The sequence below is a fragment of the Populus nigra genome, chromosome 17 (assembly GCF_951802175.1).
Source record: "Populus nigra chromosome 17, ddPopNigr1.1, whole genome shotgun sequence".
NCBI lineage: Eukaryota > Viridiplantae > Streptophyta > Magnoliopsida > Malpighiales > Salicaceae > Populus > Populus nigra.
The window spans coordinates 7281308-7347513 of NC_084868.1; the positions used below are offsets into that span (position 1 = coordinate 7281308).

At 30.9% G+C, this 66206-nt stretch overlaps 4 protein-coding genes and 1 pseudogene across 4 annotated transcripts; 3 read left to right on the plus strand and 2 right to left on the minus strand.

Annotated features, from left to right (window-relative positions):
• The first annotated feature begins 19057 nt into the window (after positions 1-19057).
• LOC133677545 (NAC transcription factor 29-like) lies at positions 19058-25059 on the plus strand (annotated as a pseudogene).
• Positions 25060-30185: 5126 nt separating this feature from the next.
• On the minus strand, positions 30186-34563 carry LOC133677723 (syntaxin-71-like). The gene is made up of 9 exons (XM_062099856.1): positions 34163-34563; positions 33862-33987; positions 33513-33672; positions 33214-33299; positions 33043-33111; positions 32841-32885; positions 32688-32750; positions 32507-32583; positions 30186-30409 (listed from the first exon to the last, which is right to left on the minus strand). The coding sequence occupies exons 1-9, from the start codon at positions 34316-34318 to the stop codon at positions 30394-30396; spliced, it is 798 nt and encodes a 265-aa protein (XP_061955840.1). The 5' UTR covers positions 34319-34563; the 3' UTR covers positions 30186-30393.
• A 10991-nt stretch (positions 34564-45554) lies between these two features.
• On the plus strand, positions 45555-46242 carry LOC133677546 (polyubiquitin-like; the record flags this gene model as incomplete). Its single annotated transcript, XM_062099625.1, has 1 exon — positions 45555-46242. A coding segment is annotated over one exon (378 nt), but the record flags the coding sequence as incomplete, so codon positions are not given.
• Positions 46243-46339: 97 nt separating this feature from the next.
• Positions 46340-50269, minus strand: LOC133677107 (MLO-like protein 12). The gene is made up of 15 exons (XM_062098939.1): positions 49872-50269; positions 49706-49763; positions 49444-49610; positions 49080-49196; positions 48928-48988; positions 48532-48620; positions 48344-48418; positions 48162-48256; positions 48014-48063; positions 47766-47806; positions 47501-47671; positions 47361-47396; positions 47197-47264; positions 47039-47099; positions 46340-46917 (listed from the first exon to the last, which is right to left on the minus strand). Exons 1-15 carry the CDS (start codon positions 49992-49994, stop codon positions 46693-46695), a joined length of 1437 nt encoding a protein of 478 aa, XP_061954923.1. The 5' UTR covers positions 49995-50269; the 3' UTR covers positions 46340-46692.
• A 7535-nt stretch (positions 50270-57804) lies between these two features.
• LOC133677448 (adenylosuccinate synthetase, chloroplastic) lies at positions 57805-60433 on the plus strand. The gene is made up of 4 exons (XM_062099509.1): positions 57805-58224; positions 58340-59032; positions 59390-59701; positions 60005-60433. The coding sequence occupies exons 1-4, from the start codon at positions 57925-57927 to the stop codon at positions 60173-60175; spliced, it is 1476 nt and encodes a 491-aa protein (XP_061955493.1). The 5' UTR covers positions 57805-57924; the 3' UTR covers positions 60176-60433.
• The last annotated feature ends 5773 nt before the right edge of the window (positions 60434-66206 follow it).

Here is a 66206-nt window from a genome sequence, read left to right on the forward strand (position 1 = left end):
TCCACGAAGAAAAAACAAGAAGCAACCGAATCCCTAAGCTATCAAGTTGGCCTTGTTATGTTACGCAACACTTATCCTGTACAATTCTTTGAGTCTTTCACAAAGAAGGCATGGGACTACGCGTCCAATAGAACCAACAACAGCATCTCCATAGCAAATATTCTGTCTTTTTTTTTCTACAGTTATTATCGAATCATTCTCAATTGCAGTCAGGGTCTTTTAATGTCTAAAAAATTCATGGTAATGTTGCTAGAGAACAATCATTTGCCGATGTATTGCGTGGATAGGGATTTTCCAAGCATCCTTTGGTGTTGCTCCTCCTAGAAAAGGACTCACCTGGTATATGTAAACCTTAATATCAAAAGAAAAAGGACATTTAAAACACAAAAATGTTCACAAAATTAAGTAAACCACAGATATTTCTAAATAATTCATAATTCCTACAATTGTTAATCATAAAAATAGATGTTGTGCACTTGATATATGTAGCTCGGACAGTTTCCGTTTATAAATAGATGTTGTGCACTTGATATATGTAGTTCGCTTTTCATTTAAAAGAAACTATGTTCAACCTTTTGTTTTGTTCATTGTCTGCTGGTATTCTCAAAGTACACAGATATGATGCTATTTAAACCAAAAATAAATATATGTGTGTCATTTAATTAAGAATAGTTCACTTTATAAATTAGTAAAGAAAAATAAAATCAATTATCAATCAATAAAAATAGCTAAGATCAATCGTAAATCACCGACCAAGAACATCAAAATCCAACAATCAATCAAGATTTATGCCGATATTGAATATTACAAATTGATACAAATATATACTACTGCCAAAAGGATACGAACAAGTAAAGAAATATAAATTGTACCAAGATTAAGACTATATAGTCCTTATTTACTATAGATAGTTTCTATAGAATTAGAATTTTATGTTTACATGAAATTCTATCTTTGTAACCGTATAATTAGGTCAACCCTATATATACTATTTATTTTTGTAATTTATTCATAGCTTTCACCTACTTATTATTTTATTTTTTTATAACAATTTATTGCTTTTCTATTTATAGACTTTCTTTTTTCTTTTTTCTTTCACGTTATTTCCACTTTGTATTTTTGATATTGTCCTTCTTTTACTCTAAATCTATTAAAGCTAAGTTTAGAATTTCACACTCTATTTTATTTTATTAGTAAGGTTTCTATCTGCTTTTGCTCAAGATTCAGTTCTGAATTGTAATTTCTCCTCATTAAAAAATAATAATAAGATATAGCATACTAATCAAGAATTCAATGATTGATCAACAAGTTACTGATAATTAATTATCATATTATATGTGAGATCAATAGATTAGCAAGCTCAATGGTACAAGTTTGTTAACATCATTAACAAATTTGTAATCATGTTAGAAAGGCCAATTGATAAGAATAATGTTTTAATGATTGATGACCAGTCAATCCACGTAACTGATAAACATCATTATTCTAGCCATGAAGAGTTTGATAACAATCCACGAACACAAGTTCTTATGGAATAACATGTAGCAAATGTGCCATAAAATGACTTTTCATCATCTAATTCCCTATAACAACTAATGACTATGCTTGGACAAAATCATTGTATCCTTATGCAGTCTCTCTATAAAGTATACAGGTGCCTATTTTTCATATAATTTTATCTAAAGGAGAAGACGTAGGGTGAAAGGTTGAAAAACTTAGCATACAATGAATGGCATAAATATGAGCCATGCTAGATGTTAAACAAACTTCGTGACGAGGATGATAAATTATCAATGATCATTGGCATCCCCTGGGCCTATAAAAATATGAAAACAATGCCAATTAATCAAGATATAATTTAGAAAGATGCAATGTCTATATACACCAGTGATAAATGATGATTCTAAACCAAACACCTTACCAGTGAAATAAGTTTTGGGGTCAGAAAAAACTAGTCATACGATCAACAATCAATAGCAGCAAACACCTATCAAATTGTTAACACGTGATGTTGATGATTGACCACATACAAGATTAATTATAGACAAAATTGAGCTTAATTTAGCAACAAGACATGCTAATTGCACTCTATGACTGTCAATTCAAATCCAAAAACCATCTTTATTCACTTAATTGGTCACTTTAAATCTTGATCAAATCAAGAGACATATTTATAACAAAATTTCCAAAAATATGAAAAATCATCACAAAAATGAAAAGAAATAAAAAAACAACCAATCATGATCTGAAAAAATAAAAATATTAGTTAAATATACAAGTAAATCTAATATTAAGCATGAGAAATAGTATAAAGTTGTCCAACATACTATTCCAATAATTGAAAAACTAGAGCAATGAAAATGAGCAATATACCACTAGCTTAAGGTCATGCCACCTAAGCGATACAATAAAAAAAAAACAATCTAGATAATTCTAAAAGAACAAAATTTAAAGTCACCCAAACTAGATCCACTGAGATTATCAAAGCTCATGACAAGCCATTTATAGTAAATTTTGGAATGATAAATGCATGGCTCTATAGTTATGATGTTTAATAAGTAAAAAAAAAAGTACAAATTAGGTGATTAATAATTTATTTTACTATGCCAAGTTTTGTATAATTAGAAGATGTTGGATAAGATTTTGAAACATGGTTTTAAATGAGTCACAATGGTTTCTTTACCTATATAGAGGCCTTAAGAATAACAAAAATAATACTAAACATTAAAATAGAATTTCTTCATTATAAATGAGCGAAGATAGTCCATACACCATGCCTAATATGACAAATCTTCTCTAACACCACCAAAATTGATGATGAAAAGGATGAAATTCAGGACCATTGATTAAAATTAACTTAAAGACTAAAGACAAGCCTAAAATAACCTATATAAGTGAGAATTTGCTAAAAGTACCATAAAAAACTGGTATCATTACTTCATACTAATAAAGATTATTCTACTTGGATATGATAAGATGCTTAGACTAGACAAAAGTTTGGTCAAATATCCATTATCAATCAAGCTTAACTTTAAGCCATATAAGCAACCAAGAATAAGAATGGCTTAATGTGAACAATCATATAAATGAGGAAATCAAACAACTATTAAAAGTTGGATTCATTAGACCAACAAGATAAGTTAAATATATTTCCAACATTGTTCCAGTATTAAAAAAGAATGGCAAACTAAGAGTTTGTATAAATTTCAAAAACCATAATCTTGCAACTCTAAAAAATAAAATGTCCAATGATAATGATTGATATGTTAATTGATTCAGTAATTGGCAATGAAATATTTAGCTTCATAAATAGTCATTTTGGTATAATCAGATCTTCATTGAAGAAGATGTTCCAAAAACTATTTTTAGATGTTTTGGATTTCTAAGGATGTATAAATGGGTAATAATGTCATTTGGCCTAAAAATAATAGTGTTACTTACAAGAGGGATATAAATTTGGTATTTCATGATATGATCATCATAAAATGTAGGTTTATATTGAAGATATTAAATCAAAGTCTCAATCTACTTATTTAATGAGCGATGTTCTATATTTGAATTAATGAGGATGCATTATCTAAAATTGAATCTATTGAAATATGAATTTAGAATACAAGTAGAGGAATTATTAGGAACTCTAAAGCATCAACATGGAATTGAGGCTGATATAAAAAAAAAAGATAATCATGAAAGCACGACCTCTTTAAAATGAAAAGGAGTTAGAAAGTCTTATTAATAAATATAAATTTTCTAATAAATTCATATCAAACACTATAAGAAAGATCCAGCCATTTAATAAAATCTTGAAAAGTAATAACATATATAAGTTTTAATATAATACGAAGCATCAAGCTATATTTGAATAAATAAAAGCTTATCTATGATGTGGATACCTCCCAAGATATGCTAAAATCATATTTAAATGGTTTGCAACTTGACCCAACAAGAACTTGTGTTGAAAAACAAAAGTTATACGCAATTGTCACTCTCATCCTACGTTTATAAAGAGACGTGAATGAGTAGTATAAAATCACAATGAAATTGATCAATCCTTCGAAGAGTTTGAAAGTTCAATAAAAAAAAAACTTAGTGTAAGAATCACTCAACCATATAAAAGATAAAAAGAATGTCAATTTCTTTATTAAAAATAGTTTTTCTCAAAAAGTCTCTATAAAATAGTATTTATACTAGAAAGAATCCTAATTCTAGTATAATATCCTTAATGAATATGAATAAACCTAATAAATACAAATAATCTAATGAATCCAAAATAAAGGCCCTAATATCTATAAAAGGCTTAATAATAACTAAAATAAATAAATAAAACAATAGCTCAACTAATTGAAATAATACTAAAGTCATTTTCATATTTTGTTGGAAAAATTAAAACTCAACTTCAAACGCATGGTTCTCTCTCTATTTTAATGAATTAAAAGAATTTTTATATATCACTAGAAAGCTATAAATGTCTACTTCCCAATGCAACTAAAATATCATTCAAATTCTTTTTATAGCTCCTGTTATGACCAAAACATTAGCTAAAGGTCAAAATTGATAGATTTGAATCATCTTATTCCAATCTTTTTGTAAAGTTTGAATGCTCACCTACAAGATCTTCTTGAACATGAATTAAATTAATAAAGGCTTGTACTTTACTATTTAATATCTTCTTAAAGTCTACCTTAGTCCATGTGTCTTGAAGAAGTCCATTGAAAGTTTTTTTTTAACCTCTTAACCCTAAGTCTTGTCACTAAACCAACTGAAACCTCTAATAAATCTCTTGGTATTGCTAGGATCGCATCACTTCCTCTCTCCTAGAAAGTATTATTTCTCAAACCATTGACCTCTATCAAATAAAAAAAGATCAGAAACATTAAATATAGCACTAACATCATATTCACCTAGTAGATCCATTTTATAAGGCATTGTCATTAATATTCTCTATGATTTGAAAAAGGATCATCTCCCTAAGACATCAATTTTGATCTCCATTGTTCAGGAAACCTTTCCTTTCTCATATGCTCCCAAACTCAATCTCCTAGTTCAAACTTTGTTAATTTGCTTCCTATATTAATCTTGAATCCATATTGCTCATTTTTTTTTCTCTATATGTTGTTATATCTTTGCATGTCAGTCTTTCACTTCTTGTGCTTTTTATTACCGTGAAGACTAACCATTTCATCAATAAGTAAAGGAATCATATATAATGGTGTTAAAGGATTAAAACCATAAACAATTTTAAATGGTGAATAACTAGTAGTGGAATGCACACAATAATTATATGCAAATTCAATAAATAGCAAAGAATCTTTTAGTTATTAAGATTCTTTTTAAATGATAGCTCTTAATAAATAAGTTAAAGTCCTATTTATTAATTCAGTTTGACCATTTGTTTATAGATGAAAATTAGTAGAAAATAAAAGTTTAGTTCTTAACTTATCCCACAAAACCTTTTAAAAGTAGCTCAAAAACTTTTCATTTCGATCAGACATAATACTCATTGGGACACCATGTAACCAAACTACCTTCCTATAGAATAGATTTGTTATATTGATTACATCGTCAGCTTTATGGCAAGATATGGAATTTATCATCTTAAAAAATTTATCTACAACAACAAATATGGAGTCTCTCGCTTTCCTTGAACTAGGTAAACTTAAAATATAATCCATAGAAACATCAACTCAAGGTTCCGTAGGAACAATTAAAGGTGTATATAACTCATAAGGCATCACTTTAGACTTAGCTTGTTTACATGTTATGTACCTATCACAAATTCTTTGCACATCTCTTTTTATTTTAGGCCGATAAAAATATCCATGTAAAACTTATAAAGTCTTAGTAATCCTAAAATGTTTCCATTAATTTATCACCATGAGCTTCTTTTATAAGCAATTCACATATTAAATAATTAGGCACAATAATCTTTTATTTTTAAATAAAAATTCATTATGCCTCAAAATTATATTACTTATAGCAAGTTCACATTGAAAATAAGTTTCATTAAAAGGAGTATCATCATGTTATAATTTTTTCATATACTTAAATCCTAAAAGTCTAATATTCAAAGTATTAAGAAGAACATACCTTCATTAAAATGCATATGCAACTATATTTTCGTTACCTTCTTTATATTTCATGATATATAGGAATGTCTCAATAAATTCCACTTATTTGGCATGTCTACAATTCATCTTACCTTGACTTTTCAAGTGTCTCAAAGATTGGTTTGGTGATCAATATGAATCACATTCTTATGCCAAAGATAATGTTGCGAGTCTCCAAAGTCATCATTAATGCATACAATTCTTTATCATATATTGGATAGTTTATAGTTGCACCATTAAACTTTGCATTAAAATAGGGCATGCGCCTCTTATCCTACATTAAAATAGCTCCATTACCTATACCTGAAGTATTATATTCAATCTCAAAAGTTTTGGTAAAGTTAGGCAAAGCAAGTAATGAGGCCAAAATAAGCTTTTCTTTTAACAAATTAAAAGCTTTCTCTTGTTCGAATTCTCATTTAAAACTTATTGTCTTCTTTACAATTTCAGTTAATGGAGCAACTGTTGTACTAAAATCTTTCACAAATCTTATATAAAAACTAGTCAATCCATGAAAACTTCTTACTTTACTTACCGTTTTAGATGTATGCCACTCTTTTATAGCCTTAACCTTAACCTTATCAATCTCAATACCTTTTCCACAACAATATATCAAAGAAAAATATTTTTTTTCCATGCAAAAATCACACTTCTTTAGATTAACTTTAATTTCTAAACATATCAAGTACTTGTCTTAAATAATCTATATGCTCATCTAATCCTTTACTGTAAATTAAAATAAACAACCATAAACCTACCAATGAATACATGTAATATGTGGTTAATCAATCTCATATAAGTACTAGGTGTAACACCCTCATCTTTCAGATGATGTTAAATATGGAAATACAACAATAATTTCACATTTTAAACTAGGTATGCATTTTGGTTGTGACTTCTTTACATGGAATTTTTTTTTTTAAATTTATACACATCATCATATTCCTCTATTGATAATTAATTCTAATGAAAATTTGGCAGAGTTTTCTGTATTAGACATACCAAGTTATCGACTAATTTCTTCATTGCATAATTGTTGTAACCACATAAACCATTCATCTTAAAACTTATTTTATATCATCTTAACCACAAGTCAATCTCAACCTCATATATATATATATATATATATATATATATATATATATTTCACCTTTCAATAACAACATCATATTCATTTACAATATTATAACATTAAACAATTGCTAGGAAAGAAACATGTTCAATCACACATACTTATTCATCTTGAGATATATATAGATAGAGAAGTGTATTCTAAACACATATCGAAATTTATACATAAACTACATAAATATCATCATACATAAAATATTTTACTTAAGAATTTCATTACATAAATCCATCATAGATAGGACAATGTCATTAAGAAAGAGAGGTAATAGAAAGAGTTTTTCGTTTATTTTACAAAATTAATTACATGCATAACAAAAATTTTGAAATCATGGAATTCATCTACTTCCTAATTACTTGGTCCACCAATACGTGAAAGTCCTACAACAGAGATTAATAAAGCATAATTTCATATTTCAAACACAATTTTACTCCTAAATATATACGATAATGAGGGTATTCATTATTCCTATCCAATTCTATAGAAGATTTCATGAATGATGGTTACACTTCTACAATAATACACACATTTACACATGCATTCATAAAACAACCAGAACAAACTCAATCATTAAAAATTTATGAAGACTTCGCCATATTAGTTTTATTTTGACAACCCATCTTTCCTTCTATTGATTTCTACCAATCTAAGGAGAACATTCCAAACATTGAGCTTTCGTATATTTCAAGAACAACCTCAATTACATGGTTTCCAAAAACTTCGGTAATAGTCCTATTGGCTTTCTCTCATTGTTAAAGTAACCCAATTTCATTTGGTTCTGAAAACTTCAAAAATAATCCCAACATTGGCTTTCATCCATTGCAAAAACAATTCAAATTCATTGGTTTTTGAAAACTTCAAAAATGATCCTAACATTGGCTTTTGCTCATTGTGAAAGCAACTCAAAATCATTGATTTCCAAAAACTTCATAAACGATCTCAACATTGGCTTTCGCTCATTTCGAAAACAACTCAAATTCATTGGTTTCTAAAAACTCCAGCAATGATCCCAACATTAGCTTTTACCCATTGCAAAAGCAACTTTATCTCATTGATTTATGAAAAAATATCATAAAACGATTCCAACATTAGCTTTCACTCATTGCAAAGCAACTCAATTACATTAACTTCGCATCATATTTATGATTTATCCATATTACTTTCATGTTTAACATTCATAATTACAACCTAAAGTTTAGATTTAACCTCATAAGTTGTAAGCGAGATTTTACTTACCTTCTTCTCCGGTCGAGTGAGCTCTATCGATAGAAGATCTTTTTCTTGGTGTTCCTCCTGGACCATACGAAAAATTTTCATCAGTACATTCTTTAAAAATTTACATACTCATTCTTTATACAAGAAACATTTCTTTTAGCTTCATACTAAAACTTATTATGTTCAATAATACATGACAATGCACTAGAACATTGTTTAGTGTTTCTCTCCCCATTATAGTTGTAGAACTCGATTTTATTTAGGGTATATTTCTTTAGTAAAATAAGACACAAATACATAACTTTGATGAAGAGGGTTAAACCTAATTCTTCCATTTATACACTTAAATTCATCAAAATACAATAGCATGTGAGTCTGTCCTATAACATATACCTTGACCTTTCTCTAATGTTTTATCTATATTTAGAGTTGTATAACTCCAAATGGGGTAGGGTTTGTTTCCTGAAAAAGCTAACATCACTGAACACATTTTCCATAATACATTTACCCTAAATTTCCTCATTTGTAAGTCTTACTTTTTGGTTTAAGGTCTAATGTACATTATGTTTAGTACCTCTCAACCTCATCTGTTTTCAGGTTTTTATCTATATTTAGAGTTCTATAACTCTGATTTGGGTAAATCCAATCCCATTGAAAACCTAACACCCAAATCTACTACTTTCATGAAATTATTCCTTTCAACTAGTCCAATTTCTGGTCATAAATTAGTTAGAAATACTGTCTAGATTTCTAGTTTTATAGGTCTAAACACACAACCAATCATTTTCATGCATTTCTTCCATTCTTTTTATCATCCTTGTATAAAAAACATGTTATTTCCACAGTAATGATCATTCTTGAGATTTTACACATTCAAAATTAAACTTCACAAAAGCATGCACCACATAAATTTGTTTATATATTTATGTTTCAACACACCATATTTTAACATGCATACATAATTCAAACATCAAAAAGTTTTCCCACATCATTTTGTTCATGTCTAGCCGAAGGCTTCAAGCCTTCTCTTACTCATCTTATTCTTTAATATTTTTTAAACATTATCAAGTCTTCTTCACCTCCCCCTTTACACTTTATCCTCACTTTCTATCCACCTTAGAAAAATTCATCAAGAACCCTAATCTAAAAGTTAATATTTTTGTATAAAACTTACCCAGGGTATTAGAAATTGGTCTAGGAAGGTTTTGGTTTGTCCTAGTTGTGTTTTTTGCTCCTGAAAACTCCTCTCTCAAATATTTTGGCCTCTCTTCATCTCATCTCTGCTGCCACCAACCTCTTCTTTTCTTCTCCCTCAATTTGTTTTGTTTTTTGTGTTTAAATCTTCACCCAAACCCTTTATTTTCTCTCATGAATTTGCTTACATGTGTTTTCTTTACTTGTTCTTTAAGAGAAGGTCTTGAAGAGAAGAATGACTACTCCTTTTTTCCTTCCCCCTTTCTACCGTAAGCCCATCTCTTCTTTGGCTGACGGGTTTTTCTTCTTTTTTTTTGTAATTGTCCCTCACTTGTTGATGCCTTTTCTATTTAGTCATCTCATCTTTTGTCTTTCTCATATTAGGTCATAATTTCTCCTTATTCACTTACGTGTATTTCATACTTTAACTAAAACTTTCGTATTTCACTAATGGGTTCTTCTTTATTTAGTCAATTTCGTGCATTCATTTTCTAGGAGCTTACATTAGATGTATTAGTAAATCCAAAAGACATGACTATCCACTCAAACAAACCATCTTCAGTTTTGAAAGCAGTTTTTCATTCATCATCTTTTTTCATTCTAATCTGATGTTATCCACTTTTAAGATTAATTTTGGAAAAAAAATAAGATACACGCAATTAATCAAGCATATTATCTAAAATCTAAGGATAGGATGTCTATACTTTATCGTTATGTTATTGATTGCTCTACAATCAATATACATTCTCCATGTACCATTTTTCTTAGATACTAAAAGTATAAGAACAATATATGAACTCATGCTCTCTTGAATGTACCCCTTCGACATTAACTCTTCAACTTGCTTTTAAAGCTTTGTTGTTTCCTTAGGATTACATTCATAGGATGGTCTATTAGGAATAACTAAACTTGGTACTAGGTTAATTTGATGTTCTATTCCTTTTATAGGCGGTAATCCACTTGAAATTTTATCAGAAAATACATTTTTAAATTCATGTAACAAAGAAACACAAATACTAAGAACACAGGAATCAAGTTCGTTAGCGTTAAAGTATGTCTCCTTATACAAGAGTAAAATCATAGACATATCAAAAAAATAAACATGTGTAAGATCACTTTGTTTCGCATAAAATATAAGATGTTTCCCCACCTTTCCTACAAACTCTTTTTTCTCATCCTTTTATTTCTTTTCTCCACTCATTTTCTCTCCACACTCGGCCTTCCCCTTATTTTTTTTATTTTGGCTGAAGCCTTCAAATTTCTCTGTAATGGCCAAAACTTTATCCTTTAGTATTTCACACTTATGGCTCACCTTATTTTCACTCAGCTTCACATCCTCACCATTATTTTGTGACAAGGCATGTTCAGCCTTTTCTGCTTTCTTTATCTTAAAATGATATTCATACATTTATCTAGGTGACAATGGTGTAAGCGTGTATGTTTTCCCATTCTTTTCCAGTATACACTTATTTTTAAAACCATCATGCCCAGCATTCCTATCAAATTATCAAGGTCTCCCTAATAATAGGAGTGCGACATGTATAGGAACAAAATCACATAAAACATCATCCTTATATCTCCCTACTAAGAATGATATTAAAACTTGTTTAGTCACCCTAATTGCTCCATATTTGTTCAATCATTGAGGCTTATACAATATAGCATGCTTAGTAGTAGTCAAGTTCAACTTTTAACCAAAGTTATGCTAGCAACATTAGCACAACTACCATTATCAATTATCACACAACATATCTTATTTTTTATGTGGCATCTAGGATGAAAGATATTATTCCTTTGTTGCTTAACAACCTAAACATTCAAAGATCTACATAAAACTAAGGATTCATCATTAACAATATATTCAACATCACTAGCATCTTGAAGTGCTGACATGCTTTCACATTCAAATTCATCACTAGCTGACTTTACTTCTATTTGGACACTCTGTTGGACACTCTGATATATAATGTCCAAGTTTTTGACTCCTAAAACACTTAATCTCTCATTTATGCTTCTGCTCAACATTGTTTCTTCATTTTTCCTCTATTGTCGCAACCTCATTTTTCTCATATAAGGGTTCGACAACTTTAGGTACTGTTATTGGCTTTGTTTATGCATTACTTTCTCTTTTAAAATTCAACTTCCAACCCTAAGATGATCCTAAGAAACTGTTTGATCTTACATTACCTCTTCTTTTCAACTGTTTTCTCACCTTTATAGTCATATGCATTATATCTTCAATTTCTAAATAATTCTACAATTCAACCATATTAGCAATATCTATATTTAAACCATTTAAAAATTTAGTCAGTGTGGCTTTCTTATCTTCAGAAACATTAGCTCTAATCATAACTATTCTCATCTCCTCAAAATACTCATCAATATTTTTAGAACCCTGGGATAAAGATTGCAATGTATTATATATTTCCCTACGGTAATGATTAGTGACAAACCTCTTCCTCATAATTTTTTTCATCTTCTTTCATGTGTTAATGGGTATTTCTCCTTTACATCTCTTATTTATAACAAGTTGATCTCACCCAATAATAGCATAATCAATGAATTCAACTACGGTTGGTTCTCCCTTCTTTTCCTTTGAATGTCGATGGAAATCAAATACAAATTCCATCTTCTTTTTCCAATCCAAATAAACATGTGGATCATTCTTTCCTTAAAATGCTAGAAATTTAAGTTTTATGCTACCTAAACCATCATGATCATGAAAAAATTTTCTCTTGGCTGAAATCCCTATTTGGTTTAAATCTACCACCAAACTCTCTTATTGGTTGTGTCTCATATAATGGATTTTGGTGTATGCGACTTTCTTTCATGATTAACTATATCATCATCATTAAAGTTTTCAACTACACTTTTATGTAAAGGAGAAAATACTCGTCTAATAGACTTTTTAACCTCCTTTTTTTATTATGACTAGGAACATCATGTCTGCTAATTATCTTAATACTCAATTTATCCATCTTTCTCATCAAAGCCTTCATCATTACTTCCAATCTATCTTGTCTTTCTACAAGATCCTTCACCTTTGATTATGTCACATTTTTTATAACATTGTGAATAACTACAATAAAGGTTAGTAGCAAAGAAAAATTTCTTCACACACTTTCTTATGTGCCTACACACGATTTAATGCACTCTACTCGTGTTTCACACAATCAGGCTTTTCACTCTAATAATCTCACTATGCCCTTTACCTCACTATTCCCTTAGATTCTTAAAGGTAACTTAGCAACTTATCAAATAATAAATCAAAACAATGTAATGATTTTATAATAATAAAAACTCAAGAATCAAGAAATATACGAAACTAATCAAAACAAAATTTAAGGACAAGTTTATGAATAGCAATGTAACTTCGTGTGAAATATAATACTGAAAAAAAAGACTTGAAATAAAAGCAATGGAGTTTATATTAAAGATTAAAAGAAAATTAACTAATTCAAGAAGTCAAGATTCAACTTCAAGAATTTAAAGAAAACAATTAAAATAAAGCATGAAAGATCTATACTAACCAAATTTTAATAAAACAAGGCAAGATAATCCAAGAAAAAAACAAGAATTCAATTTGGCAATACCATGATTTGGTATGTACCTATTCAGAAAAATAAATAAAATATTCAAGAAACTTTTAGCCAACCCTAAAATTCAAGAGCTTGTATTCAGTTATACCCTAACTTATCAATTTTTGCAAATTTTCCTTTAACTTTTCCTTCTTTATCCATATAATTCATTAAGAAACAAATCATCCACAAGTTTAAACTCCTAGAAACAATCATTACTTATTAAAGAATAGTATTCCTTATGGGTGGATATGAAGGAATTGTATAGGAATATGGATTTAAAATAATTCTTTCTACTCCTGATTATGTCTAAGTTCCTTATGGGTGGATATGAAGGAATTGTATAGGAATATGGATTTAAAATAATTCTTTCTACTCCTGATTATGTCTAAGTCAATATGCAAGCAAAATCATCCAATAAAACTTTAATCCTTAACATACAGAAATTGGTCAAAAACAATCTTAAGGCTCAACATGATACATTATTAGAAGTATTATGGGCATGTAGAACTTCATGAAAAAAATACCTTATGAACCTCACCATTTATTATGACATATGGATATGATATTATATTGCTCATAAAACTCATAATACAATCACTTAAAAGGGTTGCATAATGTTGTCCGGATAGTATAGATTATTGAGTTACTATGTTGTAGAATAGAAGAATAGAATATTTGGATGAAGTAAGACTTAATACAATAGATTGCTTGTTAGCTCATAAGAAAAAAGTTGAAAAGGCATACAATAAAATATTTTGTCAAATAGCTTCTCTAAATGTGATCTGATATATAAGGTCATATTACCAAATGGACATGATGATCAAAATTTGGAAAATGGTCCTCAAATTACAAAGGTCCATATATCATTATTAAAGTTTTTCAAGGAGTTGCATATCATTTAGCAACCCATGATGGGAATTCTATTTTTATCAATCAATGGTTGATACCTAAAGAAGAATTACCCTTATATGGGAAATACAATAACAAAAAGATCAAAAGTATAAGAGTATTCCAAATCTATTATATTTTTACTTTAGACATCACTTTTAGGTTATTCTTGTTATATGACTTAAATATTTTATTGTTAATTCTCAATGATAGTAAAACAAATGAATTGATTATTAAGTACAAATAGTTAAGAAGTAAGATGGTTAGAGATTAAATTTTATTCAACACTGTAAGAAAGTTGAATGAAGAGTAAGAATAATTTTGTTCACAAATTAACTAATACAAAATCTATGAATTTGGATATAAAGATATTTATATCCATGGAAATTAGAAATCTAGTATAGTGCATAAAATTATAGATTGCATAGAACAAAGATTGCTCAATACAATGAAAAATTGTTTATTACAAAAGGCCTAAGAAAATTTCTTTGTAATATATCCTTAATTCTCTGAACTTTTTTCCTTAATACCCACTACTATTTAAGGTTGGTCATTATAGTATCCTTGGATGCTTGAGAGGTAAGGATCCTTTCCATTTGAGTTATAGCTTTTTCTTTATTTGATTTATAGAAGCTTTGGTATCTAATTTTAGTCCTTCAATATTGTTTAATCTCTCTCTTAATTAAGCTACTTTCGCTTCAGCTTCATAAGATTGTATATCTATTGACAGTTTCTTTATAATAAGATAGGTTTATTGAGCAGCGATGCATTCTTCCTCCCATTACTTTTTCTACAAGAACATTAAATTTTCAGTTTTTTTTATAACTTCTCTACTTCTCCAATGTAGATCATCTTAGGTAGTGTTTGGTTACTATCTTGAAATAGAAGAAATAAAATTAGTGAAGACAAATGAGACATATTTTTATATACCTTCTATTTTGAAATGATAGAAATTCACTTTAAAATTATCCCAGAGATATATTTGTTTTATATTTATATCTTTTTTTATTTAACCAAACATGTTTCTATCATTTTTTTTTATCTCCTTTGTCTTGGGATATTAACCAAATGCAAACTTATGAACTTTATAGCAATAAGGCCTTTTAAAATTTGTTGCAAGATCTTTTATTTCTAAACTATTGATTCTACATATCCTTAAGACAGAATTTTGTCCAAACGTTATTGGAGTTGCTCCTTAATGGTCTAGTTCCTAAGGATGTCTACTCCTTGTCTTAGCAACTTTAAAATTTCCTTGGTAATCCTTAATTGAATGTCTTTCTGCTGCTTATCATTAGAACATTCTCATATGCTAGACATCTTTTATACATTTAAAAGAGATAAGGGATCCATCAAATCATCAAGAGTACTAAAAAAATATATTTTTGTTAATGTTGCTCAAAACTAAAAGTGAACTATACTGTCAAAAGTGATGTACCTTCTAATTGAAAGAAGAGGAAGTCATAATAGTTTTCTTAGCTCCTCACTCCCACAACCAAGTCATATTTGAGCTCCAACATAGTAAAGGGTCCAATATCTTTAAAGGAAATAGTTGTTGGTTCTAACTCAACAAGGGGTGAAACAATAATTGGTACAAGTTCTTCATACAATTAAACACTTTTTATTGGTTTTCCATCTAAGTCTACCCCATGCCGTGGAGGCAACAATCTAATTTCACCCTAGTCACATGTATTAAAGGGACTTCATCATTATAAGAAACACCTTCTCCAATTTTTATTATAGAAGTTATATTAATGTCAACTCCTCAAAGTTCTTCCTCACTAGTTTAAAAAGATTGTCCTTCAATAATTATACCATGTTAGTATGAGTGTATTTAGTAGTTAATAGATGCACTTTTATAGGTTTTTCATGGACTAGATAGGAAGCAACTGCAAGTTTTAGAGATCCACTTAAGATGGAAACACTTATCTAGCTTTAGCTTATGGAGGAGCAGTAAAATCAAAAGTAATAACAATGGTAAGTATAAAATAGGACTTGGTACCTAAAAAATAAAAAGGGATAAGGGATAAGTGCAAGTATCTAAAGAGTAACACAAAATAAAAAGTTTGATTTAATAAAAACACTCACCCTTGGTCTTTGTTTTAACTCAAAAATAGGAACATCATCTTCTTCATCTTTAGAAGCAATAGGTTATGAAGCCTTGGAAGGCTGAGAGACCTTTTGAGGAGAAGGAGCCATTGTAGATTATGAAGTTGAATAAAAATAAAAAATAAAAATAAAAACAATGTTAGAATTACAATTATCCGGTGCAATAAACATCTAGAAGCAGAAGTACTTATCAGAGGGTTCTTTGCTTGATTTATTAGCTGCTCTCCTAGTTGGACTATTTGTAGATTTTTTATTGCTACCTTTTATTAAAAGTTCTTCATCAAAGAAAAACTTCCTATTAATTACTTAAAAAAAACATTGAAGATAACATAGATGGGCTTATTGAAAAAAATAGAATATTAGCTAATGTCCCATGATTAGGGAGAAATTCCTCTTTACAACATTCAAAGTGGTGCTTTGATGCTTCTGTCACATCTTTTACTTTTTTAAAACTTTTAAAAATCACTTTACATGGACTAGCTCTATTTGTGGCATAATACAATAAGAATTGAATACATTATACAAATTCCAATTGCATAGCCATGAAGTGGGGATTTTTTATCTCACAACAACAATAATTATTTCTTTGAGTCTATCAATATCCCAAAGTTTTTATCCATATAGGTTATAATTCTTCTCCAAACAACAATATTTTCCTCCCATTCAACATTTTTTCTTTGATGTTGAAGAATCAACAACCACCTAAGTTATGTTCTCAATGGCGTTAAAGGAGCCATGAATAAACCATTTCTACTTGTCATAGCTAAAAAGGTTTCAATTACCTTTTAAAAGGAAATTCATGGAAGGGGATCTTCATCTAACTCTCCCCTATGCAAATTAATTATAAGTGTAGGGTTAATTGAACATTACTAAACTTTTGAAAGTAGACAGTTTCCTATGTCTAAATCCATCATAACACTATAAATATTTATCTTCACCATGAAAAAGTGATCTTCACTTTTTACTTGGCATTCTTCTAGTTCCCTATATATATGGCTTAGTATAAAAAGTCATAAGGAAACTATTCTACTCTTAGACAAAGCTATTGTCATCTTTAAATAAGTCTTTGTTGGCTTTCTAAACCTAGTACTTATCAAATATATGTAAATTTGGTACAATAGAAAGGTCATATGTTCTTTTTATGAGGGAAAATTTGCTTATCTCTTCTCCTTTCTTAATCGTACAAAATGTTCTTGGGTAACTATCGATAAGTATTCAAATTAAATTGTTAAATTTTTTGAATTGCCTCAAAAATCAAAAATCCTATAAGTTTCCATTCATTGCCATAGTGTTATTGTATTCTTTCCAACCACTTTATTTAAGCTATAATGGAAACATTAGACTATGTTAGGATGAACTTCTTTCATAAGGTTCACATAGTCTTCCTAGAGTTGAAGTCCAAACATCCAAAGCGAATATAATAATCCTTCTTGTGGGATTTCTTCTTGGTATGGACCAAGATATTATCCATTCATATTTATTGATGGATTGCTAATAATAGACTAGTTTACATTAGGGATATAATCAGTATAGTTTTGAAAATTGGTGACAAGATAAGGTTTTTTAAGAATAGAGCTTAAGGATGTCTTGAAAAGAGAAGGAAGTTTAAGATTCTTTGTTCTTTTTTTTTTTCTAAAGATATTTGATTGTTATAGAAAAATTAGCAATTTTATGAAGAACATGAAGAATTGAGTATTGATGAAATAACTACAACTTAATGTTATAATTCATGTAATCCTACATGTTGCAACTAAAAGTTAAAAAAACATTTCATTTTGAAATTGTTTAATTGGTTGAAATGTTAGACAGTGAAACATGGTCAATTTGTTTAGGAAAATAATGCTCGATGTGCCACATCATCTAGAGTGGATTTGTAGATCGATTCAAGTGCAAAATGATAGGTCAATATTCATTCATTTATCTTAAATAAAAGAATATAGGGACATTGTTTATACTAAAAATAAATAGTTATATGTCATTTATCTTAAATAATAATAGTTGTTCACTTTATAAATTAATGAAGAAAGATAAAATCAACCATCAATCAACAAGAAAGCTAAGGTCGACAATCAATAATGACCAAGGAGATTGAAATTCAAATATCAATCAAGTCCTATTCAGAAGAAATAAAAAAGTCTTTAATATGATAACTAGTAGATATTATATATTGACATGAATATATAAAAGAATTGGTTGCTCCATATACACAATATATTTTTATAATTTATTCATAGCTCTCTGCTACTTATTGCTTCATTGTACATATCATAATTTACAACTTCTTTTTATTATTGTTTTTTTGTGTTTTTTTTCATGTTGTATTTTTGGTATTACCTTCTTTTACTAAACTTGTTAAAGCTAAGTTTAGAACTTTATTTTTCATTTGATAATAAGATTAATAAATGTCTTTGCTTGAATACTCGATACCCGAAACCTATTGGATATAATATAAATATTTAAATCTTTTATTTATTAAGTAATGAAATAATAAATATGTTATGAATATTTAAAAACTCAATCCATTACCATCCCTAATCTCAAATTTCAAGCTTTCTAAAAATAAATTACTAACAGATCATAAAATTGATAGGTTCGTTGAGGAATGTCTGATCCTACAGGATATGAAATGAGACCAAAAGCGTTGCTCTCTACTCTATATATAACCAAAGAAAAAAATTAAGCTTAATTATTTTATAAACATAATTCATGTCCACGCCTTCACGAATGAGCATCACCCCTATATATAACCATTGCACAGTGTTGCTCCCCAACCTTGACCATTTTGATCGTTTATATCGCTGGTCTCATTGATTCGGTCTCCCTAGGTTCTTCCATCGCCAAGAAACAAAGCTTCTTAAACATGGAGGCCAAAGCCAGCTCAGATATTCAACTTCCACCGGGATTTAGATTTCATCCATCTGATGAGGAGCTCATAGTACACTATTTGAAGAACAAAATCACTTCAAATCCACTTCCAGCATCTATTATTGCTGAGATAGATCTCTGCAAGTATAACCCATGGGAGCTACAGAGTCTGTATATTGCTTTTCCGTTGCTTCTTTTTTGCATACATGCATCTCTGTATAGCTATTGCCTACTGACAAGCATTTTTTTCTTTCAATACAGAGAAAGCTTTGTTTGGAGTGGATGAATGGTATTTCTTTACGCCAAGGGATAGGAAATACGTACCCCAACGGAGCCCGGCCTAACAGGGCAGCAGCTTCAGGTTATTGGAAGGCAACAGGGACAGATAAATCGATTATCAATTCATGCGGAACGACAAAAATTGGTGTTAAAAAGGCTCTTGTGTTCTACAAAGGACGCCCTCCTAAAGGAATAAAGACAGGCTGTATTATAGAATGTAACTATATAGAAACTATTGTAGTCATATTCTTATGTGGTAATCTCCACCTTTACTATTGTATATTGCCCTACTCATATATATAGAAGGGGTTGGCTAACTATTAGGTTAAGCCTCCTAATTATTTCTCAACTTGGTATTAGAGCCTTCGGCCGTCAAAACTCTTTTCTCCCTTTGCAACTTTGCAGCCAGCCCTAATCTTTTCTTCCCCTTGGATTCTCCTCTTGTTGCCGCCGTTGCCATCTCTTCTCCTGTTGCAACATCATCGGCCAGTCATCCTCCTGCTGCTGGCCGAGAACAACTTCATGTGTCTGACTCTTCTTCTCATAATTCTACCGTTCCTTTGCCTCTTATGGGAACACACACTTCAACAATGGTTCCTCTATCAAACACCCACCAAATTGTGTCGTTGAAACTTACGAACATAAACTATCTCTATTGGAGAATGCAGATGAAGCCATATCTCCTTGGTCAAGGTGTTTTTCACTTTGTTGACGGCTCCTTGCCGTGTCCTCCATCTCATATGATTGATGCTTCGGATGGTTCTTCCTCTGCCATCAGCCCTTTTTTTCTTCGTTGGAAGCAACAAGATCAACTTATTTTGAGTGCTCTACTCTCCTCTCTCTCCGTGGATGTGTTGCATCTTGTAGTAGATTGTTCTACTTCACATTGTGTTTGGCGCACGCTTGAGAATGCACTTGCCTCCCCATCTAATTCCCGGATCATGCAACTACATGGCTCCTTTCAAGACCTTCGGCAAGGTGATGCATCCGTTAGTATGTATATGCAGCAAGCCAAATCGTTATTTGACGAATTGGCTGCTGCTGGTCGCCCAATGTCTCTTGAAGATTTCAATCTCTATGTGTTTCGTGGCCTTCGCGGTGAGTTTAAAGACTTGGTAACTAGCCTCATAACCAAGGCCGAACCGCTATCGTATGCTGATCTTCATAGCCATCTTCTTACTCATGACTTTCTGCACAAGAATTCTTTTCACTCCATGGCTGTCGGTTCATCCTCTTCACCTCTGCTGTCTTCTTCTTCTCTGCCGCAGCAGCCACCATTGCTGCCAACACCTCAGCTTTCTGCTCATCTTGCCATGACTAATCACAGCCGAAATAGGGGACGTTATAGGGGTAATTGGCATCCCAGCAACAATCGATTTCAGGCCCAAAACAGAGGTCACTCTGCTGCAGACTGGAGGCAGAATCAGTGGCAGAACAGGCGCACCTCTGCTACAGATTTCAGGCCGAATCAGGGGTAGTGGTCTGGACATGTACGCTGCCAAATATGTTCCAATCTTGGCCATTCAGCTCTTCAATGCTCTCAATTTCGCAGCAGCACACAGCAACCCTCTGCTCACCTTGCTGTTGCGAATGATTCTGCTGCAACGACTTGGTTTCCCGACACCGGCGCGAATCAACATGTGACGCCTGACCTTGCAACTCTAACTGATTCTGCTCCTTATCTTGGTAATGATTTCTTGCATGTTGGTGATGGTAAGGCCCTTGACATATCCCATGTTGGACATACTACTTTATATTCCCCAAAACGTTTGTTTACGTTAACTAATGTTCTTCGTGTGCCTCACATTACCAAACCATTGTTATCTGTTCAGAAATTCTGTCGTGATAATCATGTTTATTTTGAATTTCACGATTCTGTGTTTTATGTGAAGGATCTCGTCACCAAGGAAGTTCTTCTTTCCGGTCGGAGTCATGATGGCCTTTATGTTCTCTCCGAGTCTTCAGCTACGTCAGTTCCTCAAGCTTTTTGGTCTCCTTGCATTTCCGCGACTGCCGACCTGTGGCATCGTCGTTTAGGTCATCCAACTCCTCGCATTCTAAATTTGTTAGTTTCCGATAATAAAATTATTTGTACGTCTAGACGATCTTTTACTCAATGTCAAGCATGTCCTTTAGGCAAGTCATCCCATTTGTCATTACGACCGACGGGTCACAAAACTTCTACCCCACTTGAATTAATTTTTAGTGATGTTTGGGGTCCTGCTCCAATGTTTTCTTCTGATGGTTTTTGTTATTTTGTTATCTTTGTTGATGCGCACACTAAATATATCTGGTATTATCCGCTTGTTGCAAAATCTGATGTATTTTCCACGTTTCAACGTTTTCAGACACTTGTTAAGCGTTAGTTTTCTCTTAAAATTAAATCTGTTCAAACTGATTGGGGTGGTGAATATCGAAAATTAAATAAATTTTTTCAAACCATTGGTATTCATCATCGATTAATTTGTCCTCATACTCATGAACAAAATGGCATAGTTGAACGTCGTCATAGACATATTATCGAAACTGACCTAACCCTTTTAGGCCAGTGTCATGCCCCATTGTGTTTTTGGAACTATGCTATGGAATCATCAGTATATCTTATTAATCGCATGCCTACTCATGTTCTTCAAAATAAATCTCCTTTTGCGTGTCTGTTTCATCGCACTCCTGATTATAACTTCCTGCGTACATTTGGGTGTCTTTGTTTTCCATTTTTACGTCCATATCATGCTCATAAATTAGATTTTCAGTCTTCTCCTTGTGTGTTTTTAGGCTATAGCTCGTCTCATCTTGGTTATCGGTGTCTTGATTTAGAGTCTGGTCGTGTCTATGTCTCCCGTCATGTTCATTTTCATGAATGTGTCTTTCCTTTTAAAAAGTCTGAACAGGTAACAACACCCCCGGTTCCCCCCACTCCACCTACCTATCTTCCATCCTTGCATCCTCCTTCCTGTTTTCAGCCTATTCCTTCCCAAATCAGCAGAACACACAACTCACCTTTGCCCCTTGTCGTACCTCCCCAGCTTGCCCCCTTGCCTGTTGATTCAGCTGACCCTGCCTCACCACCCCCACACAGCCATATTGTCACCACGTGCTTGTCTTTCCAATGATTATTGTGCAGGAACAGGTTCTGACTTGCAGGATTCAGTAGCGGCACAACCCAGCACCTCCCCGGCTTCACCTCCTGGTCTGCAATTTTGTGTTGATCTCTCCTCCTATCCTCTTCAGCACATTCCAGGTACAGGTACTACTACTCCATGTCCGGCTGCTCCTAAACACCCCATGGTTCTTCGTCCGAGACAGCACTGACCACCACCACGGCAGCCACATCTGCTCCCTCGCATGAGCCTCTTATTTTTCCTGATGCTAACAGATATGAGGCGTGGCATAATGCTATGCATGAGGAAATTCAGGCCTTACGCGCAAATAGAACATGGACTTTAGTGCCGTTTCATCCATCCATGAATGTTGTTGGTAGCCGATGGGTCTACAAAATTAAACGCAGATCTGATGGTAGCATTGAGAGGTATAAGGCATGCCTGGTTGCTAGGGGCTTCACTCAGCAAGAAGGTATTGATTACTCAGAAACTTTTAGTCCTGTTATCAAACAGGCAACGGTACGCTTAGTGTTCTCCATTGCAGTTTCGAGTGGTTAGAAAATTCATCAGCTTGACATTCATAATGCATTTCTAAATGGAGTCCTTGATGAAGAGGTTTACATGAAACAACCTCCAGGTTTTGTTGATTCTGCTCTCCCAGGTCATGTATGTCGATTGCATAAATCTCTATATGGATTAAAACAGGCTCTGCGGGCTTGGTACACTCGTCTAAATGACTTCCTATTATCCATTGGTTTTCATGCTTCTAAAGTGGATACCTCATTGTTTATCTTCTCGGTTGGTAGCAATATTTGTTATCTTTTGGTTTATGTTGATGATATTCTACTTACGGGTAATAATGCTATTCTACTACAACGCCTCATTCAGCTACTGAGCTCAGAATTTAAACTTCGGGATTTGGGTGATGTTCATTATTTTTTGGGTATTGAAGTACAGTGTACTAGTTTGGGACTTATGCTTTGCCAACATAAGTATACACTTGACATCCTCACACGAGCTGGTATGTTATCCTGTAAACCAGTTGATACTCCTATTTCGGCATCCAAAGCCACCATTATGCCGGATCCATTGTTTTCTGATGCTACTCGTTTTCGGCAACTTGTTGGTGCCCTCCAATATCTCACTTTCACACGCCCGGATATTTTCTTTGCTATTAACCGGGTCTGTCAGTTTATGCATGCTCCTACAGAATCTCATTGGGCCGCAGTGAAACGCATCTTGCGTTATCTTCGTGGTACGGCATCACATGGTTTACATATTACTCGCAGCTCTTCTTTTGCTTTACATGGTTTTACAGATGCAGATTGGGCAGGTAGTATTGAGGATAGAAAGTCTACAGGTGGTTACCTTGTGTTCTTTGGTCAAACGCCGATTTCGTGGAAATCAAGTAAGCAACGCACTGTTGCTCGTTCTTCAACGGAAGCTGAGTACAAAGCCTTAGCCGATGGCACGGCTGAAGTTATCTGGCTTCAGTACTTGTTAACGGATCTTCAGATTCCGACTGCTTCTGCCCCTATTATCTGGTGTGACAACCTTGGTGCCACGTATTTGTCAGCAAACCTTGTATTTCATGCTCGCACAAAATATATTGAGATTGATTATCATTTTGTCCGAGATAGAGTTGCGAAGAAGGAGATTCAGATTCGTTTTATTTCCTCTCATGATCAACTTGCCGATGTCTTCACTAAGCCACTTCCTGCTTCTTCGTTTACTGCTTTTAGATTCAAGCTTCGGGTTGATCCTCCACCCTCAGCTTGAGGGGGTGTATTATAGAATGTAACTATATATGAACTATTGTAGTCATATTCTTATGTGGTAATCTCCACCTTTACTATTGTATATTGCCCTACTCATATATATAGAAGGGGTTGGCTAACTATTAGGTTAAGCCTCCTAATTATTTCTCAACTGGCTGGATCATGCATGAATACAGATTGCTAGATGCCACAATTCCAAGAGAAAAGGATCTATGAGGGTAAGTCGCCGGGTTCGAACTCATAGTTATATTTGGTAAAAATGTTAGGTTTGGTAACAACATTTCTCCTTGTTGCAGTTGGATGATTGGGTGCTGTGTCGAGTTAGGCAAAAGAACAGCATTCCCAGAAGCACATGGGAAGATCAAAACGTTCCAAGTTCTGCGCCGACTGGCTTCTTCCCAAGAGTGAATGGTCTCCAGGATACGAACATCAACCCCAATGTTGAGATGATCAGAAATTATTTCTACAACGATTGCCCAATGTTGCCTTACATCTTTTCTTCCCAGGAATTTCCATCCACTGAAAGAGTCTCGAGCATAAACTTCCCAAGTACTGATAAATCTTCTACTTCTTTTGGCAATTTGTTAAACTCACTGAAAAGAAAACATGTGGAAAGAGATTAACAGCGAGAGAATTGTTTTCCACTGAGCAAGAAGCTTAGAACAAAGGCAGATATGGAGGAGGAGGGTGTTTTATCTATCAGAAACGATGGCACTGATGAGAATTTATGTGGAATGCCGGGCCAGTCTGAGAGTGGCTGTTTCAGTCCTGTTCAATGGAATCCTCTCGTGCAGTATCAGGAGTTTAATCACCTAACCCTCGAATGAAATGATCAGAGGGCGGTCAATGGAGGTTCAAAGACCATTACTTCGCCAGTATCTTTGATGCTACTATACTATACGTGGAATAGTATTATATTGGTATATATAGTGGTAACAGTTTGTACATTCAGATAGGTATGGTAATTTGTATTGTACGTATATCTTATGGTGATTCATTTATAATGGATAGCATGAATATACAGCTAGGATATTTGTGAGGTTTGGGAAAGCTGAAATATTGTTTCGCGAGTGTTTTCAAGTGTTTGATATATATATATATATATATATATATATATAGGATAAAATGAGTTCGAAAATAGTTGCAAGGCTTGTATTCCTTAATTTTTCATGTACTACCAGTATTATAAGGTATCAAAGGCAGTACTAGTTATTATTGTAAATACTAAACTCCTTTCCATGTGTTGTTTCCTTAACATTACTAGCTGGGTCAAGTCCAAGGAAGAAAGTCTTTTAGATTGTAATAGATAAATGATAAGCGATACGCTGCGGTGAGGTTAATTTTTTATTAATATAAAAAATAATGTTCATGTGATATTAATATTAATATTTTAAAAGAAATAAAAAAAAATTAAAAAATTTGGTAACCGAAAAATATCACACATATTGTTAGATAAGTAACCCAAAAGATAAACAAAAACATCATGAAATAAGTATTTCATGTTTACTCTGATGCAATTAATTTAATTTAATTGAAAAATAAAATTTTTTTAAAGGTCAGGAAAAAAAAACTAAATTAACCCTTGTTAGTTTCAAAACCACATTAGAAAATCCCATAGAATGCGAGAAAAAAAAACCTAAATGTGGTGGATGAAACTATAAAAAAATAAAATTAATAAAAAAGAAAAAAAAAACAAGTCTAGGTGAACTTCATAAACTCGAGTTAATCTCTCAAACTCATCACCCGTTAAATTGTAGAATTGTACTAAACTAAAAAACTCAACACCCATTCAATTAAATGTTGAAGGATGAAATGAATAAATTTAATTTAATTAAGAAACAAAATTCCTTCTACAAAACCTAAATTTAAAAAATACTAGAAAAAAAATAAGGCAATCTTTGTTATTTTCAAAACCACATAAAAGAATCCCATAGAATGCAAGGAAAAAAAACATAAATGTGGTGGATGAAACTGTAAAAAAATAAAATTAAAAAAAAAGCAAGTCTGGGTGAACCTCATAAACCTAGATTAATCTCTCAAACTCATCACTCGTTAAATTGTAGACTTGTACTAAACTAAAAAGCTCAACACACACTCAATTAAATGTTGAAGGATGAAATGAATGAATTTAATTTAATTAAGAAACAAAATTCCTTCTACAAAACCTAAATTTAAAAAATACCAGAAAAAAATAAGGCAATCTTTGTTATTTTAAAAAGAAAGATAAATCCAATACAAAGTGAATAAAACAATGTTGGAGGATGAAATCACAAAAAAAAATTTAAAAAGAAAAAAAAAACAAACCCGAGTAAACATTGTAAACCTGAGTTAAACTATCAAACTCGCAATCCATTAAATTCTTGATCCGAACTCAACCCAGAAGTTCAATCATAGAAGAATTAAATGTTAGAGGATGAAATCAATTAATTTAATTTAATTTTAAAACAAAACTTCTTTAAAAAAACTAAATTTAACAAAGACCGGGGGAAAAAACAAGGCAGGCCATGTTATTTTCAAAACAATTAAAAAATCTCATAAAAGTGAATAAAAATAACAAAATGCTGGAGAATGAAAAAAATACTTAAGAAAGGAGAAAAAACCAAGGAAGCTTGTGTCAACTTCGTAAACCAGAGTTAATCTTTTAAACCTGCAAACCATTAAATTTTAGACAAAGACTCAACTAAGAAACTAAAATACCTAACCAATTAAATATTGCAGAATGAAATAAAAATAAAATCAATCTAAAAAAATTTTATGCAAGTTAAAAAAAAATAGCAATAAAAAAATAGATTTGATAGGAAAAAAAACTCAAGAAGGATGAAATTATAAAAATAAAAACACAATTTTAAAAAGCATCTTAAATAAAACAAATAGTAATCAAAAAATTTCCTTAATTTCATAAATTATTCTATATAAAAAAATGCAATAAAGAGAATAAGGACAGGATTTGAAGGATAACAAATCTCAAGGACTAAATTGATTTTTTAAAAAGGCTAACACAAAAATCAGTAGGGAAAAAAAAAAAAAGACAACATACCCCAAACCGATAACAATTATAGTACACGCACCACTTATATACGAAGAGGACGCTGAGACGCTTTGGTCTCACCCTGAAAGTAAATCTACCCAAATCCAGCAGATAATGTTCACAAGCTTCCAACTTTTTTTATTTTATTTATTTATGATGTAAGTGTGAGCATAGTAAAATCCGGAACTCATTTTCCTATTGTTATAATAAGTTGTATTCGAACCTCAATTCTCCAAACAATATATTTGTTGCAGTTGCAAGGGTGCTTGCTAAGTTTCCATGGTTATTCGAAGATATTAAATATGTAAGTGCTTATTCGTTCCTTATCACTTCACTTATTTTTCTTCTTTATCTTAGGTGGCCTGAAACTTTTTTATTAAAATTATATTTAATTATTTGGAACTACTATAATTATGAAGCAATCATTAAATTACAAAAAGATAAAGGTGTATTTTTAGAATACATTAAATGAATATGGTTGATAGTTTATAATTATTTACTTATTATAAAATGAATCTTTTTTTTCCTTTTTGCAGGTAATAATATATTTTTTAAGTCGCAATTATATTATAATATTAGTAGTTAATTAATATATCTACCAATAAATTAGTTATTTACAAATTTATTAGCCATACTATGTTATAGTAGCAGGTCAGATAAAAAAAATCAACCTTTAAAAAACCTATTTGATATTATAATTAAACATGGCTCAACAAGTCAATTTTAAAACCTACTAACTTTCATCATTACCTTGGTCAAGTTTAGAATTGAACTGTGAAAATTATCTCAAACTAACTCAATATCTTAAACTAACTCAATCAACTTTAATTACATTAATTTAATAGGGCTAAATCAACTTTAATTACATTAATTTAATAGGGCTAGAGACATCACGATCCACCAACAAAAAGCATAACTTGGCTTTAAAAATACTTTTGAGATGACATTTATTTTTTAATATTGAAACAATAACACATTAAATCAAATCAAGCTTCACAGCTCACGTGCCAAACACACAACCAAAGTCATAGATTCCACTTGGTTTAATAACTTTGTTTTTTTTTTACTATTTTTACTAAGTTATACGTTAATAAAAATAGACACTCGTAAAATTAAGAACAAACAAATATTAGAATGTTTGTTCAGGGCTATTATAACCTCAAAAAACAAACCAAAACAAATTATGAATACCAATCAAAATAAATTAGGAAGACAAGTTTAAAATCAACAAGTATTGAAGGATAAAATTAAAAAAAAACAATTAATAAAAAATTAAATACAAACCAAATATTGAAAGATAAAATTAAAAAAAAATAAACATCTTTCACTATTTATATGAACAATAAATAAGATAGGTCATACCCCTAGATTTTTTAGAATGTTGTACTAGATTACAAGCATGCTTACAGGTCATATAAAAAAAATTAAATGTAACCAAAAATATTTAAATTGTAGAGAACCATTTGTTATTTTATTTAATCCAATCCAACAAGTTAATCTTGAAAGCTCTTTATCTGATTTATTACCTAACTCAAGTTTAAAATCAAACCATATAATAATTTTCTCGACATGAGTTAGTTAACTTGACCGATTTGAAAACATCCTAGCTGACTAATAAAAACAAATATAAGAATGAAGTTGAAAAAAAAAAAGATGAAATTGACACTAAAAAACATTGACCCAACTTCTTACTTAACCCAAATTTAAAATTAAATATGAAAATTACTTTAACATGACCTAGTTCGGCTGACCCAAAAACACCTTGACTAACTAGTAAAAAAAAATATAAAGACAATTGAGGAAAATAATATGATAAAATTAATAAGAAAAAATATTAATTCCAACTCCTTATTTAGCCTAAATTTAAATTAAATTATGTGAAAATTATCTCAATATGCTCTAGTCAACTTGGTGAATCTAAAAGTAATCTAAGTGATTGTTAAAAACAAATATGAGAATGAAAATAAAAAAAAATTGAAATTAAAAAAAAAATAGAGGGAAATAAAAGGAGCTAAATTGAAGAAGAAGAAGAAGAAGGAAAAAGAAGAAGAAGTTTGACCTTTCATATAGACAGTGAAGCTCCATAATGATTCGTTTCGTATGGTATAGAAGTAATAATGATAAAATATTAACTCCGGCCCAACTTCTGCGAAGACACATCCACTCACCCTACCTTCTGTCACTTCACAGTCCACAAACTGTTGCATTTAATGCAGGATGGTCCTCAATACGGCCAGCTCTTTATCTTCATTAAACCAATCATATCATGATGCAAATCCTCTTGACCATCCACCAAAAGCATGAGGAATCAACCACGGAGAGGTGAGAGGAGCACCACAACTCCATGACTTGCTAGTTCACTACCAGTAAAATAATCTAAGCAAAACTAGAGAAAAGATGGCATTAAGGGAATAAATTGTTCAACCTACTGGGATCCAAATCCCAGCGTTGGTTACTTCTGTCTCAGTTAACTAAAATCATGAGCAAAGAAGAGGTTATCTCGAAAAATCTCCATGTAGTTTAAGAGCATCATTTGACATGGATATATCCAGGAAAGACACTAGAAAAATTGAATCTTAGGATTGTCCTCCCTCAGTCTCTAAGGTGGGAAGAGAAAGCAGTCCCTATAGAGCCCAATCGATGAAGGCTAAAAAAGGAAGTGGGATGGGGGATCCGAGAATAACAAAATGCAAGATCCATAAGAAACAACTGTCAAAACGTCAATCCTTAAATCCACACTAATTTATTTTCCATATAGGCACATTGCCCCGTAACACCTACGCCAACTTCTTTCTACAACAAACCAAAAATATACTCCTAGATTTTGAACAGGCGTGGCAATGTGAGACAGGTCTGCTATTACAAACTTTGGGATGATTTCTATGGGTCAGATTCAGCACGTAAATACCCAAACTGAGAGAAACAAATTGCAAGATATTAAGATATGATAAAAGTATATGAATGACAAACATACATTTTCAAGCGTGAGAAGTTACTCCCAGCACGGTAACAAATCAAATGAAAACACAAGCGCCATTGAAGTCCTCAAATACAAGATTATACCAGAAAAAAGCCATCACTGCCGTACCATGGAAATAGATTGGGTAGAATCTTCATTTTCTTCACTTCTTCAGCACACTGCAAAGGAAGATGCTTTTTTCAGAAAAACTTCCCACTTGACAAACAACAGAAGAGCTGACCGGACATTTGACTTTTAAGGGCAATCTAAAGATGAGCTGACCAGTGGTAATATAGTAAATCAAGAAATCATACCAATTTAGAACCAAGCACAAATTCTTTCCTAGTTTCTCATGGTAAATCAATAACTTGAAGGTCCCATGACTCATATGTACCCCCAACTAAATAACCAGGTCAGAAACCAACAACACTAAAGTTATCATATAAACGCATATAACATGTTAAGATATTAAAATAAGTCGATGTTGGACCATCTCCTTTTTGCAGTTTACACTTTAAATGTATTACATAGCCATCAAGATGCCAGATGACCCCAGTCAACAACTGTACAGATTTTATATAAACAGCAATACAATGAAGACCAAATTACACATTTGAAATACAATATGCCCTTCAAGAGTTTAGAATCCAATGGAAAGGTGATTGTAATTGTAACAGATCCATAAATGAAATTGTCTCTGGCAAGTGGCTAAACCTCCTTAAGAAGGCAGTTATCTCCAAATTCTCACTAACTTCATTGCTCTAGTTCTTGACCATACCCTTTTCATCAATTATTCATCACAAATATCCATACTTTCATTTAGTAGACTTGTACCTCAAAAACTCATGGTATTAGAGCCTCTAAAACTATAAAACTAGAAGACAGACCAGATTAACAAAATGCACTCAAAAGAATTGGAAATACAAGCATGAAAAACAGATTTTGTGTTCTTTAAGAGGGTAGAATTCAATGGGTGATCCTAATTTTAACCTGTACATCAAATTGTTTCTGGCACAAACCTCTGAGAAGGAGTTATACCCTAAATTATGGAGTCCTTGATCTAGTCTTTTAGCATATTGTTTCATCAGTTAGTTACAATATCCAATACTTGATCAACTGATGATTCAACAATTGATGATACTAAGCCTCTACAACTATAAACAATAATATAGGTAGAAGAAGGCAGACAGGATAAATCAAATACATACCTCAAGAAAACAAAGAGGAGGAAATAATATTAAATTAGAATGCTTCAGATGGAGGACCAACTCAATTGAAATTAAGATGTTTATTTCATTATTTTAACTATATTTTTATGTTTCAATAAAGATTTTGTTTTTGTTTTCTTTCCTATTTAGAGTTCATAAAATTGAGGTGTGCCTATTAAAATACTCTCTATTTGGACAGCTCTTATTATGAAAATGAGAACTTGAGTTGCCACTGCAGGGTTTCATTTCTTTGTGTGTTCTTATTCAACCAGTGGATTCCTATTGTTTATGCCACCTCAATAATAAAAAAATAGTAAGAGTTAACATGCTAATTAACATAGCTAAAATAAAGGTGTTAAAACAGATGCTGTACTCGCTAGAAATGATTAGACAAGAAACAAGTCCATCCATGGAAGAAGAAGATGGCACCTGTTCAGGATGAGTAAAGAGACAGTGATTTTCAATGGGGTATCAATATGCATCATAAATCTATGAACACACTTGTAACAAAGACATATCTTAAAATATTGGGACTTTAGAGGATACAAGTTCAACCAAAAAAGACATATTTTTAAGTGACAAAAAATGATAGTGTGATAATAGATTACAAAAAGAGCACCTACAACAGAATTAAATGAAAAAATCTGTGTAGCTTCCAACTGTGGGATGAAGCTGAGTTGAATTGACTTATTAATGAAAGTAAAAATTTCACTCTTTTTCTTTGACCCATTTCAAGAAATTTCCCAGCATGGTACTTCTTTTAAAGCTAGTTCATCCTAGCTATACTACGTGAACTTCCGATAAAAGAATTCAACAGCATCAGTTCATAGCTGAATAGAATACTCATTGAGCCAGGATCTAACAAACATGAACTAATCCTAATTTAAGAATTGCATTGACGAGACATATTTTCTACTAAATCCTACAAAAAAGCTTGATTTTACAATGTACAAGGAATTAGAAACAAAGAAAGTTCACCCAAACATAATAGAGATATTAAGCAGAACATTTGATTGCATATGAATGATGTGGACATGTAAACTACTTATGAAAGTAGTAGGAACTTACTTGTACAAGTAGGCAGCTATTCCGAGGATTATGATCAACAAAACAATATCAATACAGAAATTCCGACTAGATCTCAACTGGAACAGAATGAAAACTTGTGTCAGATTAAAAAATAAGCCTGAATCTGGATGCATCTCAGAAGAATAAAAAATCAAACTTTGTTAAGATGAAGCTCAATCACCTGGTTAACAGTGTCTTTAAGTCTAACATTGGTATTCTTAAGGTCAGCAGCCGCCTTGTCCACCTGTAAGGAAGCACAGGGCACACTTCTTGTAAACTCTGTTTCCATCAGAGTGGCACTGAAAATTTAGAAGGATACGGCAATGCTTCTCACCTTAGTGTCAATTTCATCCATCAAAGGAACTTGTCTGTCAATCTCCTGCACATATCACGTAGCACAAACAAATTCAAATGCCATGGATAATTACTTATCTGCCAACAATCACTTACAAATAGCCTTGCTTGCACATCCCACGCTACAACATATTTGCCACACAAAAGGAGAGAAGAAATAAGACATTTATTGAAAATAATACCTCATTCATGTCATGAGCCATATTCTTCAGCGTGTCCAAACCATCTGAAATCATATCCAACCCTTGATCCTGAGGGAATGTCAAAGTTAATAACAAGGGAAACCATGAGCCCAACAACTTCCTTAAATTATAAGATGAAAAACAAACACACTGCTACTTTATATGACTTACCTGCTTCATTTTACGCATTTCATACTCCTGCCTGAATTGACTAGACGTCTCAGTTTCTTGAAAGTATTCATTATCAAACTGCCCATCTATTACCCAAAGGAAATATATAAGTAGAATACACTAATTATCCATGAACCATGGGCCAACAAGGAGGAAAAGTATCAAACATCACTACCTAAGTACTGAAATAAGCTAAAAACGATTCAAAACCTTCCCACTCATAACAATCTTAGGAATCATGAGAAATAAAATGTACTATTCACAGTTCAACACAGCTTCAATACAAGTGAACAAATAACCTGAATCAAATTTGATTTCAGCACGGGGAGCTGAAGTCCCCCAACCTCCAGTTTGTTTGGGCGCAGCTGCAGTTCCATCTGGTATAGCTTGAATCCTATCTGGCAATGCAAGGACCAAATCATTTCGTGCAGCAAGTTCTTCTGTAGAAAGTCCTTTAACCTGTCAATACTCCAACCCTGATGCTGTCAATTGTATAATTTGGATGCTAAATACCAATTTATGATAGAAAAACGATGCGATCAAAGAGAAATTCATGTATACTACGGAGGAATCGCGAGGATATCAATTTCTAGAGTTAATGCATACCGAGTCAGAGAAAATCACTTGAAAGAGTTTTCAAAAACTAACCTTCTTTACAGCTAATCTCTGCAGTTTAGGGACTTCCTCAAGCAATCTAGCCTTAGTTCTACGAAGCTCTGCGTTTATAGCAACAGCAGAGGCCTTACTTTTCTCCTTGGAAGCAAGCTCGGCTTTCTGTATAGATCAAATCACTCGAAATTCAAGAATGTAAGCAGAAATACAACCTTCCAATTAACAGAAACTACACTCCAAAACTATAAATTGATTTAATTAAAGCCTAAATCAACGAGTTGATACTAATTTTGAAACATGAAAGGAATCAATTTGATTACAAAGAGATCGAAGAAACCTGGAGAGCGGCTTCAATGTCAGAATCAATGGCGGCGTAGAGGCGAGCAAAGGCATCGTCGCCGGAGACATTGAGATCTTTTTGCTTTTCAATGTCGTATTTGTCGTATTTGTTGCAGATCGCGTCTACTCGAGTTAATATGTCAATCACGCTCATTTTATAAGTTTTTATTATTATTATTATTATCGGTTAGAAGAAATGAAAGAGAGAAGAGAAGGATTTTGGGTTGAATTTCTTTGGTTTTGAGCTTATGGTGGTGATTTGAAGGGAATAATTTAGCACGAAGCGGTTTTCCGGTTCCAATTTTCAACTCTCCGACTCCAAGTAAGGTGAACAACTACAGCCTGTAAGGCAACACTTTTTTATTACTTGATATTCTCTCCCATTAGCGCTAGTAAAGAAAGGATTTCTAACTTCGGAATAATTTGATAATATAGCTTCAAAAGAGGTTGTAATTTGCGCTCTTTTTTTTCTTTTTTTTTTATCCAAAGACAAGAAATTAGTTACTATACTTGTTTTTGTGATTGCTTTAAAAAAAATTGAATTTTAAAAAATATATATTTTAATATTACTTTGATATAAAAATTAATTTAAAAAAATAAAAATATATTATTTTAATATATTTTCAAGTTAAAAACATTTTGAAAAGCAATTAGTTTTGTGTGTACTAATATGGTGTGATCTTGATAATTTGACAAATATACCAATAACTCAGTTTATCTAATCAAATTTTAATTTGATTTTAAAAAAAAATAAAAAAACAACATCAATTTAACATTTTTTTACAAAAACAATTAAAAATCACTAAAATAATGATATTTTAAATTGACTCAAGTTAAATCAGATTAGCCTACCCAACTAATGACCTAGTTCATTGCCTGACTCGATTTAATAACTATATTTTTTAATATATTTTTTATTTAATCATAAGATAATAAAAATAAATAGTCAAATAAAAGATAACAAATAAAATTATGGAGGAAAATTATATTATTTTATTGAAATTGTCTTTTTGATCCATTTAATTTTTTTTGCACAAAATATTATTTTTATTAAAAACATAATTCATTGAACAAAAAGCAAAAAACCACTAGAAAAAGTTTTTTTGAAAATTATAACGAGCAAGGAAAAAGGTATACATTTTTAATTAAAAAAATCTAATTTCTTATTCAAGCATTTCTTTTTTTGTTTTCATGAAAACATCTTTTTTTTAATAAAAAACTTTGATTTTTAAGACAAAACTTCTTATGATTATAAAATAAAATATTAATTAAAAAATCATAAATGGATCATCATTTTGCAACAATATGAAAAAGTATAAGAACAATAAATCTAAGAACAATATATAAAACAAATTACAATAAAAAACTAAGAATATAGTTATTTTATTTTTATTCAATATTAATAAGAATGTTATTTTAAAAATTATACATAAATTTTTTCATAAATAAATCGATAATATCATCATAAAAAAAGCATGATCTTCTTAAAAACGATCCTATAATTTTTTATTACCAACGTGGTTTTCAAATAAAAAGCAGTAATAATTAAAATAAAAATTTACTAAAAATTTTAATAATTTGAAATAAGTAGAAAAAATGTATCCTATAATTTTAGCGCTTTGTTTTTAATTTATTTATTATCCTTCTAATTTTTTTTCAACCAATTTCAATATTTTTCTCAATATTTCTTTCATTTTTTTTCTTTGATTGCATTGAAATGGTCCTTTAATAGTCTTTTTCAATATGGTCATTGACTTTTAATTTTTTAATTATTTAGTTAATTTCACTCATTTCTTGATTTTTCTTCATAATTTCAGCTTTGATTGTAATAAAATAGTTCGTAATAAAATAGTTCCTCACTATAGGCACATTATTTATTTTCTCACTTTTTCTCTACATTCTCATCTTTTATCCTTTTATTTTTTTGTTCTTTTTTTCTGAAATATTTTTTAACCTTCAATTTAAATATTTTCATTTTTGGTTTAAATACATTTTTTCCTAGATGAGTTAAAAATCGGATTAAAACAAAAACAATAGAAGAGAAAGCAACATGCAAACAAAAAAAAAACGAAAGAGAGAAAAAGAAAAGGACAACGAAATAGAAATAACCTTAAACTCTCTCAAAGTAGTAATTAATATTATAATTAATATGATTACTTAATACACGAAGTTTGTGTTAAACTTTACATATAATTGTTTTTTTTAATATATAATTAGCGTAGAAATTAGTAGTGTTCATTATGTATCTCGAATTAGAGGTATTTAAAAATTTCAATCAATCAAAAAAATCAAAAAAACCAAAGAAAAATTAGTTGAAAAAATTAAACCGAGATAAAAAACCGATTAAACTGATTTTCAAAATCATAAAATCTAATCAGTTTGGTTCGGTTTTTGTTTTACAACTAAAACTGATAAACCGAACCAATCCAACCAAAAAAATTAAATATCTATAAAAATCAAGAGGTGTATAAATTAACCTAACCCTAACATAACCCCCCTCACAAAAAGCCACCGCCTAAAAAATACTTCTCATTCTTCTTTTCCTTTTCATCTACTCTACGCCTCATCTCCATCTCTTTTTTTTTTTTCACACTATCTAGCCGAACATAAACCAACCTCTCCATCTCCCTAGCTTTTCTTTTATGTTCTCTCATCTTGTTTGAAGGTAATTATATTGTGTTTATTGAGTTAAATTTTATGCATTTTAATCGAACACAACTACCATGGATATTTACCTTTTGTTATTATGGATCCTCTAACCCAACGCTCCCACGACTTGTTATACACAAGGATATCAAGATTTATGGTTGACCTTGTGGATATTGATGTATAACTATTGAGAAATGAAGATCATCAAATTGCTTTTAGCATCTATTTTTTTGTTTTTTAGCTGATACCAAGGAGTGGGAATCAGTGAGTCACAAACAAACAAATAATATAAACTATCAACTTTCTAGATGTCATTGATTTTTCTGACTCCATTATTTCATGTGGGCAAATACTTTCATTTTTGTGATTTTGAGAGGAAAAACACACATAAATATATTAGCCGATAAATGGAGAGAAAAAAATTTGAAACACTTGATATTTTAAAAAGAGCTATATAAAGTGTAAACCATCATATTATAGATTTAAAAAAGCCCATATACAGGATTAGATTTACCAATTTTATTTATAAAAAAAACAAACCAAACTGATTTTATTTGAATTTAATTTCGGTTTGGTCTGGAGTATATTTTCTAAAATCAATCTAATTTGGTTTAGTTAATTTTTTTTTAATTCAAACCAAACCGAAATGTGAACATCTCTATCTCGAATGTTCTTTACACGTGGAAATTAATAAGAACAAGAAACATTCGGCTGACTCTTCTTTCCTTCTATCGTAAGAATTCAACTGCATTCCATCTAGGCGGCTACCTCCTTTTAAAAACACAGTGCCTCCTCAAAAACCACTTCAGTGCACATTTGTTCTTACACCAACTCTCAAAATTTAAGTTCTTTCTCTGTTTTCTTGAATCCCTCCAAACATGCAGATCTTCATGAAAACCTTAACAGAAAAATCATAACTCTCGAAGTCGAGAGTTTTGATACAATCAATCAACAACGTCAAAGTCAAAATTCAAGACAAGGAAGGCATCCCTCCTGATCAACAACGTCTGTCCTTGTTGATTACAACATTCAAAGGAATCCCCACACCACCTTGTCCTTAAGTTATTTGGGAATTTCCTCATTTCAATAGTGTTTATTAGGGTTTATTGTATCATGATGGTATAGAGCATAAATATGTGAAGACTCTAGATCTTAGTGTTTTAATATTTATGGCACAAGACTATTGTTTGTTGCATTGATAAATTGTTTGAGATTTTTTACCTACTCTTGCATCCCGAATTTTATGATTATGATTAATAGTACTTATTGGTTAATTATTTATACCTAATTTTTTTTATTAATTTTAGAAGTTAATTTCTTATTATGGATAGTATTATGATCTATGACCATGAAATTTATAAAACTCTCTACAGGGAGTTTTTATAATTCTTTTATTGAGATCTATTAATATATTTATTTGTAGAAAATTACTGAAGAAAAATCATGATATAGTTTACATGATTATTAAGGTATATCAACTCCTTGTAGAGAGTTTTAAATTGATTTGTAAGTTCTATATATGATCTGTCCCATGAAGGTTGAAATTTACTACTATATTGACATTGGTTAATTCAGATAAAGTATATGTTTCATAACATTAAAATATTTTCTTGGTTATTGGAACTTTTGCTACTACTTATATTGATACATCTAGTATTTATATGTTATGTGGTGATAATTTTATTGATTAGAAGGAAAATATCCATTTTGTATTAGGGTGTGTGGATTTGGATTTAATATTACATGTGGATGAATTACCCATCTCCACTGAATTAAATAATGCTCAGGAAAAGACTGATTATAAGTAGTGAAAACGTTTAAATCACTTAAGTTTAATGCTTATAAAATCTCGCATAAGTAAGAGTACTAAGGGTTTCATCATTCAATGCTCAAGGGAAAAAGATTTTCTAAAAACCATAGAGAAACAATTTGCTCATTCTTAATGAAAAGGCTTTCGTATATGTTATTTTACTATTCTAAAGGTATGAACGAGCATATTATGGAAATGAAGGACATTGCTACACAATTAAAGTACATGGAGGTTGAAGTTTTTTGTTCATTCTTGATTTATTTCAATTTAAACTCTCTCCTACAAAATATGATATTTTTAAGATTTCTTATAAATCACATAAAGAAAAATGGTCAGTCAATGAATTATTGACCATGTGTGTTCAAGAAAAAAGGAGATTGAGACTTAAAAAACCTAGAAGTGCTCATTTGATTTCTCAAACTAAAACAAATGACAAGAAAGGTAAAATGACTTTTAAAGTGAAGAAATATTGTGATATGCCAATAAAGCTATTGTTCTAGGATTAAGACAACAATAACACCGAAAAGGGGATTAAATTAGGAATGAAAGGTAAAAATACAATTTAAAAACTTTTTTATTTAATAGCATACAATTATAAATGCAATAATTAAAGAGTTAGAATTTAGAGAGGATGCTTAAGTTTTATAGAAGTTTGGAAAACCTTCTACTCCTCTCCTTGAGCTTCCATTTAAGAGTTTCATTATCACACACCAGTCTTCTTAGCAAGTGAAACCTAAACTTTACACAATATTTTTATAGGTAGAAGATCAAACCCAATCTTTTTATGAGCTTAGGATCAAACCAATCTTTTTCCAGGTAAAGAAGCAAACCCAATCGTTTTATAGGCTAAAGATCAAATTGTTATCCCTAAACTTTTTGGGGCTAAAGATTAGAAAACCTTATATCAATACTTGTTGAAAAACAAGTATTAAACCACTCATAATTTAGTCTCCAAGAGACTTTCCCAAGTGTTTAGAATGTCCCTTACACCTTCCACAATACTCTCTTAGTAGTGTAAATTGGAATAATAATTAAGCTTATTTGGAGGATTTTTGCCAATTCACACTTAACATTGTTTTTTTATGATTACAAGTGAAACAAGGGTATTAGAAGTTATTTTTTAGGAGTATGCTTGGGTCTTTGCCTTAGGAGTTCCACACCTATTTTGGCCAAGGGAAGGACTATTTATAGGTTTAGAAATGAAACTAATCGTTAGACATAGTTTTTTACCTGTTGGAGAATCGATTGGATCATTTTAGAATCGGTCAGACTATTTTGAAGAACCCTATATGTTTTTAGAAATTTTCCAGAAATAGACTAGTCATTTTGATAAATAGCTAGACTATTTTAAGAAATGATCAGACCGTTTTGGCTATGTCCAGTTCTGTCCTATTTTTGTGTTTTTTTTCTTTTCTTGGTTTTCTTTGGTCCTTTTGGGTTTGTTTATATTGTGTGGATATTACAATGTATCCTAAATAAGTTGAGTGCTATTTGGCAAAATTTTATTACAAAATCTTGATTAGTGAAATCGATAATTATTATATTTACAAGTTTTTTGTTCTTGACCTTCATGAATCATTTCCTTGTTTGATGAAATTTTGAATGTTGTAATCACGTTTAAATCATCACAAAAGTGTGTGCAATATAATATATATGAATTATGTTTTGCTTAACAATTAAAAACAAGATTAATGCATGTGGAACACAAGTATGTTTCATATAGCATATTAGCATCAACTTATTAAATCACTTAAGCATTATAGCATGACATTTAAAAGCTTCATAGCATATATCAAAACTATATCAAACCAATGTTTTATTATTGACATATAACATATTTTTAATTAATAAATTGGTTATTGACATATAACATATTACTTAATCAGTATGACATACATATATGCATGAATATATTCGTGTATTCATCAAAACTATATCAAACCAATGTTTTATTATTGACAGATAACATATTACTTAATTAATAACATCAATATTCAATGTTTATGCTATCATCAAAGCATAATTAACTCATCATTGTAGCTATAAGGCTAATAAAAGCAACATTAACAAAATTAACCAATGTTTTTTCTATAAGAAATGGTGACATGTTAAAAAAACATTTCCCTAAGTATAAGAAATGACTTATAAAGAAAGGTAACGTCAATTTTTAGTATGTCATGAATCTTTTTTCATTAAGGCTTCTAGTAATACATGGTGGATTGGTTTTGGTTCTACAATCTATATTATTATTATTATCATATAGGGCCTTTTGAGTCTAAGAAAGCCAAAGGAAAATAAGGAGACATCTATTTAGGAAACCAGATGCACTATGATGTTAAAGTTGTGGGGACTTTTAGATTAATTTTAAAATCTGAACTTATATTAGATTTGGAAAATATCATTTATGTTCCATCCTTTTTAGAAGTTTGATTTCAATTTCTAGAGTCTATAATGTTGATTATGTATTTTTTTTATGAAAATATTTTTAGTATTTTAAAAAATAAAAATTTTATTGCTGGTGGAACATTAATTAATGGTTTATATAGAATTGATCTAAACCCCACTTTTGAGCTCAACTATGTATCAATACATGTTGATTTTGGTATTAAAAGGAGCAAAATTGATGAGGATTCCTCTATGTTATGGAATACAAAATTAGGTCACATTTCTATTGAAAGAATTAAAAGATTAGTGAATTATGAAGTTTTAAACACTTTTAATTTCACTGATTTTAGTACTTGTGTAAATTGTATAAAAGGAAACCAAACTAACAAGACCACTAAAGGTGTTACGAGGAACTTAGAAATTTTAAAAATCATATATATTGAGCTTTGCAGACTATTTAATACTCCATGCTTGAATGGTCAGGGATATTACATCTCATTCATTAATCATCAATCTAGATTTATTTATCTATCTCTTACTTAATGAGGTTTAAGCATTTAATGCTTTTAAGACCTATAAGACTGAGGTAGAGAAACAAGATGAAATGACCATAAAGATTGAAAGGTCAGATAGAGATGGAAAATATTATGGTAGATATATAAAAAATAGATAAATATGATGTTCATTTATAAAGTTCCTTAAAGGAGAGGGTATTATTGTACAATATATAATGTCTGGCATACCACGACAAAATGATATAACTTAAAGAAGGAACCATACACTTATGGACATGGTAAGGAGCATGATTAGTAATTTTAATATACTATTATCCTTATGAAGTGAAGCATTAAAGATTGCTATGTATATTTTAAATAGAATTTTATCCAAAGTTATGTCTAAAACATCTTTTGAATTATAGAATGGATAGAAGCCCAATTTAAGTCATACATATATATGAGGTTGTCCTATTGAGGTAAGAATTTATAATTTCAACTAAAGAAATTGGACCTAAAAACAACCAATGAATATTTTGTTAATTATGCAATAAATTCTAAATGATATGTGTTTTATTATCCTTATCATAACACAAGAATAGTAGAGGAAAGAAATGCTAAATTTTATGAGGATATCAATTTTAGTGAGAGTAATTTTTTTTTTATAAGAATAGAATTTGAGGAAACACAATATTCAACTAAGTTGTATAAAGATAAAAGACAATTGGTTATTGTTCAAGAAAATCGTTTAGATAATATTGAACAACAACCAATTCATGAGCAATTAGTTCATGATAAGGTAAAACCACATGAGAAAGTTGAATTAAAAAGATCTTCATGAACAAGACCAATAATTTTTAATGACTATGTTGTATTCTTTCAAGAGTATGACTTTGATGTTAGACCTAAAGATGATCTAAATTTATTTTCATAAGCCCTGGATTGAGAAAACTCTACTATGTGGTATAATTTCATGAAAAAAAAATGGAGTCTATGTATAAAAATCAAGCTTAGGACCTCATCAAACTACCAGAAGGAACTAAAGTCATTAATTATAAATGAGTTTATAAAACTAAAAGAGATGCTTCTGGTAATATCGAGCGATATAAAGCTAGACTTGTGGCTAAAGATTATACTAAAAAAAAAGGCGAAAGCTACCATAAAACCTTCTCTCCAGTTTCTAAAAATGATTCATTTAGAATAATAATGGCATTCGTAGCTCATTTTGAATTAAAGCTACATCAGATGAATATGAAAACAACATTGCTAAATAAAGATTTAGATGAAGAGGTATATATGAATTCACCTAAAGTTTTTTGTGATGACACAAATGGCCATTTGGTTTGTAAGCTAAAGAAATCTATATATGGACTAAAACAGGTCTCCCAATAGTGGTATATTAAATTGTATAATGTTATAGTCTCATACGATTTTATTGAGAACATTATTGATATTGTGTATATATCTTAAGGTTAATAAGGGAAAATATATCTTTTTTGTCCTATATATAGATGATATTTTGATTGCAAGTAGTGACTTGGGTCTGCTATATGAAACAAAATAATTTTTTTTCTCAAAACTTTAATATGAAAGATTTGGGTGAAGCCTCTTAGTCATTGGCATAGAGATTCATGAAGACAGGTCTCAAAGAACATTACAATTGTCTCAAAAGACCTACATTGAAAAAGTTTTGGAAATGTTTAAAATGTCAAATTTCATAACTCCAGTAGCACCAATTATCAAAGGGGACATATTCAATTAGAATCAATGCTCATAAAATAAATTGGAAAAAGAACAGATGAGTAATATTCCCTATATATTTACAGTTTTAAAGTTTAATGTATGCATAAGTCTGTACAAAACCTGACTTGATATTTACAATAGGAATGTTGGGAAGGTTCCAAAGCAATCCAGGAATGAGTCATTAGAAAGCTACTAAGAAAATCATCATGTACTTACAAGGAACCAGGGATTACAAGTTGACTTATAGATATACTAATCACCTTGAGGTGATTGGTTATTCAGAATCGGATTTTGTTGACTATGTAAATACAAGAAAGTCTACTTCAAGATACATATTTCTTCTTATTGAATGAGCTATATCTTGGAGAAGTATTAAACAAACTATTATTGTTTTGTCTACTATGGAAGCATAACTCATTGCCTGCTATAAAACAACAACACATGCAATTTGGTTAAGGAATTTTCTTTTTGGTCTTAAAGTTTTCAATTTTATATCAAGGCCAATAAAGATATATTGTGATAATTTAGCTGCAGTTTTTTTTCTAAGAATAATAAAAGTGGAAGTCGAAACAAACATATCGACATAAAATGTCACATTATAAGAGAGAAAGTGAAGGAACATAAAGTGTTCGAGTGTGTTTGGTATTGCAGTAGCTGTTGTGATTGTGGTTTGAAAAAAGTTATTTTATAAAAAGTATTTTTAGTCGAGGTTGATTTGAAAAAATAGGTGTTTGGTTAAAACTGTGATTGAAATTGAGGTTGAACAAAAAGTAGTTTAATGTGTTTGGTTAAAAATGCTTTCAAAATTGGTATTATAAAATAATTTTAAAAAATATATATTAATATTGATGGTTTTTAATTTAAATATTATAGATTTAACTATTGTTATTATATCATAAAATAAATAATATTTTATATAAAATATTTTTTATTGTTCCATTAAAATATCTACAATTCCATCACGTTCATACATCCGACAAGGACTACAGTTTTTTTGGTTTCTTAAGCACGCAATAACATCAGGTAAAATATAATCAGGAACAAAATTGAGATTGCGATCAAATTCTGCAAATGCTACGTCATCAAGCAATCTTTGTCTAATTTATATAGTTTCATTGAATAATGTTAAACACTAGTTTTTCGAATAAAACACAATTAAAATAATAATAAATAATTTTTATTTTTTATTTTATTGGATCGAACCCGTTTCAATACATTTTAAGTTTTGGACCGGAAACGGTTCGGCCAGAATAGTGCAGCATGCTGCACTATTCATGTTAATTAATTAGTATGATATGCGAAGGCATGCAGCAGAGAGGCAGGAACATGAAGAGAAGCATGTAATTTCTGCTTTAACAAAACAGCGTTTTCAACACAGATAATGGTAGGGTCCACGCATAAAAATCACGGCTGATTTCATAACCAAACACTATGTTGTCAATGTTACATAACAAACGCAGCCGCATACGCTTAGCCAAACAGCCTCTTCATTGAGCATATTAGCATTGAGCTCATGTTTGCAAATCCCATGACTAAAGTATTGTCAACAAAATAATATAGAGATGGGTCTAGCTAAGTCATTTGATGTTTGAATTCATTTTATTTTAGTTAATTGTCTAGATATTTTTCTTTATGTTATTTTTAGAGATTAAAGTGATGTTTTATATAAATAAAGTATTGTTTATATGTGTTTGTGTGTGTTATAATATATAAAGTTGGATCTGAAAGACTTATTAGAAATTTATTCGTAAAGTTTATTCAATTATTAAGTATTTATTGTGAAGATGTAATATATTGTAATACATGAAAGGAAATACGTGATTATAAAATGTGATCTCTAAATTCATATGTTATATTTTTTTATTTAAGTGTGAATGTTTTTGCTTACTAGATATTTTGAATTTTATAAAAATATTATCACTTTAGATGGTGTTATATGAGCTATGTGAGATAATGTTGAAAAATATCCTTAAAGTGATCCAAATAACATGTAATTTTATGATGAAATAATTAAGTTATAATTAAAACTTAAATTTCATTGGACTGTAGTATTGAGCCAAACACATCCATGGATAAAAATATAAAAATTAAATTATATATATAAAAAATCTCTAATCTAAATAAAAAAATATTACAAAAAGTCTCTTGTTTCCATTCATATAATAACCCTAAATTTTAATATAAATTAGAAGATGTTTTATTATCAAGGATGCTAATTTTTCTGGACTATTACTTTAATACATAATCAGTTATAGCAATTTTTCGCATATTAAATTTATTTAATCTTACACTAACAAGAATAATAATGTTATGATAATGTTAAGTCCAAGATTCAGGACAAGGAAGGAATCCCTCCAGATCAGCAGAGGCTAATCTTTGCAGGGAAGCAGCTAGAAGATGGAAGGACCCTTGCTGATTATAATATTCAAAAGGAGTATACTCTTCATCTGGTGCTGCGTTTAAGAGGAGGGATGCAAATATTTGTCAAGACCCTAACAGGAAAGACAATTACTCTTGAGGTCGAGATCTCTGTTACAATAGACAACGTGAAAACCAAGATTCAAGATCAGCAGAGGCTTATCTTTGCTGGGAAGCAATTGGAGGATGGGAGAACTCTTGCGGATTATAATGTTCAGAAGGAGTCTACTTTCCATCTCGTGCTCCGTCCTCGTGGTGGTGATTTCTGAGTGTAATAATTGTCGTCTTCTTGTTTGGTTGTTCTTAGAAACTCGTTAGATTATGGTGATGTTAGTGTTTAAGTTGCTCTTTTGTTATTCTCTTTTCAATGCTCAGTTTCATGGGTATCGTTTTTCTTATTAATAGGAGTCTTTAATACTAGCATATAACCAGGATATCAAGGTCTTGGATCTTCCTAGATTGTTATCCACACATTTCGAACAATAGGAAATTATACTCCGACAAGTAAATCATGTCTCTTCTGTCAATTTTCAGTTCGATGATTGCTGTGTTTACTGGTTCCCCTATCTGGGGGTTTGAGTTTGGTGTCACCGCGTGATTCTATATTTTATAGATTTCTGACATGCCAAACTTGATTCTCTCTACTTAAATTGTTTGCATTCTGTGCTTGGGAGGAGAAGGTAACTTGGAATCGATGTTGCATTTCACATAACGCTTATGTTTTTCATCGTTCTCAAGTGACAATCACATAAAAGAAAAAAAAAATAGACTAATGGAGTTGCCTGCTACAGATTCAGCAACTGTGTTAACTAAATCACCCTAATAATTCCCAAACACATTTTATTTTCTAGATCATCAAAGGAGAAATCTGTCATGTCAATGTCACGCTGAAAATCGTTGGACTGTATAATTGGAGTGGGAATGGAGGTCAGTTCAAGAGCTTCTCAGTGTCTTCTTCTACACCATGTTTTAAGTGTTTGTGAGAACCTGAAATACTGAGGCTGTCCGTCTCCAGCCACCGGTTTCAAATTAAGACCTTAGTGATGCTTGTATTCCACCGGACTCGCCTCTGTAGTAATGCAGTGGATGAACAGGGGATATGGTATGCGATGGGGTGCCTGGTGCACTCGTTGCTGGTGTTACAGTGCCCGAGTGTCGATTCTGTTTAACGTGTTGTTTAGCAGTGTGGTGCCAATTTCTCAGCGCCTTGGCAAGTCGCTCATTGAAGATCGTTGGCCGCATGGTTGTACCCATCTGATTTAATAAAGTTAGATGATAACTCTATAATTCAATAAAACTGAGACTAAGGATAGATAATATGAGAAAACAATGCGATGATGATACAAGGCTGTGCATTGCAAGGCAGCAAGCATACCTGAGTTACCAACGCATACAAAGGAAGAGTCACATAGCTGCAAAAGAATTGAATTATTGCCCTGTTCTCAAATCAGAAAAAGCTTGTGTTATTTGCAAAATTCTAGATGGTTCGTCACAAGTGTGATTCAAAGCTGTTCTGATGAGGGAAAAGCTCACCACATTGTGATCCTCAAAATTAGATCTTCTGGATACTTGTGAAAGCAAGACTTCAACCCGAATTCATACTACAGAGTGAAGGGGAAGAAAGCCAAGAGTTAAATTTAGTTAGCGAAACCAATTGCCAGCAAAAAAAAAGAGTGATAAAGCCAAAAAAAACTTGCCCAAGTCCACGCAAAGAAAGCAAACTGGAAAGCATTCTGCATTCACAAAAATGGGCGGACAACAAAGAAAAAGTTAAGAAGAAATGGTTTCAATTTAAGGTTGATCACGAAGCATTGTAAATCGAAATGCACAGAGATACCTGAAAGAGAACGAAATTTATAAGATAAAGAAGTAGGCGTGGATGGTTGAACCAAAAGAGATCGTCCCCTGGTTGGACCACTGGGGTACCCTGCACCACCTGTGTGCCTTGAATCCTTAGACCCATCTGGGTTATAACAACCTGTAGCTTTGTACTCACCGATAAGATAACCTGTAATATAAAGAGTCCACATCAAGCTCGTGGATTTTCCAGTTTTGTAGAGTCAGTAATAGAATGACTAACTGGAATCAGATTTTCTGCTTACAATCAGCGGGATGAAAGGGAGCCATAGATAAGAATACCAGCCTGCCCATAACAAACGTTGTTTCAGTTTGGCTTGTGAAATCTTTTAGTTATATATTCGTGATAATGGCAATATGTAAAGAAAATTTGTTTTCTAATGGAAAAACACCATGGAAAGTGTTCGACTTCGATGCTACAAGAGAGCGCATTGCTAAAATCTTTGAGTCCACAAATGCATGATGTTCAAGAGAAATACTGATTTCAGCTCACCATATGTATTAAACAGTAGGAAAAGAACTGCAAAGAACCAGATGGTTGGGCTGCGAGCACGAAAAAGAAAGGTCATTTTCTTGAATTCTCTGTTACTCTCTCTTATCATTTTCAGGAAAGCTAATAATCAATATAGTGGATAGGTAACCTGATTCCAACCACAACTTTGAAATCCTCCTCAAGTGATCTTTTGATGTATGTCTGGAAATCGAACTTGATCTGACTCCGAGGTGCCAAATGTGCCTAGAGAGCAATTGCAAAACATAGCTTCTAAGTATTCAATGGAATCAGTTTTGTATTAATGGGCATCTGATATTAAAATTTACTTACAGTGATAAAGCCATGGCGTAGGGTCAGGTAATCCACCTTTGGAACTGATCTAAGAAATTGTCTGAAGAAACAGACCTGGGCAAATGGAAACTTACTCAAATGTGTTGCAATTGATTATTATCAAGGAGAGCTAGCCAATTGGAATTGTAAGAACAAAAAACCCAAAGAGAGTAAATTTTCTCACTTACAATCCACAGGAGAATTGGTGAGCGAGCCCAGAAGTTCAGATGCCTCCTTCCAAATGATGTCTCCCTTGCAAATCTAAACCTCTCCTGGTCTGCAGGATGCATTGAATAATAAATCTGTCATTGTTTCAGAAATTATATATTTGACTTTTATTTTTGTAGTTTAATCCTTTTCGTCCAGCTTTTTTTAATGAATAGAAAATGTTGGAAAAGAAGTAGATAAAATGTATAATTTGTCATGGTGGTCAAGAAATTCTCAACGGATTTTCTCCCATGTTCACCATTAATGTGACCATGCCATTTTGAAATCAAAGGAGAATATCAATCATCTTCCTTAACGCTAGAGATTTGCTGGAGGCCCGAAGGTGGCATTTCAGCATGTAATTGTATGATACCCACCATGTGAGAACTGGTAGTTAGATGTTGTCGTCTCTATTTCCCATTTCTTCCATTTCCTCATCTGCAATCCAACAACAGTAAACGAAACAACTAAATCCTTGTTCTAAATAATAATCGCACAAGAAAAAGAAAAAGAAACTGACTGTACATGCCTTTGCTCTGCTTAAGGTCAGAGTGATGATGCAACAAAGCACGTGGAAAGCCGCTAGAACAAAGATGAATATGTTAAGTTGCGTGATGCCGTCAGCTGAAACAAGAGAAACTTTACCCTGCAAAGATCAAGAGGTGCCATGGATTAACACCTTGCTTTGCTAAAACTTATCACCAAATCGAGTTCTTTTGTTCGTTTTTCTCTTGTATGTGCCCGCCGTGTTGCTTTTTTCATGAATAACTCTGAAGTTTTCTTGGCTTCAGGTGCAATTCATTTACAAATTCTTAGCGCACCAAATTATGAAAATTAAAGTCCGCGCCACCAAGATCACAGACAAATTACTTAAAAGAATCAAGGCAACATGCCTTCTCAGCACATTTGTCAGATCCCCCATTTTCATCCTCTGACGGATCCTTCTCTTGCTTCTTGCATGGATGCCAGGTAGCCCCTACAGACTTTGGTACACATATTTCTGAAATAGGTCCTTGTCCTATTGTTAGAAGCAATGACATGAATCCCAATAACATAAGCTCTGAGAAAGATATACACAAAGGCTAATTCAGTTCCTTGGAAGCCAAAACACCATTATAATATATGCACATATGCCTAATTTACGAGATTTCAGACCTGATTTGATCTTTTCAAGTGCCTCATAAAGAGCTCGTTTGCGTCTCTTTTTCAGCCACTGCATGCAAAGAACAAAGTGTGTGTGTGTGTGTATCGTTTGAGATATATTCGATCTTAACAAAGAAATTCAAACTATAGCCATTAGGTAGCTAACTTCAAGTCATACCTTTCCAATTAGATGAATGATGTGTTCAATAATGATTGAAATCAATACCATCACAAAACAAACAACTGCAACCGCCCATGTTGGAGTTTCCTCCAGAGATCGAGCTTTTACAGCCTCCACCATTTAGTGCTTTCAAGATTTTTATTTCCACTGCAACTCACTATGTCACAGAACCTTTATGCACGGAAGATTAGTCTCTCTCTCTCTCTTACTCTCTCTAATTCGTCTAAAGAAAATATAAGGTCCATTATTTAAAGACGTGTTTATAAATGAAGAAAAAGGGAACGTCCCATGCTATTGAATGGGAAGACTATATGATGAGGAAAGAGTGAAGGACGGCTGGGAGACCTAGACTTTGGAGTTTCGAGATGCGACGAGTGTGATTTTTTGAGGGTGGACTTTAGATTTACTAGAATGATCAGTAGCAGAGATTTGTGGTTACCTTTTTTGTATTTGTGGTTATCAAACTGGACTCGCGAGTTAAATACTATTGACTTAGTGCGTGATGCATTTACAAACCATGCATGACACTTTGATAGATAAGCATGATCGATACTAAAATCCATTTACTCAAAATTCCCATGTCTCATGGAAAGAGCATCCAGGAAAAAGACGACACATTATAAAAGCTTAAAAAAGATCAAAATTCATTGAAAAAAAAAGTTAGAAAGATTGTCAACCTATTTTTTTTTTAACTTGATTACATGTTAGCCCAAGTACATGCGTGTTTAATAAAATATCAAATCTAATTTTCTTGGACTTAACTTTGTTCCAAGCTCAGGTATTTATAGTTTTAGTAAGATATCAAACTTAACTCCTTTGGGCTTGACTACATTACAAACCTAAATGGTTATGGATCTAATAAGATATCAAACTTAATTTAATTTCCTGAGCTCGGCTACATAGTAGACCTAGGTATCTTTAGACCTATAGGAACACTAGACTCAATAGGATCATCCCAGATCCTAATGTACTATAGAGGAATCTAGAGTTGTCATCTCCCTATGTCTTCTGTCAATCAATATTAATGTTAAGTAAAAAAATCATCTAAGAGTTGGTTATATATCAATCAATATTAATGTTGATTATAAGGGTTGATCTCATCGACATTAATATTATATATAAAATGGTGTAGAGTCGTCTTCTATAGAGATGTGATATTCCTATCAGCATTTAATGTCGTGTAAAAAGACATTTACATCAACATTAATGTTGATATAAGAAACTTTTTCTTTACTTCGACGTGAATAAAGAAAAAACTTTGGACCCCTCGAACAAAAAAAAAATTCAAGGACCAAATGTTATAAATACTATTTGAATGACCTTGGTAACAAATTCACAATTTTTAGTCACTTATGATAGGTTCTCAGTATTCATCATACACGAGCTAAGATCGACCATTCTTATTCTTAGAATTTAATATTTATTTATTATTTTTCACTATAAAATCATTGATTTAACTAACAAATGATCTAAAAAATCACACCTATAAGGATTGTCATGTAGAAATCCATGCCCTTGTCATTAACCCTCTAGGCCATCAATTCAAAAAAAGAGAAAATTAATATAAACAAATAATTATCAATTATCCAAACACTTAAAAATTCAAGTTCCTAACATATTGAATTCCATAGCAATCCATTATTATTTAGCCAGAACACGGAATAGGAGAGACACACCTAAATAGCGAACATTTTTTTTTTAACATACATCAACGTACACCGTGACACCACCAAATAAATATACACGAGATGACTTATAAAATAAATGCACTTGATAGTGTTATAATTGTGAACCAGCGCTAGACAAGTAATAGAAATTAAAGGTATGATGGAACAAATATTTCATAACGAAAAAAAAAGTTGTGTTGGCAATCCAAAACTTAGAGACTGAACAAAATAATTTATAGCAATTTACAGTGTTTTCTGATGAAAGATACAGTGCTTTCGCCACATAATTTAGCTTTTCAGTTAATAAAAAGAAAAAAAATTACAAAGCTAAATTCTCTACCAACTTAATATTAAAAAAAAACCAACAAAGATAATTTTGGAAGGAAAAAAACCCATGAGAAAAAACATTGTAGCAATTGACAATGTTTTGTGAGGAAAACTATAACACTTTTCCCAATAAAATAAAATAAAAAACATTTAGAGAAATATTGTAATAATCCACAGTGTTTTGTGAGAAAACCTACAACGCTTTCCTCATATGATTTAGTTTTATTGTAATTATAATTCTTAACCAGCTCAATATTAAAAAAAAAATCGACAAAGATAATTTTGGAAAAAATCATAAAAAAATCACATGGAAAAACACTGCAATAATTCACAGTGTTTTAAAGAAGAAAAATTACAAAGTTAAATTCTTAATCAGCTCAATATTAAAAAAAAAAATCGATAGAGATAATTTTATAAAAAAAATAACAAAACAAACACCAAAAAAAGGGAAAAAAAATCATGTTGGAAACACTGTAACAATTCACAGTGTTTTGTGATGAAAGCTATAGTGCTTCCCCATATGATTTAGCCTTATTTGTAATAACTTGTAATTGTAATTCACAAACAACTCAATATTAAAAAAATAAAATTAAAATGGATAATTTGAAAAGAATTATAAAAAAAATCATATGGAAAAAAACACTGTAGCAATGGACAGTAATTTTCAAAAAAAGTTATAGTGTTTTCCTCACATATTGTAACTGTAATTTTTAACCAGCTCAATATTAAAAAATAAAATAAAATAAAGATAATTTTGAAGGAAAAAAAACCATGCGGAAAAACACTATAGCAATCAACAATGTTTTAAAGAAAAAAATTACAAAACCAAATTCTCAATCAACTCAATATTAAAAAAAAATCAACAAATATAATTTTGAAAAATAAAGAAATAAAATAAAAAAACTAAGTGGAAAAACATCGCAGCAATCCACAGTATTTTTTAAAAAAAAATTACAAAGCAAAAATTTTAACCAGGTCAATATTTAAAAGATAAAATCAACAAAAATAATTTTGAAAAAAAATAAATAAAAAAAAATAAAAAAAATTGAAAAAAAATAATTTTATAAAAAAAACCAACAAAAAAATCACTATAGATTATTGTTGTAATCATAATAAAATAATATGTGTGGAATGTGAAAAGAGAAGAAGAATGATTCCTCGCGATATTAGTTAATATATCCATTGCCAACATACACCAACATATTGCCGCAGCAGTGGACAACAATTGCGCCCGCCTTTGAAAACAACAGTGGGGAGATCGCTTGAAAACAAAAAATAACACTATTTTCGGATGCTCAAACGCGCTTTCTTTTGACTAACATTAAAATAAAATAAAACCAATCATCTCTTCATTCCTGTTCTTTTTCTCAAACCCGCAACTCTCCAATTCTTACAAGAGGCTGCTTGTTTTTTCATATGAAATTGCTTTTGAATATGTTGAATATATGTTTGACATAAACAAATATTAAATTAGTATTTTTTTTAGTGTTTTTTATAATTTTAGTGTACTAATATTAAAAATTAAAAAAAAATACTTAAAAAAAACATTATGAATTATAATATCAATTATTTTTAACTGTGAGGCATTGGAATCGGAAAGTTTGACTAAATAAATGTTGCGTTGAAAAAAGTCATGACGGGCACTGGAAGTTTGGACCGGTCATTTGGACGTTGAAGTGTTTATTTGACGTTGACCAGGCAAAAATAACGAAATATTTGAATTGGAAGTTTATATTTAGTCTGTCTAAGACAAATTCAAAACCATGCGGAACAGAAATTTAATAAAAATAGAAGAGAAAAAACCGTCCAAGTTTCAGAAATAAAGCATAAAAAGAAAACAATGGCTTTCCGCCGTGGTTTTTACTTTTAGGAGCAAACGTTCAGTTAGGGAAGATGAACTTTGGCCGGTGGCGTATTAAGCAAAAGGCTTTGACATTAACAACTATCGTTTGAAAGTGCTGGCGTTGATTTGGTATTGATGTTAGACTTCAATCCTATATAAAACAATTTAGAATTTTGTGAAGTCTTTTTATTTTCTGTAAAGTTAGAAATTATTTTTTAACCAAAGTTTTTTTTAATACAGAGCATTAACATGGATGAAAAATTGAAAGAAAAAAAACCCTATTGATATACTTTTATGAAATCCAAATAAAATTTTATCGTGTGCATAAATAACTAATAACATTCTATTAGTTACTTTATTAAATCCACTTAAAAAAAGAAATAGATACAAGAAAGATAAAGAAAACTTAGATGAAAATATTCTTATCATTAAAAAAAAATACAAGTTTTTCTTGTAGTTTATATAATAAGAAGTTGAATACATATAAATAAGTCTAAATAAAGTGGGCTTTGATTTTATGCCACGTGTTTATGCTAAGTTAGACTCGGGCCCGGATTTAAGCTTTATATAAAATTAAGTTTTTTAACTAATTTGTTAGATAATAAAATAATTAGTTTTTGTCAACCTATTTTGGACTTGGATTTGAGTTTGTTTTAAAAAATTTAGTCATAAAAAGCTATTTTTTCCCAACCTATTTTATTTATCTTGTCATTGAATAAAGAGTCTAAACATCTTTTTCTTTAACTTAAATGTTTTTATTTATAAAAAAAAGTCAGATTTTAAAGTCAAACAAACTTTTAACTTGAATATTTTGTTTTATAAAGAATAATTAAGGTTAATAAATAGTAAAAATTAATTTTAACACTAATTCTACATCATTTATGGTTTTAAAATTCATTATAAAAGGAAGTTGGGAATAGCATTTTATACACAATCTGTTTTTACTCTTCTTCACCTTAATTTTTTAGATTACCTTTCTTAGTTTTAAGCTTTTTTTTTTCTTCTACTTTAGAGCTTATGTTCTGTTATATTGTAAGGATATTTTGAGTTATTTCCATGAGTTTGTGAACTTTATTTAGGAGTAAAACCAAATAAGGTGATATTATTGAAATTTTAGGAGTTTTATTAAAATCATATTATTTCCATTAAGAGATGAGTAATAAGATCTTAAGGACAAAGAATTGATCTTTAATAACAATTTTTTTTTTCATCTATATCAAATTTAATTACTTCAACAAGTAAGTATCGTTAAAAATATATTTAAGTTTTGTTTATGCAATTTCATTCAGACATGCTTGTAGTGTTTTAAGGTTGTAGTTTGACGGTATTTATATACTCATATCTTGTAGTTAAATTAAACAAACAAATAATCTAAATTGACATTAAGTTTTATCTTCATATCACTAGTAATAATTACAACAAACTTAAGACTTTATCACCTAGTCTTTTGTTTAGTTTATACATTTAAATTTCTAAAAACTAGTTTAATAAGTTAGGAGGCTTTTAGCAACTTTAAACTTAAATTAAAGTTTAACAATTTATTTATATTTATATGAAAAAAAAACATATTGAAATGATGTGTGTTAAATATATATCATTTGAACTAAACAATTAAAATGTTATTAAATCAACTATCTTACTTATAAAACTTTTATTTGTTAAATTGTTTAGTTTTACGTGGTTGTTATATAATTTTAAATTAGATATTTCATACTTGCATTTGAGAAGCCAAAATTTTAATTCTAAATATTTGGCTATTGTTTATATAAAAATTATCATGATTTTAACTTAAGATTTGATTGTCGTAATGAATGATGTTTCAGCAAATATCATCACCTTTTGAGATACATGGTAAGAAACTTGAAAAGTTTAATGGAATGAACTTCAAGAGATGACAATAAAAAATGGTATTCTACTCTTGGTTAAAAGAGCGCTAAAACTATCATATAATAAATCTGATCCCATTATTGTTGTAACTATGGACACATGAAATCATAACAATTTTATATGCCAAAACTATACCTTAAATGGATCGGACAATATAATTTATGATATGTACAGTTCAATTAAAAGTGTATAGGCATTATAAAAAACTTTGGATAAAAAACATAAGGCTAAAGATGTTGGTATGAAAAATTCATAGTCTGCAAATTTCTAGATATCAAGATGGTGTATTCAAGGACCATGAAATGTCAAGCTCAAGAGTTTTAACTTATCTTGCATGGTATTCATGCTGAAGATATGGTTTTGAGTGAATTCTTCTAAGTGTTTGCAATTATTAAAAATTATCACTATATTGAAAAGACTTTAAAGAATACAGGAAGTATAAACACAAGGAAATGAAAATTAAAGATCATATTTTGAGGTTCATAATAGAAGAGGATAGCAGGTTATTTAATACGAGAGCTTATACTTCTTTAATGGCCTAAAAAAACATATAGTTAAACAAGTGGCAAATACCCACAATAAAAACTAAAAGAAAAGGATTATTGTGAAAGGAAAGGGAATTACCAATAAATTCAAAGGAAAATGTTTTATATACACTAAGATTGAACAGTTAGACAAGGATATAAAAAATAAGGGTCAATAAAGAAACCCTAAAAAAAATAGGATTGTTCAAGTCAATATTGCCGAGGTTGATCACCTCATAAATGAAGTTTTGAAAATGAATATTTGTCTGATGTTATTTTCAAAGTCAACCTAATCAATAATCTTGAGTAGTGGGGGTGTTTATACTAGTACAACAAGGTATGCATACGCTGAAAAAATAATATTTTCCTCTTATAAAGAAGTGGGTGATGAATATTTGTACAAAGAGAATTCATCAACCTCTAGGATATTGAGCATCAAAAATTTCATATTGAATATGACTTCGAAATAAATTCTTTCCCTCAACAATAAACTTCATGTTACTAATATTAAAAAGAACTTAGTATCTGACTCATTATTGAACAAATATGATTTTAAAATGATCTTTGAGAATAATAAATTTATACTAAATAAAAATAAGATGTTTGTAAGATAAGAATATCTTTGTGATGACCTCTTTAAAATTAATATAATAACTAAAAAGAACAAGGATAATAATAATAATAATAATAATAATAATATATCCTTAAACAATCATGTAAAAGATTAAAATACTCTCAACCCTAAGGCTTCTTATTTTTTCTTCATAAAGTAAAAATATAATTTCACTATAGTAATGAATAGTATTTTTTATTTGTATGTAAAATAATTTCTCTACACTTTTTAGAATATTTGTAATTAATAATTTTTAGATCCCTCCACTTGAACCATGCATTTCTTACCACATTTCACACAACAATAGTTCAAAGTTATAAAGAGATGGCATCCCCTGAATAATTCTCTAATTTTCCCCACATGTTTTACCTCACCTCCTTCCACAAGATCATAACCATTGTTTCATCATTGCATGCCCCATGCCCTCCCCCCTTAACTTTCAGGCAATTAAATCCATTTTCCTCTTTCTTGAAGGACACGAGGAGCAGAAGAGCCTTGGTTTCGTGCATTGCTTCCTTGCAATGGGAGTTCGTGAAAGTATTCTAATCTTGGGATCAAATGCATTCAAGCAAGATATACTTTTGCCATTGAATCCCAAAATTTCTTCATTTGCTTTGATGGGTTTTAAAGAGAAGAAAATATTGGAAATTGAATCTTGAGGAGGCTTTTTTGGTATATAAATTATAATTGAGATTATGGGTTCTTGATGGTGTTAAGGGTGATCATGAAAAATTAAAAAAAAAATGAGAGACTTTAATTTTAATCTTTAATGTGAGAATTTAGGGTTAGAGTTACGATTTAGAAATTTCTAAATAGAGGATATGTATAATTTAATTATTTGTTTAATTTATAAATCTTGGTAGATTAAAGATATAAAATGTTATTTTTAAAATAATATAGATAAAGTAAAAATAAAAAATATATTGTATTAGTTTTTTTTTTGCAATTTATCTTAATTAATTACATTTTAGGAAAGGTCAAATCACCCTCAGAAGTCTGATTGACTGTCACAAATCCCAGCGTACAATCAACGCCGAATCCCACACATCACCACCTCACCCATTCCTTCTCTCACCCGCCCGTCACTCAATCACTCCCCTCTCCCATAAACCCTTCGCCCCTCAAAAAAGAGCGCCTCCCTTTCCTTCCTTTTCTTGAACTCCAACTCTGCTACTTCTTAGTTTTCGCTATGAACCTCTCCTCTCTACGCCTTGAATCCAACCCTAGGTGGTCCTACCATGCCGCCCACTTCCCGGCCCACCACGGGCTCAACCCCAGCATCCGAAGAAACTTCGTATCATGCTCGTCCATCAAACCCTCTGCCTCTTCCTCCTTAAGTGTTGCCGAGTCATTCACTAGAGACTCAGCTAGTCGAATTGAATCATTGAGTCAAGTTTCCGGCGTCTTAGGCTCCCAATGGGGTGATGAAGGCAAAGGCAAACTGGTCGACATCTTGGCCGAACATTTCGACATAGTTGCTCGCTGCCAGGTTTTGCTTCATACCCATCTCACTTATAGAACTGAATTATTTTTACTTCAAATATCTACTGGGATTTCTGTTTTTTCTGTTTTTTTAATTTATTGAAGTTACGGTTAATTTGCAGGGCGGAGCGAATGCCGGCCACACTATTTATAACTCGGAAGGAAAGAAATTTGCATTACACCTTGTTCCTTCTGGAATTCTTAACGAGGATACTCTTTGTGTAATTGGGAATGGGGTTGTTGTCCATTTGCCAGGTTTGTTTAAGGAAATTGATGGGTTAGAAGCTAATGGGGTTTCTTGTACGGGTAGAATATTAGTGTCTGATCGTGCACATCTGTTGTTTGATTTTCATCAAGAAGTAGATGGGCTTAGAGAAGCTGAGCTAGCGAAATCTTTTATTGGGACTACTAGGAGAGGGATTGGACCATGCTATTCGAGTAAGGTGATTAGGAATGGGATTAGAGTATGTGATTTGAGGCATATGGATACTTTTCCTCAAAAGCTTGATACTCTGTTGTCAGATGTTGCTTCGAGATTTGAGAGTTTTAAATATGGTCCTGAAATGCTTAAGGAAGAAGTTGAGAAGTATAAGAGGTTTGCTGAAAGGTTGGAGCCGTTCATTACTGATACAGTACATTTTATGAACGAGTCCATTGCAAAGAAGAAGAAAATTTTGGTTGAAGGTGGTCAAGCTACCATGTTAGATATTGATTTTGGAACTTACCCTTTCGTGACTTCCTCGAGCCCATCAGCTGGTGGGATCTGTACTGGTCTTGGCATTGCCCCCCGAGTTGTTGGTGATCTCATTGGAGTGGTAAATAGATACTTCCTTTGGTTATTTTAATCTTTTTTTCTTACTACGTTTTAGAGCCTTTTTGTCCTTCTCTTTTGTATTATTAGTGTGCTGGTGATTTCTACTAAGAATTCATATTTTAGCACAAGAGATTTTCATAGTATACATGATAGTTCTATTGCTTTCTTCCTAAGAAAGATTTTCCTGTTAGGAGATTTAGATGAAGCTTTTTGGAAAATGCATTGATAACATTTGCCTTTTAAGTTGAAAGAATACAAGGAATGTGTATTGATTATAGTACTAATAGATAAATAGTAACAGATAAGTTGGAATGGCTTATGATGCTCATTCTAGCTTGTTGCATCAATTTGCTTGCAGGTAAAAGCTTACACTTCAAGGGTTGGTTCTGGTCCCTTTCCTACTGAGATATTGGGTCAAGGTGGTGACCTCCTAAGGTTTGCTGGGCAGGAGTTTGGAACAACTACTGGTCGACCTCGTCGTTGTGGTTGGCTTGATGTAGTTGCGTTGAAGTATGTTTGTCAGATTAACGGCTTTTCTTCTCTAAACCTCACCAAACTCGACGTGTTGTCAGAATTCTCTGAAATCCAGATAGGTGTTTCTTATAAACAAATTGATGGTACACCAGTGGAATCATTTCCAGGAGATCTCTGTCTCCTTGAACAATTAAAGGTAACCTTATCCTTTCCCATTTTCAGATTATATTATAACCAGCCAAGTTTATGAATAAAATGGGCATAGTGGACGAAAAGCCATGTTCCAACTGTTCTTTCTTCATTTTATTGTGGTCCCAGCTGTAAAAGCAGTTTTAGTTAATGTTCAGGATAAATTTCATCATCGAAAGATTTGAAATTGCAACAGTATAATACAAATATCTATATCTTATGCACAACTGTAAAAGGAGCATTTTTATGTTACACTCTCATCAAGTGTCCTGTGGAACTCTCTAATTCATGTGCTTCCAATGCTGTTCAGGTGGATTATGAAGTCTTACCTGGATGGAAGAGTGATATTTCTTCCATCAGAAAGTATGCGGACCTTCCAAAGGCTGCACAGCAATATGTGGAGAGGATAGAGGAGCTTGTTGGTGTACCTATTCATTACATTGGTATTGGGCCGGGACGTGATGCTCTCATATACAAATAATATGATCATATCTAGATGTTCTGGGGGGTTTTCATGTTCATGCAGGTGAGATGAAACTCATTACCTTAGCACATTTAATCCCGATTATGATGCGGCCTTTTTTTCTGGGCGAAAGCCAGGATTGTTAAAAAAATGAATTTTGATAACTGTTCTGTACTATCCATTTGAAGTTCACTTTGTATCGCATGTTCAATAATTTTGACACATACGCTAATGTTTTATCGTTTACCTCTATTTTAAAAATTAAGTTTGAAGGCAGCTATCAAAGGTTCTTCATTATAGTTCCCACAAATTACTTTAGCTTTCATATTAAGCACTAGTTGCATTCATAATTCCACAAAACTGTATATTTTAAGTGATGCAGAGAAATCTTACTGGTGTTATGGATGGAAAAACTGAATTGGGCGTATCATTTTAGAGCATCCCTGCCATCCCTCCTGGACCTAAATACAATTTAAACACCTTGAACCGAATTCAGAACCTGCAGGAGGGGAAAAAAAGAAAAAGAGAATAGATAAACCACCCATTCATTCTTTATTTTGTCATTTCTTTACCGATTCTCCACCGCTCATTGAAGCAGCAGGGGTGTGCGGCGTGATATGGTACTGACGGCGATATATATTTGTTTGGGTGAATTACCTAGTATTTTCCTGCATTGAATCCACGAAATTGAGCACCAATTTTCTAATAGAATGACAATACTTTGTTCGCTGGATAGCAACTGAAGTTGCCTTACTATTCTGAAACAGGCCTTTAAAGGGTTTGAGCCTATGTATCTATCATGCTTCATTCGTTAGGGACTCTTGTACACGTTCTCTACTTGGCTTTTGTTTGGGAATCTCAAATTAGTCCCGAACCTTTTCACCAATTCTTTATGGGATCCTAAACTAATTTTTTTCTATATTAGACACCCAAGTATCAACCTAGAACCCATTCTTAAACCTTGTTGCAAGATTCAACCAAATTTGATGATTCTTTGCGTTAAATTTTCATTAAGATGAGCTCCATGTTCTGAAAGCACAGGCAGACGCATGTTTCTGGCCCTCATGTAGGTTCTGTTAAGTGATTCAGTGAGACGCCCGATCAAAAGCTGGATCCCGTCGATATCAGATCGTGAACCATCTTCTCAGGGAACAAGAAAATTTGATTTGGTTCATTACGAACCAACCATAAAATTTACCTGCAATGGCTTAAGATAGGATGAAATTTTCAGTGATAACATAGATTGTGAAATCCTGTATCGATTACAGATACAAATAACCAAACCAACAAGTTTCATGCTTCTATATGAGAATGGTCAAAGAGTCAAAGTTCTTAGACACAACATTTTTCTTTGACTATCAAAAAGCATCCCAACAAAAGTAAAGCTGTCAGCTGAGCAGACCAGAACAAGGGCACGTCTTTGTATGCAAAATTGTTAGTGTTGGGTAAATTAAATATAGTTGAAAGAATTAGGCGATTGAAAGAATTAGGCAAATAAATGCAATTAAAAATTTTATTTTTTATATTTAAATTATCAACTAAAATCAATAATAAAAATGATAACTAAAAGTAAATGTGGAATAATTTTTTGGAAAATTAAAATACCCTTAGAGAAAAAATACCCTCTTTGTACAAGAATAATTTTTCATATAATATGCTTGTCTTCCAATAGACAACAATTCCTTGGAATTTTTAGGATGTGTAAGAACTCCCCAAACCTTTAAATCATCTTTCGCTCAATAAGTTAATAAAGTATCATAAAGGAAGTATGTTAAAATTTAAGATGAATATAAAATGGAAGATCTTAACTAATGCGTAAAGAATCATAAGAGACTGAAATAAAAAAAATATTTTTAAGAGTTTTGATTATGAAAAGATTGTATATTACCATTCCAAACACATGACACACACACTCAATAAATATATTAGTTAACCATCTAGGTGGTGGTCTAGTGGTAAGAGCTTGGGACTAAGGAGTTTGCTCCCTCTTAGGTTTCAGGTTCAAACCCTATGGCTGCTCATATGATGGCCACTGGAGGCTTACATGGTCGTTAACTTCAGGGCCCGTGAGATTAGTCGAGGTGCGCGCAAGCTGGCCCGGACACCCACGATAATCAAAAAATAAAAAAAAATAAAAAAAATAAAAAAATATTAGTTACCAAATATATTTAAAACAATTAAATATAATAAATTAATTTAATAAAAATGTAGCACATTAATTATATTAATGTTAACCATCAATTTAAATGACCACCCCTACAATATATATATATATATATATATATATATATATATATATATATATATATATATAATGTGCTCTCTCTAATCACCCATTAAATTTGTTTTTATCTATTGAACTTTATTCATGGGATCGTTATATATTTGAAAACAAATTTTCATGATTGGTGATTAATTTAATGGCTCCCGTCCTATTTTTCTTAATAATTGAATAATTTGTTTTTATATCTGACAAAATTCAAAATTATAACACTATGAGATATCAAATGTCTAATAAATTTATATCTAATGGTCACATGCCTTCTTTTTTTCATTAAAAGTTTTACTTTTAACCTTAGCTATAGTAGTTTGGGTATCACAATGCATTGATATAAATAATATTGGTTTATAAACAAATGGTATATAAGAACATGTTATTTGATGTATAATATTATGCAATTCTAAAAAATAATTCATTTCAATAAAAGAATACTCACCACCTTTATCAAATCGTAAAATTTTTATTTTTTTTTCTAATTGATTTTCTACTTCTACTTTAAAAGTTTAAAACTTATCAAAACATTCACTTTTAAAATTAGTCAAATAAACATAACAATATCTTGAAAAGTCATTAATAAACATTATAAAGTATAAATAAAAATTATAAAGTATCTTTTACCTCTACGGATTAAGACATTATTGCTATCATAAATATCACTATGTATTAATTCTAATAAATTTGTTTTCTTTTCTATTGGATTAAAAGTCTTTATAGATATTTAGTTTGTACACAAATTTCACTCTTTTTCTCTTATATGTAACTTGGGAATTAAATTTAAATGCATTATTCTTTTAATAGAGTTAAAGTCAACATGTCTAAGCTTACCATGCCATGAATCACAATATTCAATATTTACAATAGATGAAGCTGAAAAATGCAAAGTAGTATTAGAATAAGATGTTATACTTAATTTATAAAGATCATTCATTAAGTAACATTTTCCAACATAAACTCCAAATCTACTAATAATTATTTTATTATATCCTAAAACAAGAGTAAAATTATTTTATTAGTACACATATAAACATTAGCCCTATAATCCATCCATCAATCATTTGAATTAAAAATCATATTTAACTCACGACTAGAAATAAAGTATCTATAAGTTGAAGAAAAAAAAGCTAACTCTCATAGTTACTATATCATCGGATGATTTAAAAGACTCTTGAGGTCCTAAAGTTTTAGATGTTTGACCAAGTTGATTGTTGTAATTACTAGCAACATGATTGTATTTGTTATAAACCCAAATTTATATGTTAAAACTTTTGTTTTATTAACAACAACAAATAATTTTTTTAGGTTTGATAGATAATAAATTTATGATGTTCATAGAACAATCAAGGGAACAAATCAATATTTTTTTATAGATAAAGTAAGGGAAGTAACATGTTTTTCTCTCTAATATTGTTAGGAAAATTAAAGATATTTGAAAGAATTAGGCAAATAAATTCAACCAAGATTTCCGTTTCCTTTTTCAACATTTAAATTGGCAACTGAAATTAATAATAAAATAAGAATTAAAAGTAATTATGGAAAGAGTAAGGGTTTCGAAGAAGTCTAGAATTGTGGAACATAATAGCATTATTTTTAGAGAGAAAACATCCTTTTTTCCAAGATACAACAACCCGTTAGAATTTTTTGGATGCAACAAAAATTTCCTACACCTTTAAATAACTTTTTTGCTTGCTTGATTAATAATGTGTCAGAAAAAAAGTGCATTAAAATTTAAAAAAAATATAAAAAATAAAGATATTAAGTGTAGTGGTGTATAAGAGACTAAAATAAAAAAAAATACTCTTAAAAATTTTGATAATGAAAAGATTATATATATACTCAATAAATATATCAGCTACCAAATCTATTTTAAATAATTAAATACATAATAATTTAATGTCATTATAAATATCAACACATTAATTATATTAATGATGACCATTTAAATTTTATATGTCACCATTAAAATTTAAACGGAAAAGTCAATAAAAGTTACTAATTACAAGAAAAAAGCTATTATTAACTATAATTTTAAATCAACATTCTAGCAGATAAGGCAGACCATAGTTTACTCGATTCATGGCTTCCTTTCCACATTTACCTCCATTTATCCTTGAGGTCTATTGCTCTGCGGCCATTCATAAAATACATAACTACCATAATGCAAAATGCCCCCCTTCCTTGGAGCTTTTCTGGCATTCGAATATTTTTGCAACCCTTCCTGTAACAGTAAAAGCAATTGCCAGTAAAGTATCGAGGGAAAAAAATACCGAGAAGAAAGCAGGAAACAACCTGTTCTTCCTGAGCCGTCCACGGAAACTTTTTATGCCTCAGTATGTTGAATGAGTGATGTGATGTGAAAGTTGAATGAATAGTCTTTTCTATAATGCACACAGTATCGTAAACACTGATGTGTTAAGTTTATTTGTAATATTATCCAAAATGAACTCGGGGAACAATCATTTCTTTACACTATTACGGTATTACCTCATATTCAAATACATTATATTATACTTTAAAATACATAGAAAAATACTATGCATGTACTATAGATTTAGATTTATTGTACTATGAATCACACTATAGACATGAAATGTTTATACTATGAATGATAGTGTAGAATCACAAGAGTGTTAACTTTATTGTTTTTAGTTAAAAAGTGTTGTTGGGTCTGGTTTGACATGACTCAATAACATTGGATCCTGTTGATTATGAACATAGACTCATTACACTGTAGACTACATTATAGACATGAAGTGTTTGTATTATAGACGACACTGTATCACCATGAGACATTGTCTTTTGTGTGTTTTAGTAAAAAAATAATGCCGAATTTGGTTTGGCAGAACCTAATAGTATTAGATCTAGTCTCCACCAGGACCCAATACTATTGTGTTCATCTTTACAGGCAAAGCTAAAGCTATTTTAGATCTGGTTTAAACCTAAAAATATTTTAGATCTAGTTTAAATGCTAGACCCGAAACACTTAATATGTTGTTTATACTTTTCATATTTATTTATATTTAAAAAATAAATTTATTGACCCACTCTAAAAAAGGGGTAAATATTCTATTAACATTGATTTCTTGTGGTCTTTACACTATTACCTCGTATAAACATTTGCCTACATGTAAATTCTATCCAGCTTTTTTTGGTGCTTTAAAATTCCTAACTTGAACAACCACAATGCTCGAGGTCAGCAAATTATGGTTTACACCATACAAATATAGTATTATAACTAACTCGACTGCTTGTTAGGCTACTCATCAGGATCAATTCTTCTTTTGAAAATTTTTAATCACTACTAAAAAGAGACACTATAGCAATCTGTCATTTCAAATAACAAAAAAAGCTAAAATGAAAAGCAAAGTTATTGTGGTTATAGATATATTAGCTATAGAATAATTATTATTTTATCTTTTTAAAAAACCAATATCCTTAGTGTTAGATATATTTTTATCTTTTCTCATGATTTATTAGTTATTGTTAGATTAATCAGGAATGTGATTATCCTTTTTATTCTTTTAAGTACAATAAATTTAGTAATTTCCCTTTAAAAACAAAATTCTTGAAAATAGCATCGAGAGGCTTTTACATCATTTCACTTTTTAAAAAATAATAAAATGATTTTATTACTTTTAAAGAGAAATTTTTAAAACTTGATTTTAGGGATTTTTCTGTCTTTTCACCCTGATTTTTTTTGTTATAATCAAGTTAATTAATGATAATTTATTCTTTTAAAAATATTACTAAAATGAAAAAGTGGTTGGCACA

What these genes read in the sequence shown, in the direction of transcription:
- LOC133677107 (XM_062098939.1), bottom strand. Translation starts at nt 49,994, where the DNA reads ATGGTGGAGGCTGTAAAAGCTCGATCTCTGGAGGAAACTCCAACATGG. An exon ending in AAAGTTGTGGTTGGAATCAG is followed by an intron (nt 48,064 to 48,161) that starts GTTACCTATCCA and finishes TCGTGCTCGCAG; the next exon opens with CCCAACCATCTGGTTCTTTG. An exon ending in CCTACTGTTTAATACATATG is followed by an intron (nt 47,807 to 48,013) that starts GTGAGCTGAAAT and finishes TGTTATGGGCAG; the next exon opens with GCTGGTATTCTTATCTATGG.
- LOC133677723 (XM_062099856.1), bottom strand. Translation starts at nt 34,318, where the DNA reads ATGAGCGTGATTGACATATTAACTCGAGTAGACGCGATCTGCAACAAA. An exon ending in AGAGATTAGCTGTAAAGAAG is followed by an intron (nt 33,673 to 33,861) that starts GTTAGTTTTTGA and finishes GAGTATTGACAG; the next exon opens with GTTAAAGGACTTTCTACAGA. An exon ending in AAATGCGTAAAATGAAGCAG is followed by an intron (nt 33,112 to 33,213) that starts GTAAGTCATATA and finishes ACATTCCCTCAG; the next exon opens with GATCAAGGGTTGGATATGAT.
- LOC133677448 (XM_062099509.1), top strand. Translation starts at nt 57,925, where the DNA reads ATGAACCTCTCCTCTCTACGCCTTGAATCCAACCCTAGGTGGTCCTAC. An exon ending in ACATAGTTGCTCGCTGCCAG is followed by an intron (nt 58,225 to 58,339) that starts GTTTTGCTTCAT and finishes GTTAATTTGCAG; the next exon opens with GGCGGAGCGAATGCCGGCCA. An exon ending in TTGGTGATCTCATTGGAGTG is followed by an intron (nt 59,033 to 59,389) that starts GTAAATAGATAC and finishes ATTTGCTTGCAG; the next exon opens with GTAAAAGCTTACACTTCAAG.